Raw genomic sequence first — 72,089 nt, 5'->3', positions numbered from 1 at the left:
ACGCCTCTTTGGACATATAGCCAAGGTTTGGATAGTAGCTTGTGAGACAGTCTATCCTGTTGTGGTTGCTCAGTTATTAGACCTCTTTAGCCATTTTGATGTGTTTGACAATCCACCATCGTAGCAGCATGCTACATCCTTGAAAGTATCGGAAACCATTTCGACACTTGTCCAATGCCCGGGAAATGTCTGCCAAAATTATGGGCGCCAAATCAAAGTACCTCGTCTTTTGGTCCCGAGTTATACCGTGGAAAATGGCATAGGCCAAGTAGATCACTTGCGTATCTATGGCCATCTAATACTCTTGCGGAAACACAATAATGCCTAGTAGAGCTATGGTGAATGCCAAGGGCCTAGCCGCTTCCCACACTTCTTTACTCTTGCATTGTCTCTGGTACAGAGTATACCCTGTGGTGTCCCCGAATCTTCGGTATAAATCCCTAAAAGTCACTGTAGGTCCTTGCGCCCAGGGCGCCTCAGTTAATGCAAGGAACCTCATGATTTGGCCGATCGTGGGCCTTTGCTGAAATAAGAAGTGGTGGTCTGGTTTGTGTCGCCTCCTTAGACAAGTTCCATTGGTGTCTATGGCGTCTCTAATCACCTCTAACGTTGTGGCCATCTCAATTTCACCGAAGCGGAATAACATTTCCTTACCATCCCAATGTCCGGCCAACACCTCTATTAGTTCTGGACGGCCTTTTATTGTCATGATAGTCGGTAAATGACCCAAGGTTCAGCTAATTGTCTTTTTATGAGCATCTGCTAACCATGCCCACCAAACCCTTAACAGATCTGCAGCCTCAACAATTATGTCAAAACAGATGCGTCCTTTCATTCACAAAATAAAATACAGTTAGGATTCCCTCACCCCCACAGGGTCAATGGTTCGTCATATAGGCACTAAGCATGCTTCCACATAGCACATAAATGAGATGCGGTGCTCTTCGGGTCATAGACCATCCGGACACAGGGTAGTCTTCCTTAATGAGCTTTAGGTAGGTCTGAGATACCCAAAGCTCGTCTAGGTCTAAATTCCCTAGTTCAACGGGGATTTGGCTTAGCTCTATCCTAGTTTTGCTAGAGTGGGTTGATACAAAAGATCGGGAACCTGAGCGGACAACTGGGGCTGAACCGTTAGGGCTGTTGGATGACCATGAACGAACCTCGACTCATAACGGTTCCAAAAGAAGTATTTTAGTTTTTTAGTGAAGGTACGACCGCGTGCTCCGCGAAGTCTCCTTTGGAACAAAGTGTAAAATAAATACAAGGAGTGGCGGAGTTATGATATGCATGCAATGACAGTTGATATTAGCGGAAAAATAAACACATAAACAGTTAAGGCAAATATACCCACATTATATTGGAACCCTTATGGTTAGAATCTTTAAGTCCTCAGCAGAATCTTTCGGACTTTGTTTTAAAAGAGTCACCACCTAATTTTTAGGAAATTAGGAAAACTGGTTTTGAAGGGTTTATTCATTCGCCGTGAAAAATCCTTCTTAATCCAAAGTTCTAGGTAAGGGTTCTGGTGATCTCCTAGGGAATGTGTTAGGCACCCTAGTATTAAGGATCCGTACTATACGGTTGACCTTCGAATTCCAATGTGTGGGTATTTGCATGAACTTTTTATTTAGTGTTAATTCTCGCAAAAATCTGTCTTTTATTATTTGCATATCAAGTTCTCGCCTTTTTGAAAAATTTTGAGTGTAGTTCCCTTATATATGGCTAATTTTAGGTTGCATCTATCATGCATAAAAGATATGTTTCCTCTTAAATAAGAGTATAAATGATCTTTTGCAAAGAGGAAAAATGTTTTGTGATGAAGTATATATACTTTATTAGTTCATGCTTCACTCCACACTTGATTCAAGTTAAACGTATACATACGCTAAGAACCCCTTACCTATTACTTCTATTAATGGATGTTTTAGTATAAAAGAAACTATTTTGATTTGGCATTGGGCCGCAAACAAGTTGAATTTATGGAGGACGGCAACCAACTATATATTTTTTATTTGAAGAGTTTTAAAACCTTATGAGTTTATCCCTATTTTCTTTTTAAAAGGGGAAAGGATGGTAATTTTTTGGTGAAAGTGTTAATGGACCTGGCCCCAAATTTATCTCTGTTGGTCTTACAAACGAGGCCCAAAACCAAACTTTTGAAATTTAAATCTGGTCTCGTAGCAATTTGGTGGGCCGTGGCACGAAACTCAATTTTTTCTTCGTTTAGAATTTATCAAAATCATGCCAGTTTTAAAAGCAAGACATAATATACATTTTTTTATTTGATTTTGAGTTTACCATGATACCCAAAAAACCTTTTATTATTATTCTCCACAAATTGGTTTTATTATGAAAGTTGTGTCCCTTGAAATGTGAAATGAAGACTTTGACAAATCATTTAGGTGCTAACATTTACTCGAGTTTCTAAATCCAATTTGTTTCTTTGTAGGAAAACATCTATTTTGCTTTATTTTAGAAATTCTCTTTGAAAGTGAGAAAAATAAAGCGGGTTTTGAAAATTCGCAAAAGGGGCCTAAAGTCCAACTAAACGGCTTAAGTACCATTTGCCTAAAGCGTCTAGTTCCAACCATTTGGTTTCCAATAATGTTGTGAGTTTTTACAAATACAAATACGAAGACAAACACATCATATAACAGGAATAAGACAAAACTTGGGGTGTACTAAGCCCCTTAAACATTTTCACCCATGGTTAGGATTTCATGGACATATATTAGCTTCCCTTTTTCTGGTACTTGGCAGAATTTTGAAAAAATTGTCCTATTGGGCCTTAGGCCCAATAAGGAGGTTATATACCCGACGCAAGTGTCCAAGCGAAGAGTAAGAGGGGTAGGGGGGAGAGAGAAAAGAAAAGGAAATCAGTTAGATTGAATCCTATGGAAATTCACATAATATACATGGAAGATATACGCATACGATAATAACATTGAGATAGACGTAGCCAAGCTACCCTAGAACGATAATTTTTCCATAATGCATTAGCGATGTGTGGGCTGAGTATGTTGGAGTGGTATTAGGGTGGTTTCCACCCTCCTTATTCCCAGTATCGCACAAGATCCAAAGGGTTTCATTGAACCCCAGGCATGGCAGGCACTGGGGGAAGGTTTGGCCAACCCCAAGTGGTCCTCAACCTTACCACAATCAAGCACAAGTGCATAGCTAGGATCCAATATCACTGAATAGCTTTGGCTTTTACCCCAAGGTGGAGTACATATATAACTCTCTTAAGAAATAAGACACTACTTCATTCCTACATTCATCGCTATCCTTTAATCATCAAGAAAAACAGGAGCAGGTTCATCATGCATTGTATTTAGGCTAGGAATGATTCATGCCAAGTAAACTTATCAGCTCCCATATATATAAAATGTACAACCATAGAAAATAGCAATATGAAGTTCAATTACAAAATGGACATATATAATTAACCAAACAGACCCTAGTAAGTAAAGAAATGCATCCCAAGTCACAGTTTACAAAGGTCAAGTATAGACTGAGCAGGCAGGTACCATCATAGAGAGAGGCTAATCTTTAATTCAAACTTAAAATACAAGAACCATGGCAGATAGGTAGGTGAAGTCCAGGCCCCAGTTGGATCAAACAAGAGGAGGGGACCAAGCAAGAATGTGCAGGCTACACTTATAATACAAAAGGGATGTGCCTAAAATCATTTGTCTCTTTGGGTGATGTTCCTTTCAAAACTGTATAATCTTCAACAATCTCAACAACTCTATTTCAGTTTCAGTCCCTTGATTATTCAAGTTTCCTATTTCTTTTTAAAGTCCTTCCCTTGGTATTCAATGAGATCATTGCAACAGATGCTCTTAGGTTCATTAGTAAGCTTTCACTAAGCCATCTATCAATGCATGTCTGATTTTAGACAAGTCTTTTTGGGTCCTAGCAACAAGATCCATATGATTTTGAAAGATTTATGCAGTCAGCAAACACCACCATGGGCTTATAAAATTGCCATGATGCCTTTTATACAGAGGGCAAGAGGGGTTATTCCAACAGTGCCATGATCACCCCCTTTTTAGATCCCCTCTCAAGGCACCTTTTGAAAAAGGGCTCTTCCAAGCCATGTGGTTTTTTAGCTTATACTCAATCGTTTCTAATCACAAAGATCAGTTGCTACCACGGATTTATTTACAAAACAAATGTCTTAACTAATTCAAATGCATAGACCTATGAATGGACAGGATCATTTAGGCCAGGATTAGGATTATTTTAACCACTAGAAGCCAACAAAATCCATATAGAATCATAACATGAGTTAAGGTGCCATCAGCAAGTTCATTAGATCATTTCATAAAATTAACTTAGATCAACCTAGGAATCCAACAGATTATGTCATATTACAAACTTCACTTGGCCAAATAATAGAAAATGAGCATGAGGCAGTCAAGAAGACAAGGATAACTAGACCAGCTAGGCATAGTATTAGAGGTCCAGCCCAAACACAGATTATTCAAATAATGGACAGTAGGCCAATTTCCGTCTTTTGTCTTAAGCTAGTTACATTTCAACAGAACTCATGTGAGGAATCTCATGACTAAACAACACGGGCTAGACTGGCAGTTTGATCTTAGGTATGGTATGGTTACTTTCTTTTTGAAACATTCAAAAACTTCAAAATAGAACACAAAAGGGGATTCAAACAAGAAAACTGCCAAATAGGCATGAACCAACTCTCATTTTAATAAAAGTACTTTACTACCTAAACAAGACCAAACCTTTAAGTTTTTGTCACAACAAGATTCACAGGAAAGGAAAAAGAAGAGGAAAGAGGAAAGATAGACATCAACTGGCAAATGAAACAAGTCCCTAAGTTGTCATGTAGGTGCAAAGAGACAATATGGCATCTTCATAAACAATTCACATGACAAGAATTTTGGATTTTTCTATTCCAATTTTGAAAGAAGTAATTACTTAGCAAAAGATTGACTCAAATCCCCTACTCCTCTAGTCTCTAGAAAGAGTTCTTCTCATGAATATGCATAAGGTGTAAGGTAGTTCAGGCAGTTTCACCCTCGCCCCTTTCCTAGTCAAATTCTGATAGACTGCATTAGTAGAGTAATGTCATTTTAACAACTAATAATCCATCATTAGCCTGACTTATTTTCTCTCTAACAGTCTTATTTCAATACCTTCCTAGGCTCATTCTCATTATGGTTCCATCCATGATTTGCCTATTCAAGCCTCTAACTTAATAATGATTAGTCATTAAGGCTAAGTCCACTGAGTACCTCTTAACTCTGAACGTACATTGTCAACAAACAGCTGGTTATTTTCATTAGTCAGGTTTAATCAAGAGGTCATAGCCAAGTAAAACTCCAAGAATATTAATCTCCCAACAACGAAATCATATCTTAGGCTGTTAATCTTGTTTTAGTTTAACTTATTTTTAGAAGTGAAAAAATAAGCCAGCCAGATTCTCAGAAAGAGCAGGATGATTCCTTATTTAGTGAAACATTGAATTCTTAATTTGCCTGTGTCTCTAGTCCTTTTCATCATATTTACCAAAGTCAAAAACATTTACTGCACACTTATAAAGTTTAACAAGCTAATAGAGAAACTGAACAAATCACATAAAGGGTCAAACTTAAAGCATTGGTATAGCAATGTAGCATCAACCATAGAACACATGATACATTTGCACACACACTCTTTAGGCACTGTTATAAAATGATTCTCACTTAAGCATGGTAAGATAGGACTATGGTAGTCTTACTTTAAAAGGAGAATATCACAAATCAACTAATGGCAGTCTCAGATATGTACGGTAAAGCAAGTCAAGGAGTCTTCAAATAGAACCAGAGATACTTAAGTCATGAATTCCTTTTTTGATAATGGGTATTATCATGCCATGATACAAACACTACACTATTAATCCCACAAATGTGTCGTAATGGTTTTCTAGTCCCAAGCAATGTCTATTGAATAGTCATGCAAACCAACTAGTACCCTAAATAGCCTTATAACAATCTAGGTGTTTCCTAATTAAACGAGACCCTCTTGTTTCAATAAACACATATTGATAGTATATTGAGATCCTTATCAAAATTCAAGACCACACAAGCCATTTTGGATTCTAAACAACCTTAAATACCTTTGCCAAGTTGCAGTACTGATTTAAGGCATCCCCTCTTAAACCAAATAATCATATACCAGATTAAATATATAAACATAGCACCATGTTTTTGTAAGGAATTTACTCTAGAGCTTACTAAACAATGCCTAAATCAACAATCATGCTATAAAAGTCATCAACTAAGGACATCCTCATAATACAAATTATCTACTGATTTAACTACTAACTTATAAAATGACAAAGAATATAAAAGGACTACAAAAGTCATCAACCAAGGACATTCTAACAATACAAATTAACTACTGACTTAACTACTAATTCAAAAAACGACAAAGAATGTAAAAGGGAGCAGGGTATTACCTTTTTCCTGTGCAGCCCTTGTCAAGAATGGATTCACAAGCCTTTTGTGCTTCCAACTAAAACTCAACCATAACAAAAGAGAGAAAGTAAATAAATTTTTGACTAAGAGACTCAAACCAGACCAAGAGGCCTTCGTTTAAGTCTAAAAATTATACTTTGCTTATATTTGAAGTGTTTAACTTAAAATTCTAGCTTTCTTTGATTTTTTCTATTCTGAAAAACCTCTGCTTTGTTTGAAGGTTGGGGTTCTATTTATAGAACCCCCAAGGATGTGAAAACCTTGTAAAAAATTGATGTGAGATGAACTAGTTCTTGTTCAAATCACGTTAGCAAACGAAAATCTACGGTGGAAATTGACAGATTCAAGAATGCATGGCCAGATCTGAGTATTGCTCTACTCGATCTGGCCCGCTTGTACTCAACCAATAAGAATCGAACAAAATACAACAATATAATAGCGAAAAATAAAGAACAAGTGCAGAAATCGTGTAATAAATTAAAAAACTAAAAGGAAAGTAAAAGATGAAAGAGACCTATACCGTGTTTGGTAACGATTTTGAGTGAGAAATCGTTGAATCATTAATGCTTATCACGCAAGAGAGAGAAGGCACGAAGCCTGGCGGCGCTAGGGTTTGGGTATGGGGAAAAGGGAAGGGAAGGGAGAGAAGATAAGGGGTCGATTGGTCGTGGAAATACGACGAGTTAAGGGGTTTTTCCCCTTATCATCCATGGCTAGGGCCGGGTCAGCCCCATTGATCTTGGACTTAGTCCAATTGAAAAATTGAAAAGAAAATGGCCCTTTTTCTTGTGTATACACCAAGTGTATGCACATATATCTCATACATATGTGTGTATACTTGGTGTATATGCTAGGTATATCTAATTATTAATTAATTATAATTAAAGATGATTAAAACCATGGAAGAAAAAAAGTTGCCGCATATTTTGCAATAATAAGGAAAAGACATAAATAAATTCAAAGATCGGTTTAATTAGTTGATGGGCCTGAAACATTAATAAATTGGCCCAATGTATTTATTTTAATTATGACTTTTTAATATAATTTTGAATATATTATTTTAAATCAAATTCAACAGGATATTTTTAAAAAAATATATATATAAGCTAATTCTTTTAAATGAAATAATAATTAAACTAATTGTGACCCGGGAAAAATCAAGAAAGAAAAAGGAAAGTATATATAATAAGGGACTCAGTTTTTTTTTCTTGCAATAATTAAATTAATTATCTAGCTTAATCAAATTATTAAAGGGCGATTATACTTATTTTTTATATAAGAAAAAAGGAGTAGTAAAATAAAAAGTAAATAATCAATTACCTAAACTATTTAAATTATCAAATTTTAGAGTTGGAAAATAAAAGGAAAATTTCAAGGAAAATGGTTTTAAATAATTCAACCAAATATCTTGAAAAATCATTTATCATTCTCTAAACAAAACATGATGCACATAAAATCTTTTACTGATTTAAAAAGAAGAAATATTGATCTGGGCATTTTTCGTAAAAATAATTTAAGGCTATTAGAGATATTCAGCTTATTTACTCATTTCCTAGGGACCCCGCGTGGTTAAAATGACTTACGGGAGGTTAAAAATTAGGTGTCAACAAATGGTATATAATCAAGTCCTTAGTTGTGCACTTGCAATCAAATAGGGATGTATATGTATATGTATGTGTATATATGTATGGTTATGTTAGGATTATGTCCATCAAACATAGATCCAAAATGGGGGATGTATATGTATACGTATATATGTATGTATAATTCTGATAGTACTAGATCCACCAAACCTATACTAATTCAATTTCTTTTCTCTTTCCCTCCTACTGCACGGCCACTTGGGCAAGAGTCCAACCAGCCAAGGAATATTTTTTTCAAAACTATTAAGTTCAAGAAAGAGAAGATAATATTATTGAAGGCCCAGCCATGGGTGAGAATGGCACGAAGGCCCAATCATGGGTAAAAATGGATTTTAAAAGGGGTTTGATACACCCCCTAACTTATCTCCTTTTCCCCTTTAAATTCAGCGTACAAGTTTCCCCTTTTTGGTTGAAGTGTTGTATTTGTATAAACTCACATTATTATTGGAATCCATTACATTTTGAATTAGGCATCTTAGGTGAACGGTGCATATGCCGTTTAGTTAGATCTTAGGCCCCAAAGCAATTTTTAAAACCCGGATTAGTGTAAACATTTTCAAAAAAGAATAAAAATGGCTAGTGTAGTAAGGGAAATAAAGGGATCAGTCCCATCTTTACAAGACATAATGCGTTGCTATCATCTTTTCATCAAATCAGACTTTATCTTTGCAAAACTAAGAAAAACACTTTTTTCAGTCATAAGTTTCAGTTTTCAAAAGTCCTATTTTTACTCCAGGAGAAAAATGGGTTTTCAAAACTGTGTGTAAATAAGATGCTTTACAAAAAATGATCGTCCTTTTAAACTAAAAATCAGACAAAAATAGTTTTAGACATATATATATATATATATATATATATATATATATATATATATATATATATATATATATATATATATATATATATGTAATCCACTTGTATTGAAATATACACCTTATTTTTCTGGAAATAACTAAGGCAAATCATATAGTTTTAAGGGTTAAGCCCCAACCCAAAAAGGTCATTGTTTAGGCCTCACTTAACCAATTTTTTCGGAAAAAATAAAGAAAAATATGTCTTGTGTTTAGCCCAGGAACTGATGAAAAAATAAGAGATTTTGAGCCAAAGCTGAGCAAACCTTAATCAATTTGTTTTAAGAAAAAAGAGGGTGTAATTTGGGCCTAAGCCCATGACAAATGTTGTTCTTATATTATATAAGCAAATTGGGTTTAAGACAAAATTCCAGGATCAAAAATAATAAATTGTGATTACATAGACCAATTCTTGCAAGCCTATGTAAACTATCTTCTTTTAAAATGAGTAAAGTCCTAAATGAAGGTGTACTAAAAAACTTACTAAACGGACAAACCCGGATCATGTATGAGTCTAAGCATGAACAAGTTCATTTATCCCAAACTTTTAAAAGACTTTTTGCCTTTACAAAAAGTAACACTATCCTGATATATGAAAGGAACTAATTGTATCTGAATATTATAAATCCGAACCTAAATAACATATATGTAAAGGGAGTTTATTTAATTCTTTCAAAACATGGTATGCAAAAAATGACAGACTTTTTCGGGAAATAAACACCAAATAAACAGTTCATGCAAATACTCACACATTTAAATTCGAAGGTCAACCGCATAGTATGGATCCTTAATACTAGGGTGCCTTCCTAGGGGATCACCAGAACCCTTACCTAGAACTTCGGATTAAGAAGGATTTTTCACGGTGTATGAATAAACCCTTCAAAACTAGTCTTCCTAATTTCCTAAAAATTAGGTGGCGACTCTTTTAAAACAAAGTCCGAAAGAGCACCAACAATTTTGAAGTAGCTTTTTCCGAGTGCTAACCCCGCCCTCAAAAATGCGAACTGTTACAAATGGTGACTCCGCTGGGGACTTAATGGTTCTAATCATAAGGATGGGTATAGTTGCTTCAACTGTTTATGTGTTTACTTTTCCCGCAATTATCAGCTGTTATTGCATGCATAACATAACTCCGCCACTCCTTGCATTTGATTTACACTTTGCTCCAAAGGCGACTTCGCGGAGCACACGGTCGTACCTTCACTATAAAACCACTTTTGTAAAAAACCCACTCTAGTAAAACTAGGATAGAGCTAAGCCAAATCCTTACCGAACTAGAGCATTCATACGTAGACAAGCTTTGGGTATCTTAGACCTACCTATAGCTCATTAAGAGAGAGCACCTTGTGTTCGGACGGTCTATGACCTGAGAAGCACCGCATCTCATTTCTGTGCTATGTGGAAGCATGTTTAGTGCCTATGTGATGAACCACTAACCCTATGGGGATGGGGGAATCCTAACTCTATTTTGTTTTGTAGATGGAAGGCCGCATCTGTTTTGACATAGTTGTCGAGGCTCTAGATTTATTGAGAGTTTGGTGGGCGTGGTTAAGTGACACTCATCAAAAGGCAATTAGCTACACTCTAGGTCACCTACTAGCTATCATGACAATGAAGGGTCGCCCAGAACTGATAGAGGTGTTAACCTGACATTGGGACATTAAGGAAATGTTGTTTTTCTTTGGTGAAGTTAGAGGAGATTTGGGATGCCATAGACAGCAATGGAACCTATCTAAGAAGACGGCACAAACCAGATCACCACCTGTTATTTCCACAGAGTCCCACAGTCAACTAAATTATGAAGTTTCCTGCACTGACTGAGGCACCCTGGGTGCGAGGACCCCAGGTAGCCTTTAGAGATCTATATCGAAGATTCAGAGATGGCACCGGGTATACTCTTTATCAGAGGCAGTTCAAGAGTAGAGAAGAGTGGGAAACTATTAGACGCTTGGCGTTCATCATAGCCTTGTTAGGTGTTATGGTGTTTCCATAGGACGAATCATTGGCCATGGACACCCGAGTGATCTACCTTGCCCACGCTATCTTCTATGGTATAACCAAGGATCAAGAAATGAGGTATTTTGACCTGGGACCCATTATCCTGGCAGACATTTTTCGGGCTCTAGACAAATGCCGAAATCACTTCAGATACTTCCAAAGATGTAGCATGTTGCTACAATGGTAGATTATCGAACACATCAATATGGATAAGGAAGTTTAGTATCTGAGCAATCACAACAGGATAGACCGTATGGAAAATTATTGCCCGAACCTTAGCTACATGTCCAAAGGGGCTTGGGCTAGCTTCTTTGAGGAATTGACTGAAGATAGGATCCAATGGATGTTCCCTGACTTCATATCATAAATTGTGGTGGTTCGGGGCAAGAATTGTCCTTTTGTTCCATTAGCAGGGGTTCGAAGAATCCGCCCTTATTATCCATTTCGGGTTTTAAGGCAGTTTGGTAGAAGTCAAGTGATACATCAGGTAGGAAATCCTAAGCAGTTCGTTATTGAGCACACAGAGCAGAAGATTACGTCGTGGTGATCCTCAGAGAATGGAATAGTCGCGTAAGTTAGGGTCCAGATACTTTAGCTCCAGATAGGTTCGAAGCAGGATGTGACCCGAAGTATCATGAATGGCTACGGGGGCACTTGGCCCATAATTCCATCCCAAGGCCCGTACCTCCTCACGATACACAAGAAGAGGAGCGTCTGTAGGAATGTATGGAAAGCATGGATGAGCACTTAGCCAGGATTTTAGAAGAAACAGATCTGGTGATAATTAGGATGGAGAAGTATCAAGCACGACTTCGGATTCAGACCACCCTTCGAAGGGTGAAGAGGGCCAAGACAAACTAGGCCTCGACATCAGCCGCTGGAGGAGAACCCTGCTGAGATGTTGAGGGACAAGGTGCTACAGATGGAGAAGCACCTCCAAGAAATAGGGAGGAAAATTGAGGAAGTGGATAGATTGCTAGAGATGGTTGGAAACCCGCCAGAGGGCATACCCTAAGAACAATACTATAGGAACCTCCCAGAAGGAGTGAGGGACTTGGTACTAAATTATATACCTTCATAGAGAAGGCCTATGATGCCTAGAGAGGGGACTCCAGGAGGAGTTAACAAAAGCCAAAGAGCCAGATTAGACCATTGGGTAACAGAGTCATACCCACAAGAGGAATCGGAGCCATTACGGGAAGCCTTCGAACCCGTCGAGGAAGGGTAACCAGAAGAAGAGGAAGAGCCTCAGGATATGGAGGAGGAGGAATTGGAGCCTATTGATATAGAGGCTGGGGCAAAGGAAGAACCATTCGAGATGTTTCCTAAATTTGCAGAGGAGGAGAACGACGCCAACGAGGAATCTGACAACTTACCCAACTGATGAGGGATCTGACTTCTACCGGCGTTATGCCAAAGTGAACCTCATAGGGCAAACAAAAGGGTTCCGGGCTTAGCGGGCCCACCTCGGGTCAAGTCGAGGTGGCGGACATGATTTACGGACATTTGAGGTCTATAGAATCATACATAAGGGTTTCGAAGCGATCCGACTATGTTTGCACAAGTTTCGAACGTTTGGTTACTTTCTAGCCAAAATAGGGCCCTTAGGCTTCAATTGAATTGAATGAATAGTAGCCATTTTTTTATTCGAATTTCGAGGAGCAGAATTGCTCCCGGGGTTCCGATATCGACCTAGCATACTAAGGCATGCCAAAGGAAGAAGTGGGGAGCCTTACATACCTTTCTTACTTCGTACGCTCGATCAAACTCGATTCCCGTTTCGTCCAAAATCTGCAATTGGTCATTGTTACCAATTAGAATCTTCAAGACTTAAGAATGCACTTAACTTCATTTTGTCTACCGAAATTTCGGCAGCACCTCCCTTATAAATATAGCACCCCCGAGAATCATCTCGGCTCAAATAGTAGCAACAACAACCAAACCAACAACATTAATCCACCACGAGAATCGCATACTAACACGAATAGACATCTTTGTATCTAAGCGACGACTTGCGACTAACTTCACATTTTCAACTTAACATAGATGTTTTCATACTCATTTATTCATCAACGACATTCCAACATCATTTAGAGGCATTACACATGGTTTTTCATATTATTCGCAAAATATACAAACTTTCCACCGGTACCATAATTCAACTAAAACTTCCATTCTACGACGAACATATTCATAACATATTATTGTCGTCCAACTTCATCAACGACAATCATAGCTAGCACCTAAGTGATTCATTCTCATGTTTACATCACACTATGTTAGAATACAAGCCTACCCAAAACGCATATATGTAATTCTAATGCCAAACTTGAAGCGTCAAGTCTCAATTTACATTGTAACGATCGCGACGACGCGACTAACATGTTAAACAAATTAAATTCAACATATTCCCTCCTACCATATACCACACGGCCATAAGTCAAATTACAATCCTATCAAACTTTCATCCATGTTTCACTTCCAATACAAATTCCACAATAACCACAACTATAATACAACACAAAATTCAACATAATCACACCTATACCACAACATAGGCACACGGCCACATATATGCATACACATTCATCATACAAACTTCCATATTCTTATGAATTCTATCCATTTCTATACACTACAACACAAACAAACCTTTATAACATAATAATATGGAATGAATTCTTACCTTTTCTCTTCAACTTCTTCACTCAAATATGTTGTCCCATTGAAGAAACTAGTGCCCTTTCTTCCCAAATAATTGCATCATGTTATAGAGGGCCCTTAATATGGTAGGAATACCACAAGAAAAATATTTTTAGAACAAGATTTCCCATGGCTATTTTTCCATAGCCATGGCCGAAAGCTCCCTTTCTCTTGCCCTTCATCTTTTGTTTTGTCCTCTCTTTGTTGTTTCTTGAAAATTCTAATGGATAGTGATCCTTATATAATATGAATACTTGATTAGTGACCACATGGAAATCACATGACCATTTTATGGGTTTGGTCCATGCTTTGGCCGGCCACCCCATTTCTTTTGGGCCTAATTTTGCTCTTTTATTTTGAGCCCAATTAATGATAATTCTCGTTTTGTAATTCCCGAAACTAATTTTCAAAATTCCAATTTTTGCCCTTGGCCTTCCTCCGTGTTTCCACACCAATATTTTTCATGAACAACACACACATATGTGAATTCAAATCGACATATGGCCTTATTCCTTGCAAATCAAAATCATTCGAATTTTTCCGAACATGCGAAAGTACGGGATATAACATCGATGATAGGATAATTGGGATTTGTAGAGGCCACATACCCTACTAGTCCATACCCCTATTATCCCTGGAGAAGGAGTCACTGCTAGTACTCAGATCTGGCAGTATGATTTCACGATCTTCGAGGAATTGTACGCCCGCATATTCTCAACTCTAGCTAGTCTAAAGAAGATTAGATCTGTGGAACTTGCCCACGAGTCCACGTCATTAGGGCCCAATAGGAACAAGTTTTGCCTATATCATACGGGAGCTATGGGGCACGACATAGAAGAATGCCACGCATTAAAGCTTGAGTTTGAGCACAAGATCAGTACTAAAGAAATCTTGGTCAACTTACCACCACAATACTGGGATGGAAGGAAAATGAGAGAGTGAGTTTGTAAGGACAACAACTCACAGAACTATATTTTTGGGTAGATATTAGGTGTCCCCATTTTTGCACATAAAAAGTTGCCCGCTCCTTTATAAATATTGTAAGGAACCGTACCGACCTGACGTACCTATGGAGGGATACACAGGAAGCACCGCTTGAAACATCTTGTACCTTAAACTAAGCTATGTTCATTATTTGGAACTTAGAAAATCAGTTAGGAAATGTTGGAATTAAATTCATCTCAGTTCAGCAAAGTTCCATTTTTACAACCAGATATATAAACGTATATTATTATACAGCTCGTACTTCCAGTCCGTATTTATTAGGTGGAAAAATCCTAGTTTCTGCCAAGTTTTAGGAATGCTTCTATACGGACCGTATAATGTTATACAGACCATATTTTCAGTTGGTGAAACTCATTTGGGAAGTCCCAGTTCTGGAATTTCAATCATTATTAAATACAGTCAGTTTATAAGGACCGTATAATGCCCCGACTCAGTTAAGTATAAATACCCCAGTTAAGCCTTTTTATTCTATTATTCATACTCCTAAGCCCTAGGTATGATTGCAAAAGAGGCCACTTCCCAAATTCAAGACTTTCATCTCAACAAAGCCAGCCAAACAAGGCCCTTGTCTCATTAAGGGCATTTATGTAATAATGTAGTTTTCTTCTTTATTGGCTTAGTATAAATAGTAGCTCAAACATTTCATTTAGGAGCTTTTGATGACTTGATGAATATTTTACGTGTTTTAGGGTTATCTCTAGAGAGATAAACTTGTGAGAGGCATTGGAATAAGCTCTTGCTGATTCTTGTTATTGAGAGGATTGGTTGCTTTGGAATTCAATTCCCTTAAGGTCATCCTAAGAGGTTAGTTGCTTATTTGATTCAATTTAGAGGTCTTATCTAATCCAGAGTTTTGGTTGCCAAATTGGGTCTTCTTTTGTGTCAATCTATCTATCTTTTTGTTTCCTTGTTATTTTATTTCTTCCGCGTATCCGTTCTTGTTTCGCTAATTGAAGAATGTCAAACTATGAGCACAAAAAGGGTTAAGCTACTAAATGCCTACATGATCTTGAAGAACGAATTCATTGAGTTAGAGGATAGACAAATAAAAGTTGAACATGAGATCAACACACTAAAAGAATAGGTCAGTCAACATGATACCTTTGTCACGTCTCTTAGGACAGAAATCTAGAAGCTAAACGAGATAACATTAGGAAAATCTGTGATAAGCGAGAGGCAACTGGAGGTGGAACCTGAGTACAGAAGGATGAAAATTGAGGTGTATTCTGAGAGAAAAAATCCAAAAAATTGTTCCTTGACCTAGAAAGAATGAGAAACGATCGAGAAAGAGTCACCCACTACACACAATCATCACAGATGCTCTCAAATGTTATGAGTCAAAAACATAATGTAACCACTGGTCTAAGGTACAACAAGGAACAGGCAAGAAGGGAATCTACTGCAGGGGAATTATCCACACTCTGTCGTAAAATTGAACACTCTATAAGCAAGTGCCTAGTGAGCATAAGACATACAGAGAGAAAACTGGAGGCATCTCACAAAAGAGCCAAAATGGGGAACTCAAATAGAGCAAGGATAGAAAATAGGTTCCCATATGTGGCTGCAGTATAGACATTGAGGAATAGGACTCTTCCTGACAGCCCAACTAGAGGACATGAGACTACCAAAAGAAATATCAGATCTCTTAAACAAATATAATAAGAAACGACAACTAGTTTCCCTACATGGCTTCTCATAGGAGAATAAGAGAAATGACGCACCCTCTCAGCCAAAATAAATAGCTCACATCAAGATATAGGAATACTAAGCTTCTTAAGACGGACAAAAAGAGATGTGTTTTATCCTACCGAAAATACGATTGGGGTGAGGCCTGTTGATAGAAGGATGATATCTGCAAAACTGACTGAACCAGGTTAAAGGAACGAGTCTTTTAGTGAGACTCCAGTACAGATTTAGAAAATATTAAAGAAGTCTTCAACAGGAGTAGGAAACAGATTCACTTGGGCTATGCCTGAATGGACAAAGAAAGACTTGATTCACCATTTTGTACAAGGAAAAAGACCCAAGCTAGAATGGGTTCCTAAAACTAATCTCTGATTACCTTTAGGAAGCAAGCACAAACATCACTAACTCAAAGCTTGCTCGAGATACAGAGACGATTCACATAAAAACTCCTTTCACTTGCAGCATTTTGAAAAAAGGGGGGGGGGGAGGGGGAGGGGGGAGGGATTACAAATTAAGCAGATAACAGAAAGTAATCAGACATACTAACACTCAGATAGGGGGAATCTACAGGAATCATACAGAGGAATGGGTTCATCCGCACTTCTGTCAACCTGGTGATAAGCATACTGATAGGAGAAAAATAAGGCTCGGTAACTATGGGACATAAAGCTCAAGGAATGGCCTCATGAGCATTGAAGACCAATTCAAATTGAAAGCTCTGAGTATAAAGTTGGCTTATTGGTCAAGACATGAAGTTGGAGGTATTCACAAACAGGTCTCACAATGGGAAGAAAAGATCTAAACACTGGAAGAGCAAGACCTTGATCACAACTCAGAAGCTGGTAGAGTAGAAGTGAACAAGGCTCATGTAGAATACACAAAATGGATGGGCTTACAATACTCTATTCTCAGGCAAAACGCTCATACTCAATGGTTCCAAGAGGGAGATATAATACAAAGTATTTCCATTGTATGCTTAGAGACAGAAGAAACAAGCTTCAGATTAAGAGAATGAAAAATCACAAAGGAAAATTGATACAAAAAGAGGATAACATTGCCAAAGTAGCTGTCAAACACTTCCAATCCATTTTCAACCTCGATGATCCTATCTTTAATCAAAATATTTTAGATTGTATTCCTAAGTTGATTACTGATCAAGATAACTAAAACTTAACCATGCTGCCCTTTGATGTGCCGTGAAGTTATGGCACATTTGATTCTTTTTAACTCTAAGTTTTACTTGTTTTCAAGCGAGTTTTTGTCAATTTGATGTGTTTTGGGTATGTTGTAGGTATTTAGAAGTGGAATTGCAAAAATAGTTGAAAACAAGGAATTTTGAAGACAATGCACTGCTATGCACTTGTACGGTCCGTCAAGCATGTCATCGAATTGCATTGAATGCAAGTTCAGAGACTGTACAAAATTGATGCTAAAAGACGGGAAGGCTGACGGACCGTCAACATGATCAACGGTCCGTCGATGTACATTGATAGTTGAAGTTCTGCAGCTTGATTTGTGTCATCAAATCGTCAAAGTGCACCATCGATATTCGATGATACCATCAACGTGCAATGACGGTCTGTACAGTTGCAAGCTGACCTGGGATAGGACTAGTTTATTAATTCCGATTTTGACTTGTATAAATACCTGATTAGGTTTTATTTCTCAGACATCTTGAGTTTAAGACTTGTATTGAGTACTTTTGAGTTCTTAGTACTTTTTAAGGGTTTCAAAACTCTTCTACTTTTGTTTATCTTCAATTCTCTTTGTAAGTTCAAACAACAATTACAATTACAATGTGTTGCGTTTTTATCAATTCTATGAGTAGCTAAATTCCCTACTAAGATTGTGGACCCAAGGATGGGTGTTTTGCACATGGGTTTCTAGTTGTGATATATGCATAATGGATTGTTAGGGTTTGTTAGTTCTTCATTATTCGTTGATTAGTTTATGGTTGCAAACATTAGCTTACGCCATAAATCTTGATTTATTTGGGAAAATAATTAGGGTTTGGTAGGAACTAATAACAATAACTTAGGGCTTTAAACCTTGTTTAATAAATTCACTTAGGAATAAAAGAAATTTACTTGGCATATTTAATCGTTCTTCATATAAACTCTTTTATATTTGGAAAAATCATAAAGGGATATTGTTCTTAACTATTGGGAAATATCAGGAACTCCATAAGAGATTAAGTGCACTCATACAACAATCCATTAGAAGTATATAATATTAGAACCCTAAGAATTGCATTCATCTAGCGGGGACACAACCTTGGTTTCTTTTACCATACATTACAATCCAAAAAAATTAGTTAGCAATTAGTCATAAACAACCAACTTCCTACAGAATCATCGGAGTAAGACATTAGACCTAAATTAAGCATTCTACGATTTAGGTTACCTTTTCACACCATATTCCCTGTGGGATTCGACCCCAACCTTATTGGGTTACTATATTTGACATCGTCCGCTTTACGCTAATAAAAGGTGTAATTTGAGCGAATCACCCTTACAGGAGGAAATTAAAGAGGCAGTCTTCAGTCTCAGTGCAGATAGGAAAACCGGACCAGGTGGTTTTAATGGAACTTTTTTCAAAGCTGCTGGGAAATTATTAGGCAAGACATTACTGAGTTTGTTATAGATATCTTTCAAGGAAAAAACACTGGCAAAGTTTTTTCCCCATACATGTTTAGCTTTAATTCCCAAAACTAGTACTCCTGACTATTTTGGTCAGTTTAGACTAATCAGCTTATCTAACTTTTGCAATAAGATTATCTCTAAAATTTTGGCAAGACGATTAAACCGCTTATTGCCTAATTTAATCTCTGATAAATCAATCTGGTTTTGTTAAAAATAGTGATAAGTCCATTTGTGTTTTGATGATTGTCAAACTATTTCAGAAATAGATAGAGACCTGGTCTATAACCTGCTCTCTGTGCACCTTGCACCGTCAGTAGAGAACAGCTATAAAGCCACGCCACTTGCTGCACACAAGTACAGTTGTTAGTTGGCCAATACTTTAGGTCAAAGTAAATGAGTGGTCTCTATCCATCTCACATGCTCCCACTATATATACAACATGATGGCAAAATATTGGGCAGACTTGAAAAACCTAATCCACATTGTGCAGAATCTACCGAAACAAGCTTCTCAAGTGCTCTTAAGAACAAAGTCATCTACAAGCCGAAGAACCTGATCCTGACACAAGATATTGTCTATGTTCTTTAGGTTGTTGTGAGTCTTTTTCTACTTGTGCTTAAACTATAAACCTACTCTTCCCAAAAAGAAAGTTGTTTTTAGGTGTTCTAAATTCTCAAGGTTGCTTCCACAAGCTCTTAAGGGGTACACTAGGCTAGAGTTAGCTTAGTTGTATTAGTGTGTGGCTAAAGTTAGTCATAGTAAAATCTCAAAGGGTACCTTTGAGTTGTAAACTAGGCTAGAGTGGGTCTAGGTGTATTAATTTCCTTGTATAGAGTTAGTCAAGTGGAGGTATTTGCAATCGGTATATTACAAAGGTTAAGGGACTACAGGAGTTAGTTCCTAGGTTGCTACGATTGTAAGGACTGAGGGATTATGAGAGTTAGTTCCTAGCTTACAATAGGTTGTAATCTGAAGTTGCTCATGTAGTGGAGTTGAAATCCTACTAGGGTAGGTCGTGATTTTTAATCCCTTAAGAAAGGAGTTTTCCATGATAAAAGCAATGCCTTCTTTACTTACTGCATTGCATCAGGGAATCGGTACTCAACCAGGTCCCTCATCTATTGTTTGGTGGACGCACAACCTCTAATAGTTGGTATTAGAGCAGGTGCTTTCTAAAAGTTTAACACCTAGAAAGAATATGTAAAATGGTAGCCCCACCAAATATGGAAGAAGGACAGTCTTTCACCAGGCGACCTAGATTTAACGGAAAATACTATGGGTGGTGGAAGACTAGAATGCACGAATTCATCATGGCTGAAGACTCAGAGCTGTGGGATATCATCTGTGATGGCCCCTATATTCCAGTACACATAAGTGAAGATGGTGTAAAAACCACTGCCAAAACAAGGAAAGAATACAATGATGCTGACAGAAAGGCAGTGGAGAAAAATTATAAATCCAAGAAAATCCTTGTGTGTGGAATAGGATCCGATGAATATAATCGAGTCTTAGCATGTTCAACTGCTAAAGAAATCTGGGAAGCTCTCCAAACTGCTCATGAAGGAACAACGCAGGTGAAAACTCCAAAATTGACATGCTCACCATAGAGTATGAAATTTGTAAAATGAAGGAGAATGAATCTGTTCATGATATGCACACCAGATTCACCTCTATTATTTATGAGCTTCATTCTCTATAAGAGGACATCACAACTACTAAACTAGTAAGGAAGTTGCTTGGTGTTTTTCCAGATTCTTGGAACAGTAAGGTAAATGCTATTTCTAAAGCCCAAGACCTCACCAAGCTGACCGCCGATGAACTCATTGGAAACCTTTAAACCTATGAGATGAAATGACCTTGAAGAAGGATGAGAAGAATGAAGTAAAAAGAGAAAAGAGTTATGCTCTCAAAGCTGCTTGAGAAGACTCAAGCAATGAGGAATCTAAGCTAGCATATCTCACACGAAGATTTATTAAACTGATCCGAATAAGTGGTGGAATTTCGAAGGCAAGAAGCTCCAGTAGAAACTCCAAAGCAAATGACTATCTCTGCCATAGGTGTGGTAGACCTGGTCACTTCGCCAAAGGCTGTTCTCTGAATAAACCGGATAGTTATGACAGAACAGCAAGAAGAAACCAGCTTTCTGACAAAAGGTTCAGAAGAAAAGAAGTTGTTGATGAAATAATAAAGCAAGCTCTTGCCGCATCAAAGGACTCCTCCAGTGAGTCTGCAGATGATGATGACAGATGGGATACATCCATGGTGTTCATTAAAGATGAACCCTCCAAGTATGAGTCTATCTTTGCACTCATGTCAAAGTCAAATTCAGACGATAGTGACGAGAGTGATGAAGTGGAATACGTAAAGTTCTTGGAGGTAAAGAAAACCTAAAACCGTAGTCTCTAAATAAACTCATGTTACTGTCAGGTGTATTAATTGATGCCTACCATACCCTGATTGCTGGATGCACTAACTCTGAAAATTAGTAATTCCGAACTTGAAAGAGACAATAGGTTGGTGTCGATTAGAGAGATGAGAAAGCAGGTTGATGAGACCAATCAGCTGAATATTTTCCTGGAAAGTTAAATGAAAGGGGATACAGGAGCGTCTCTTAAAGGGAAGGGTGAAGCCAGTAAAATTTACTTGGAACTTGAAGATCAGATCAAAAAGGCAAACTAAGTCTCACTACTGAAGTCAAGAGAAGTAAGCAATTAAAGGAAGACTTGAATAGAATTAAGTTTAATCTTGACCCGACCCGAATTTGACCCCTATATAAAGGGTAAAAACCTCTTTTTTTCACTAGATTTGCCCAGAAAATTCTAGAAAATTTGAAGAGGGAGTGAGGAAATCAAAAAGTAAGCAATTTTCAAGTGGCGGAGTATTAATCGAAGCTCGGATAAACGCATAAATGTGATTCTAGTATGGTTTTGCGGTGGATTCAAGGTGGATATTAAAGATATCCTTGTTTTAACAAAGATAACGTATGAATCTCTCCTTATTAATATTGTTTTTGGTTTATTTACGAAGATAGAGTGATGAAATGGTTGTATAATAAAGTTGTTGGTTGAGAAATTAGACAAACATCGCGTGGATTATTTTGGTGTTGATGATGATGTTGTTGATGTTGGTGCTGTTGTAGTTGTTGTTTTATTGGTATTGTGATTTCGGGCTAGGCATATAAACAGGGGAGGTGCTGCCCGAATTTCGGCAGATTATAAATGGATTTATTTGAAGGACTAAGACAAGCGTATAAAGGTGAGTCTAACAATAGTATAAATTTTCTTGAATATAGATTTACGAGCCTGGGAGGACAAACGTTGAGTAGTTAAAGTTAAGGCGACCAAAAAGGTATGTTAAGGCTCGTCCTTTTTCTTTCAAAGGCATGATTCCTATGATTATAATTCTATAAATATTTTCATAGCCTCCTTGTTTTCAAGGTTAGAAGATTACGATTCAAAGGCATAATTCCTTTCCTAATAATTCATAAATGTTTTCCAAAATGTTCGTATTTTCCAAACTAGAGATTTATGACTCCGTACGCTCTTATGATAACAACGATGAACACGTTTTCGCAATGATAATGATGATGTCAAAGATGAGAATATTTCTCTATGATGGTTGTGACGATGATGATGATCCTCTTCTAGAAACTCCGACGCTATGATTTGAGGGCATATGAGATTATTGAGTCATTCCATGAATCACTAGATCTTACTTATTGTTGATGGTCTCACCTCATGTTATTCGTTCCTTCAAGGTGAGACATAGCGAAGATAATGATTCTATTTCCAATGTTATCTAAGTTCATGATTCTCAAGATTCCCGTGACATCGTCGATTTCATCTTACGATGGTTAATCCTTCAGGAATGACATGATGATAATGGTAAAGCCAATGATGATGTTGATTTCATGTATGTATTTGTTTATATGTGTGTATGTATGTATGCATTGCATCCCACTGATCAGCTGGGGATAATATCGAGCCTATATGGCCGAATAAGATAATATCGAGCCTACATGACCAAGTAAAATAACATCGAGTCCCGAAAGGGCCGAGTAAGATGACACCGAGCCTATATGGTCGGGTAAGATAATACCATGCAAGACGCTATGTGTATATATATGTATTACCGCGCCTTAACGGTCGAACGAGATATTATATATAGATATATATGGAAAAGTCTTTTTTTAGAAGCTAAGCACGCACGACATTCGCCTTAAAAGGGCATTCAGAGGCACAGGTTGATTTCTTTTATATTACTTTATCTTCATACGTTCACTATATTATTTTCCATGTTCGGTATCGCTTACTATGTTACTATTCATGCCTTACATACTCAGTATACTGTTCATATTGACGTCCCTTCTTGTGGACACTGCGTCATGCCCGCAACTGTAGATAGACGAGACGAGGATCTTTCATCGTAGGCTGCCTTCAGGTACTGGTCTCGAGTGGTGGCTCCACTTCTTCCTGGAGCATTTTCGAGTCTGAGTCTATATATATATATATATATATATATATATGAATTGTGTTAAGGGTACGTCGGGGGCCCTGTCCCGACTTGTATACCTCAGTCAGGTTGATAGAGGCTTTGCAGACAGTTCATGTGTACAGCTTAGTCATAGTGTGACAGTAGTAATGTCGGCATCATGGGACCATTGTACATTTACTTATGCATGATATTATGTTCATATTTTGCCTCTTGATCTTATTGTTGCCATTCGAGACATAGAGGATGTGAGTTATAAGTTGGTTCGCTCGGTTTCCGCAAGGTACCGGGTGCCAATCACGCCTTACCTAGGGTGGGGTGTGACAGGATTATTTACATCATCTAAGGGACTAAAATAGGGAGATCCTTTCTCACCCTCTTTATTTATTCTAGCTGCTAAAGCTTTAACTAGATCTTTTATCAAACAACTGCTCAATGAGAACTATACACCTTTTTGAATGTCAGGAAAAGGGCCTCTAATTAACAATTTGGCTTATTTAGATGATATAGTTATATTAAGTGGTGGGAAAACCAGATCCATTAAATTGGTAATGAAGCAAATTAAGAATATGAACAAAGCTCGGGTCAAAAGATGAATAAGGAAAAGAGCTTATTCCTAACAACCCCAAAAACCTCAGTAACTAGGATCAACAGGATGAGAAATAGTACAGGGTTCATGGATAAAGATTTCCCTTTTGCTTATCTAGGGGACCCTGTCTATGTTAGTAGGAACGAAATTGAGTACTTTGACACCATGGTAAGCAAGGTCATCAACATATTAAGTGGTTGGAAAGGAACAATGTTATCATATGGGGAGAAGATAATGCTCATCAAACATGTATTGCAAGCTCTCCCAAATTATACTCTTACATCTCTTACACCTCCAAAGGCCATTTACCAGATACTGAAAAAACACTTTCCTAATTTATTTTGGGGAACATACTAAAGGCAGAAGAATTACCATTGGAGTTCTTGGAAGAATTTGTGCTATCGAGAAGCAGAAGGCGGCATTGGCATGAGGAGTTTGGAAGATAAAAGCAAGGTTCTAGCTACTAAAAGATGGTAGAGATTTAGGGCAGTCCCTTCTCTTGGGACAAACTTTCTGAACAACAAATATTGCATTAGGGCTCATTTCACCACTAAGCAGTGGGGATCAAGAAACTCTCACCTTTGGAAAATGATGACTCAAGTCAGAAGTAATGCTGAAGAGCAAGTGATTTGGCAGATCGACTCAAGATCATGTAGTTTCTAGTGGGATAATTGGACTGGCAAAGGTCCATGATAAGTTATGCTAGTCTGAATTTTAATGATTCAACAAACTAATTCGAGGAACCAGATATGTTTTTAGAGATATCGAGTTCTAGGTGGCCCAAGTAAACTCTACAGCTATAAAGCTGCTGACACTGTACCGACTGGCAGCAGTGCAGCAGCAGTACAACCGCAGTAATGAAATGTCACTTTCACAAACTAATTCAAGGATCCAGATACATCTTTAGAGGGACCAGATAGGATCAGTTCTTCTAGCCGTTGCTTGGTCAACTCTACAGCTACAAAACAACTGACACTGTACCGACTGGACAGTGCAGCAGTACAGCTGCAGTTGCTAGTGGCCAACGCAATGTCCCTTTAATCTCAGCATATGATCCTCCTATATAAACAACATTATATAAGTGAAAACCTACCACTTTGCAAATAAAAAAATCTCATATATCTCAAAGTGCAAGCGGCTACCTCTCAAGGTGCTCTTAAGAACAAAGTTGCAACAAACCGAAAGACCAGTTCCTAATCACTGATGATATTTTGAGTCCTTAGGCTTGTTGAGTCTTTTTATTTTCTTTTTATTTTGTATTCCTACGGCTTTCAAGAAGTGTAATAGTAGGACAGATCTTCAACCTTTTGTGGTTTTCACTTGGCTAGAGTTAGTCAAGGTGTGTTATTTCCAGTAGAGTCATTGTAAAGGTCTTACAATAGAGTTATTGTAAGGGGGAGGGATTAAGAGTTTAATTCCTAGTTTGCAAAAGGTTGTAATCTGAAGTTGCTCGTTTATAATGAAGTTAAGCATGTCCTACTTCAGTGGGTCACAGTTTTTAATCCCTTGAGCAAGGAGTTTTTCACGTAAATATCTTGTGTTATTTACTTTTTGTCTTACATAAGGGAACATATAGAGGACCTGGTTCTCTATACTATTTTGGTGGACTCGTATATTCTATCAATTTGCATCAGAGTATGTTCTTTCTAAAAGGTTAACACCTAGAAAGGATCTTTCTCATGGCTGCTCCACCAAACCTAGAGGAAGGACAGTTTAGTACAATACCACCAAGATTAAATGGAAAGTATTATGGGCGGTGGAAGACAAGGATGCATGACTAGATAATGGCAGAGGATTCTGAGTTGTGGGACATCATCTGTGATGGTCCGCATGTCCCTATGAAGACTGATGAGGCTGGTGTTGCAAAATCCCCAAAAACAAGGAAGGAATATAATGATACTGACAGAAAGGCTGTTAAAAAGAACTGCAAAGCCAAGAAAATCCTTGTTTGTGTTATTAGACCGGATGAGTACAATCATATCTCATCTTTTGAAACTGCAAAGGAAATCTGGTAAGCTATTCAAACTACCCATGAGAAAACAAGTCAGGTAAAGCAGTCCAAAATAGACATGTTTACCACAGAGTATGAACCTTTTAAGATGAAGGATGGTGAGTCCATTTAGGACATGTATACCAGGTTCACCTCCATAATCAATAAACTTCATTCTCTTGGTGAAATCATTGCAACAAACAAACTGGTTCAAAAATTACTCAGTGTACTGCTAGTTCTTGGGAAAGCAACATTAATGCTATCACAAAATCCAAGGACTTGCAAAAACTAACCATTGATGAGCTCATTGGAAATCTCAAAACTTATGAGTTGAAAAGACAACAAGTTCTAGAAAGAAGGAAGCTAAAAAGAGAGAACAACATAGTCCTCCAGGCTGCTGCTAAAAGTGACCAGTGATGATGAGTCATACATGGCTTACCTCACTCGAAGATTTCAAAAGATGATTCGAAAATTGGTGGGTTCTCGAACAAATGAAGCTCTAGTAAGAATCCCAAAGGAAATGACTGATGTCACAAATGTGGAAAACCTGGATATTTCATCAGAGAATGTCCTCTTCAAAAGCAGGACTATTACAAGAACAATTAGGAAAAAACAACGAAGAGGAACCAGGTTCCGAATAAAAATTTCAAAAGAAGAGATGCAGCTGACAGCTTGGTAAAGCAAGCTCTGGCTGCCTGGGGAGACACCTCCTGTGAATCTGAAGATGAAGATATAAAGGAGATGCATCTATGATGGTTGTCGATGATGAACCAGAAGTATATAAGTCAATCTTTGCACTCATGGCTAAATCTAACGCTGATGACAACAATGAACAAGATGATGTAAATCTTCTTGGTGTTCAGAAAAACTTGAAAAATTACTCTCAGAAAAATTTGATATCACTAGCAAAGTTGTTAATTGATGCATATCATTCTAATCGAAGAATTTGGTGAAATAGAACAAAAAAGAGATGACATGATAGACACAATCGTAAATTTGAAGGAACAATTTGATGAAGTGTCTAGAGGAAACTCCATGTTAAAAAGTCAAATTAAAAATGGATGAATACACCTTCTAGAGGAAAGAAAGAAGCTAGTAGGATTCAGCTTGGGCTTGAAAGTGAACTTAACAAAACCGAGATGAATCTTACTGCTGAGCTTGAAAGGGACAAACAGCTTCAAGAAGACTTAAAGAGGGTGAAGAATGACCTTGATAAGTCACTCCGCTGGACGTGGTCCTCAGATGTGATTACCTCTATGTACAAGAGTAACACAGGCGGTAGGCAAGGTATTGGATTTTAAAGGGCCAAATCTCCCTATAATCCACACAGTAGGTATGTTACTACTTTTGAAAATTGGTTATGCACTCACTGTGGTCAAATAGGACATTTTAAAAATGCATGCAAAGCCAAGCTTCAGGCTCTTTAGAAAAATAAGAACTTCATTGAGAAGAAATCTAGAACAGAGGGACTGTCAAAGAAACAATGATTTACCTACATGGATTAAAAGAAGTCTGATTCATCTTTTTTATCTTTTAAAGGAACCCTAGCTGGTTTGGGTTCCTAAATCTAATCAATGACTTAGTTTGCAGGCTAGAGTGAGAGAAAGCAACCCAAAATGATACATGGATAGTGACTGCTCAAAACATATGACTGGAGAAATGAAGAATTTTCTCTCACTCAAGGCCTTTCAAGGAGGGAATGTATCTCTTGGAATAGCAAGAAAGGCTACAGTTTTGGCATTGACACAATTTGCAAGACACTCTCCCAGGCGATTGAAAATTTGTATTGTGTGAATGGTTTGAAGTACATCTTGCTAAGTGTCTCTCAAATTCGAAATAAAGAAAATGAAAAAAAAAAATCTTATCCTGTTCCTGCACTGTCACCACAATCAAATATTGGGAACTGGTCCTGATAGCAAGAAGATACAAGAAATCTATGTGGCAGACTCTGATTCATTGAATGGTAGTGATCTGAACTATGGAAAACTCTGATTCATTGAATGGTAGTGATCTGAACTATGGCACAAACAGATAGGACATGCAAGTTTCTCACGGCTGAACAAGCCGATTGCGAAGGGCATGGTGTTGACACATAATTTTGACTCTCATTATTTATTTTAATTACCTAGAGTCCTTGGATATCAAATGGAGTGAAATATGTATTTTTAATATGACAAAATGATTTTTACTAAATTGTTTCGATTATATTTTGCCATTTCATTCGGCAAAATAGCTTCAATAATATTATAAATCATTTAGAAAATAATTTACATATTTTTATAATCAAACTAAAGCATTTCCCAAATGTCATCTGGAAATATTTCAAAACAATCATTTAATTATTTGATAAAATTATTGAAAGATTAATTAGCAAGAATTTACTCTGTTTAATTCAAGAAATCTGATTAATTAAATAAGTTAGTCATTTTACTTCTCAAAATCTTAATTCTGCATAATCAATTTGCATTTGTGTAATTTTTAGATTTAATAATGATTAATTGAGTACTTAATTGTGGTTATATTCATAAATTGCTTACTATGTGAATAATTGCGGCCACAATTGAAATAATCAATTATTGGTGAATTTTGGCCTTAATTGAAATAGCCAACTTCATGGCTTAAGTCAATTGAGGTCATTATTGCAAAATTAGTCTTTAATTGTTTGACCTAATCAATTGTGGCCATATTTGGAAATAGCCAATTTCATGGTTTAAGTTCAAATAAGGTCATAATTGCAAATTTGAGCTTAGTGCATAAATAGCTGTGTCTTTGGTTTGGCTAATTGGTTGATTGTGTTAAAGTCATAATTAAGGAGTTTAAATTTATTAGCTTCCATTAATTATGGCCATTTATTAAGCCTTTCCTATATATATACACACACATATACATAGTTATACATGTGTATACATGTATATCATGTATATACAAAGTGTATATATAAATCAACCCCCCTCCCCTTTCTTTAAAGGCAAACTTACAGGAATGACTACCTTATTATAGGTTCTTACCATTAGTAACTACCATTTTATTTATTACATTTCGTAGCTACCTTTTTAGTTAATTACCATATGTATTGCGTGTATTTACGGTATAGTAAATAGACTCAGAAGCTGTAACCAGTAAAACAGATCCCTTAGAAATAGGCATTTAATTTGGTCTTAAATGGGAAAATATATTTCATAATAATATCTTTCATAATCTGCTCCACAAAATTAGCTTCCATTTCCATATTCTTCACGATTCTCCTTCTCTCCACCCATCTTTTTCAAATGCAACGTAAAATTCAAAAATTCAAACCAATCAACTGCAGAGCAAAAACAGCAAAACAGCAAAATACGATCATTCTAATGGTAATTCGAAAGTACCTTTTTTTTTTTAATAAAAACACTGAAAATGTATTTCAGATTGGCATTGGTTTTTGTAGTTTTTTTACTTCTTATTTGTCAAACCTTGCTAAGTTCCTTCGTCTTTGAATTCCTCTTCAGTGACGAGCTTCAAATAAATGTGTTATATGTTCGGCAAAAAACTGAATGTAGTATCTTTGTGTTGTATGTTTGTTGGGTATTTGACCAGTGATGAAGTGTGTGTTGAAAACATATACATTCTGTTTTCGTATTTATGTAGTTTGTTTCAATTTGTGAATACAGAAATCTTGGTGTTTTTGCTGTGTTGTTGTTTTCCCATCCCAAATACATTAATAAATACGATGTCTTATTTGTCAAATACATTAATAAATACGATGTCTTATGTATCTGAGATAGTGTTTTGTATGTATTTTTGTATTTGATACAGTGTGTTGTATATCTCTTATGTTTGTCACGAGTGTTAATGTATTTGGAATACTTTATAGAATGGATTGCTGTATATATAATTCTGTAGGTTATATGTATTTGGTAGACTGTTTCTTGTGTTCATTATGATATGAACTGGTGTATTCGAAACTATGTGCGTATTTGATAAACACAGTTTCTGCTTCAAATATGTTTGAGATGTGTATATATGGCTGTGTGTATTTATGTATCTGAGATAGTGTTTTCATAAGCTAACTCAGATACATAAATGTTAATGTATTTGAAAATCTGTATGTAGTAGGTTTGTGTATTTAATTTTGTATATTATTTTATAATGCATTTCAGGATGTAATCAATCTCAACTAATTCATTCATTTTGAGTACAAGAATGTCCACTATATCGTCGTTGATAAGACACTCAGGTAATTGGAACAATGAAAACTGCTATGTAAATTTCAAAATCGATGCAGTGGCGTTTAAAGAATATTCGACATATATAGATTTATTACAAGCAGTTGCAATTCAGCTGGATATAGACATGCAACTGAAAAACATATACATCAAATATATAGTTGAAGGTAACGATACGCCAATGGAAATACATAATGATATGAGTGTTAGGGTGTATGTGGAATTGAAGAAAGAGAACAAACAGTTAGCGATGTATCCTTTGTGCATAACTACAACTGATAAAAGTGTTGATACTTGTGTATCTGGTGAAAGTTGTATTGAAGGAGGATTTTTGCAAATTGGTTACATAAAACAAACAAATGCTATGGAAACAGTAGTGAGTGGAGACTTAGCTTCTTCAAGTTGTGGCAATGCCGTTGTTGTGTTCGAAAACGACACAAATCTGGTTATATCAGATAAGAACCAAAAAGAGGTTGTTGTTGATCAAGTTTACAAGGACAAAGATACACTGAAGGCTGTTATGGCGAATTATGCAATTTCCAACAGGTTCAATTTTCGTGCCGAGAGGTCAAATGCGATAAGGTGTGTTTAATTGTTCTGAACTATTATATTTTAAATTTAATGTAGTTATCTGATATATTGTCAACTAATGTATTTGTTTTCATGTTTGTATTTGAAGCTATACACTAGTATGTGTGTCTGAAGAGTGTGATTGGAAATTTAGGGCATCGAGCGTTGGTAAATCAGAAATGTTCAGGGTTAGGGAGTTTCGTGACAAGCATACATGTCCGCTAAAAGATAAGGTGTATTCACAATGCCATGCGACAAGTTGGTTTATAGGTGGAATTGTAAAACCAAAAGTAGCCAACCATAAGAGGAAATACACACCTAATGATATAGCGGAGGATGTAAGAAATGATCTTGGAATGGATGTGTCCTATATGGTCTCTTGGCGGGCTAAGGAAAAAGCAATGAAGGATTTAATGGGTGAACCATCGGATTCTTACAAAAAATTACCTGGGTACCTATACATCTTGGATAAAACGTATCCAGGTTCACATATAAGAATGCGAAAATCCGACAAAAACGAGTTTCTGTATCTGTTTATAGCATTGTATGCATTCATCAAAGGGTTTGATTGTTGTAGGCCAATTGTTGTAGTTGACGGGAGCCACCTCAAAACAGCATACAACGGAACGTTTGTTTCAGCAAGCACGTTAGACGGTGCAGGTAAGTCAAATACACGGTTCAGCTTGATTATACTAAAGAATGAATATGTAGAACTGATTTTTTTTTAATTGTTGCGGTATGTGCAGGTAATATACTTCCTTTAGCATATGGTGTAATAGATTCAGAAAATGACAGGTGTTGGACGTGGTTCTTTGAGCGATTCAGGGAATCTTATAGTGTGAGAGAGAACATGTGTATTGTTTCCGATAGGCATGAAAGCATAAACAAAGCTGTTTCTAGAATCTATCCGAATGTGCCGCATTATGCATACATATGGCATCTTTGGGGTAACGTATGTAAGAAGTATAAGAAGAGCCATGGTGTGTTGAGTCCCGTGTTTTATGCAATGGCAAAAGCGTACACGCAGGAAGATTTTGATGAGCTTATGGGCAAAGTTGAGAAGGCAGATTTTCGGGTGGCAGAGTATTTGGAATTGGCTGGAAGAGAGAAGTGGGCTAGAGTGTATGCAACTGCTAACCGAGGGTGGACAATGACTTCAAACATAGCAGAGTGTATTAATCGTCACCTTGTAGCAGCAAGAGAGCTTCCTATATTTGATTTTCTAGAAGAAGTGAGGAAGATGTTTGGAAGATGGAATTATAATAACCGGAAAAATGGTACATACACGTTCACAACACTCGGTAAAACGTTTCAGGAGATGTTGTCAATAAATGAGTATCTATGTTTACGTATGACTGTATGTTTCTTTTCAAATTGCTTAAGTATGTTCGATTGAGATTCATTTATGTTCGTTGTATTTGATATAGTTATCATATGGAATCTGTGAGATCTATGTGAAAATGATAACATGTATTTATTAGTTGAATAAGTATTTTGATTCTATTACATTACTGTATTTGTTGTATTTAATTGGTGTATGTGACTAGATTGATCAAATACAATTAGTCAGCTATGAATAATAATTAGCAATATGTTTATGACTATAATGGTTTAATCTTTGCAATCATGAACTTATGTGTATTTGAATTTACATGAAGTATGTTTTTGTTGATTTTGACTGATCTGTTGTAGGCCGAACCATCAACCGAATACTTGTACACGGTATATGATGCAGGAAGGCGTTTCATCGTTAACTTGGACAACAAAACGTGCAGTTGTCGGATGTTTCAAATAGACGAAATTCCATGCCCACATGCATGGGCTGTCATTAAGAAGAAAAATCTAATGGCTGATGATTACTGTTCCGAAATGTTCAAACCGCACACCGTGGTGAAGACGTATGATGTCGCCGTGGATCCTCTCCCTGACGAGCGGGAATGGAAGATTCCAACATACATATCAGAGGATGTTGTTTTGCCACCAAGATACAAGAGACCTCCTGGTAGGCCGAAGAAAAAGCGTGATAAGCCGTTATTTGAATTGCTTCTTGGAAAAAAGAGACATGCTTGCAGTACTTGTGGACAGACTGGACACAATAGACGATCTTGTAGTAATGCTCCTAGAAGAAAATAATTATTTTTTTGTTTGTAGAAGTTTAGATTTGTTAGACTAAATACACTGTTGGTTTGCATTTGTTTTTTGAATGAAAAATGAAATCTGTTTCACGTACTACTTGTGTGATATCTTCATTTAGAATTGTATTGAATAGTTATCTTTAAATTCATTCACAAATGAATATAAAAGGCAGCATCAGTTCTTTTAAAAAAAATAGTTACTGTATTTTAATATGTAATAATGGTGCCAAAATACATCAAATATATATAATGTAGAAAGTGTATCTGACTCTGCCATCTTAATAAGTTGCAGATGTATTTGAAATATGTTGATGTTTATGGGTTGGGCGAATTCAAATACATATAGCAAGATATACACATTCATATAAATTGAACTAACAAAATCACACAATGGTCACTGTATATTAGAATGTAGGCAGATTTACACATTCATCCAAAAAATGGTCACCGTATATTTAGTATTATTGATTCCAACATACATCAAATACATGTAATTTAAACAGTGTATCTGAAAAAACTTGCAGATGTATTTGAAATATGTTAATGTTTATGGGTTTGGCGTTTTCAAATACATATAACACCCTTGTTTCAATATCTAAATACGCGTACGTATTTATAGTGTACCTCACTTAGTCGCTTCTGAGATATAGCTAGATATACACATCCATCTATATTCCCAAAATAAAATCACACAACTTTGATAAATTAGAGTAAGCTTAAATGTTCCAGTTAAAACTTAAGTATAATGATAAGATAGTCTTAAACTAACTAAAGCTAAAATATTTGCTATCAAAATAGCCATAGTCTGAAATTACAATTAAATATTCCTACATCAATCCTAAGTAATATCAATTCTGACAGCTTTGCCATAATCCACTGCTGGCCTAACTTGTTTTGGTGGCGCCTCATGTCGCTCATAGCATGTTCATCAATCTTCCGTGCAGCATAGTCCCAAAGGAGTGCGCCATACCTAGTGCGGATCATTGTTGCATCGATTTGTGCTGCGATACCTTCACCAGTGCTTAGATATTCAGCGAACGCTGCTACGTATGCACCACAATCCCTGGTAAGGTATAAAAGATGTAGAATTATTAGAATGAACCCCATATATGAAAAATTGCAATACATTAAAATATACGTACATGCTGTTAGTGTCTTGCTGCGGCAGATTTTTTACATACTCCACTTGAAGGTTCTCATTCTGTGTCATGTCCGTATTAGCTGGATGATTCTGCCAATTTATGCCAGTTTTTTTAGTGTAGAATCCACTTATGTGTAGATAATGTGGCAGGAGGGCAACAAGCTTTTGTACTTCCTTTCTAACAACGGCATTGTGGCCTGCGCTGCCTCGGTATGAGTTGTACACATAAAGTCGCATGTCGTACCGAAAAAGAAACATTAAAAACTGTGTGTATTTGAAAAAAAAAAAGGCAACCAGATACATGGATTTTAAATTCAAAAAATATCAATAAAATTGAATCAAATACACTGGATAGTTTTACAGATACATAAAATACACTCTGAATGCCAACAATGATTATCCGAAAAGAGTATACATATATATATGACTCATTAAAACTCAGTCGAAACTGAAAATACTTAACTAATAAAAGATATATACATAAAATACCTGTCATTGAATGAGAGTACGACCAAAATCCAATGATTATCCTCTTTAATGTTGACAGGTATAAAAATATTGTCAACTGAATGCCAAGGGATATTTGCATGCAATTTGTAGCCTTTAACATATTGACATATATCGTCTTCTTTGTTGGCTACATTGGGTCCAGTTTCCGGGTTGTTGTATGCAAGATATGTTTGATCAACCTTTCGCATGAAGAGACAGTCAACTGTTGTGTATTTGAAATTGCTCCTTCTGTCATACTTTCCTTTCTTTCGCAAGTAGTAGAAAATCACGTCAATGTGCTGAAAATCGAAACACATAAACATTAAAAACATCAAAAACATAAATCTTAAAACAATGGAATCTTGTATTTTATGTATCTATATCTTTATTGAACCTCATCATTCCACAGCTGGCCACTCATTGATAACTGGTAGAACCAGTTTTTGTTCTCTACTACTGTGATGCCAAAATTATAAGTATAATCTGCATCATTCTCCAAAGCTGCCATCTTCTTTCTGTAACGGTCTTCATTGTTCTTTCTACGAAAGAATTATGCAAAATACATACAGTTAGTTGATATGAAAATAAATGACTGATATTTATATTAAACACTAAATGTATCTACAAAATTTACATGAAGAACATACTTATTTTCATGCCGGATAAGCAGTCCCTTGCGAATCCACTCCAAGTATTTATCAAAAAGCTCTGTGTCGATTGGGCCAGTGATAGGATCTTCCGCGAATTGATGCTTCTTCTTAAAAATGCGGATAGTGATGTGTTTTGAACCAGCTGTAAATATTCAAAATACATATGATCAATATAAAAAATGCTTTGCAATACAAAAAATTAAATGTATTAATGCTTTTTTATATATACTTTCCTGAAGCAGACTCATAATTCTCCATGAAAGGGGAAACTTGGTATTTACTAGGACGTCTGTTCCGGGCTACTGATGGATGCAAAACCATTCTTCTTTCGGGGGTTTGGCTTGGAAACAGCTCGTCAGGCAAAAGAAACTGAGATAAGGGAATCACATTCTCACTAACTTTGGGCGGCGTCTCGAAAATATGACGATCTTCTTGCAATACAGCACTCTTGTCATGAGTGGGACCCGAAGACCAGCCTGTGCGAGAAATATCAGCTAGGACCTCTGCTATGTCAGCAGAGTTTGCTGATACGACTGGCGATTTGACAGATACGGTGTCGTAGGGAAACTCAACTATGTATTCCTATTCAAGAAATAGAAATACATTAAGTACACAATATATATTGTGAAGGAATAGGAAACAGTCAGATGTATTTGATCTATTCCTACCGTCGATTCTTTTTGTTCTCCAGAATTATCACCACCTTCCAGAAGTTCTTCAGTAGATGCCTTTAATGTTTCCCCACTTTCGTTGCGGTGATCCATTCCAATATCAGGCACTTCAAACTGTTGCAAGCCAACTCCCTTTGAAAAAAAATAGCGAAATTAAATAAACTGGATAGTTTACAGATACACTGGATAGTTTACAGATACATCAAATACATTCAGATAGAGAACAAAGTATTTTGATGAAAAACAAATACATTCAGAACAACCACCAAAAACATTTTTTTTTAAAAAAAAATTATGTCAATCAGAAAATACAAGTACAGTTTCAATACATCGAATTCACCAAAAAATTATCTCTGTTGACGCTGCATGACCCGTATCGGTTTGCATTTGTACTCCAGCTTCCCGTTGAATGTACTCGTCGGCTGGCTGAACCGGGGCCGCACTGTCAGCACCCTATAAAAACATTTTTATTGCTAACTTTTATTTATCCATTGTATTTCAAAATATCAAATAATTGTATATGTATGGATCTTTAATACCTTTTCTGTAGTTTGATTCACTTTCATATATTCAAAAACCTTGCTAAAGTTTTCGTTGATGGCTTTGTGAAGATCCTTGAATTCGGCGAAAACCTAAAATTTCAAACAATATAAACATAAAACTGCATACCTTAATAAAAAGTTGTATAATACAAACAAACAAAAAATATGATAAAGAAGAAATAATAAGTCTTACTTTATACTTAAACTCATTGAGTTCCTCCCTCAGACCAGAGATATCCTCGGACTTGCTGGTGGATGGGACGTCAACAGGAACAGCAGTCGGGGGGTTGGGTATTGGAGCTGGTTCCTTTTCCACTGCTGAAGCATGCCCAGTTGATGCCAACCCATGACGTCTGGTGAATCTTCCACCACCCGGATGACTACCAACACGTGTATTTGGAGATGCGGTCTTCTTCAATGGCGATGGTACCATTGGCATCTGTCTAGGCTTTTTGTGAGGTGGAGATTGTGATACACCTTTATTTTGAGGCTGCTTGGTTGTAGAAGCATGTGGTGGTGTCGAACTAAAATCATCATAGTCATCCGCCACCTGTTGTTGACCTGTCGATGCAGAATTACCGGAGAGATATGGACGCAATCCAAGTTCCTCAATCTCACTGATGGTCGGCACAATATTCGTATAAGTAAGACGGTCCTGCAAAAATAACGTACTTAAATAAGTCAGATACAAAAACACTAAATATTTCAAGGTTTTTTTCATGTATTTGAACTTATGTTTATTTTAATATACATAGGTTGAAAATACATAATTATGTTCAGATACATGTGGTTATACATTTGTAAATGACTAGTAATCTGATTGACATAGGTTCAGATACATGTATCTGATTGACACATGTTCAGATACATGTGGATATACACTTATTTTCATGCATATTGAGTCTATGAATAATTTCATATACATAGGTTCAAATACATAATTTCATATACATAGTTCAAATACATAATTATGCTCCAGATACATGTGGATATACATTTGAAAAAAAAATTACAATCTGATTGACAGTTCAGTGTTTTTTTATCAAAAATAGATATTTATGATTCAAATACATGTTGAAAAGTATGTTGTCTTAATTTGAACATCCATGTAATTTTGCATTAAAAATAAGGAGTGCAAATTACCTCTGACTCGTCTTCTTCATTGAACATTCTAGTCATGAGATCTTTAAAATGTGGAGTCCCGTCTATAGTTTTCCAGTTGAACATTCTAGGAATACGATCTCCATTTTTTACTGCCAAATTTGGGGAAACGTTGGAGCAGCACTCGTATAGCCATGCTTGCATAGCAAACAGAAAACCACGAAGGCAATAATACTGTTTTGTCTTATCCATTTTATGGTGAATACTTCTGACCAAATCATCAAACGCTTCCTTTCCCCATGTATAGTCTACGTACCGCCCACTCTCTACCAAGTCAAAATGGAGCCTTGGAATCACTACATTGTTTTTCTCACCGGATAGGATGTATGTATGGATAAAATACAGTAATGCAATCTTTACAGCATCTCCGTCTGCATCATCATCAACGCCCCAATTCTGATCCTTAAAGCATTCAAGCAATTCAGTCTTTTTCACACTTTTGTCGGAACCCCCAAAATATGTATCCAACAGTCTGTTTTTCTTAGAGTTAACGACAATTTCTTCCCCGAAACACTTCAACCCAGTGATTAATGCAAAATCGAAAAGCTGGAACGTCAATTCGAAACCATTAACATCAATAACAAAGGCAGTAGGGGTACTTTTTTTCAGCTCTCTAACCATAAAACACCTGAACATCTGTGGTTGAACTTCACAATGCTGCATGTCGAGGTATTTCCCAAATATTGTCTCGGAAAAGAGTTCAAACTGTCTATCCGTAAGCTTGTCCTTCAATTCTTTTTTAACTTTAGGGTTCATGTAAGAAGCATATCGTATTGCATGACTGGGCGGATATTGTACAAAGAATTTAACATCCTGTATAAATACAAGTAGTTAACTAAAAAGAAGACACAACAAATATATGTATACGAATATCATAAGAAACCGATGAAGAAATTTTTGAGGTTCTCATAAAACTGATCAATTTTACACAGTAAAATTGCTTAAGTATGTGGTTCTCAATTCATCAATTTTTCAAATAAATACATCACATACATTGAAAATGGTTCCAGGTTCTTCAATTTTCCAAAATCAAATACATGATTCTCAATTCACCAACCTTTTCAAATACTCAGCAAATTTCCAAATATGGGATTCCAGTTCATCAATTTTCCAATTTTCCAAATACGTTAATAAGATACACAGAACAAAAATGATTCTCAGTTCATCAATTTTCCAAATACATAACATACATTCAAGAAAAATACGATTCTCAGTTCATAAATTTTCCAAATACTCAGCAAATTTCCAAATATGTGATTCCCAGCTCATCAATTTTCCAATTTTCCAAATACATAACATAAGATACACAGAACAAAATATGATTCTCAGTTCAACAATTTTGCAAATACATAACATATATTCAAAAAATTCGAAAAAAAACACTCTTCATCAATACATAACATATGTCAAATACATTCGTCAATACATAACGTACATCATTACATAACATACATCAATACATAACATACATAAAAAAAAATTGGAAAGTTCAAAAATACCTGCTTCATCGCTGGGTCAAACTCTTCCTCTTCTCCTACTTCATGTTGTACGACTTTTTTCCTCTTCATCTCTTTTCCGGTATCTATTTTCTTTGTTGATTTTGTGACTACCGGTTTTTTATGCCTTTGCATGTGGGAAGGATCATGCTTATTTTTTGTCCTTCTTTCAGCACTGATTCTCTCAGCCGAACCTGCAACAACATCATGTTGTTGTTGAGAAATCCCCAAATCAAAAGAAGGATAACCAAAATTTTGAAGAGTAGAAGGTATACCTCGAGTAACCATGTTTGATTTTGTTCCGTCTACCATTAATGTATAAGCATTTAACTTCCAAATTGCTTTAAACCCTAGCAATTTAATACTTCAATTGACTTGAATTTGGTGGAAAGAAAAAGACTAAAATATGAAAATACACTATCAGAGCAAGAAAAAAATCTAAAGAAATATACATTCCCCAAAAATCACGGAAGAATCTTTTGCTAATGTTGATCGTGAAAGAGGTAATGGAGAAAAAAACGGTGAAAATTAATGGAGAATGAGAGAGAAATCAAGTTGAATAATGATGTATCCGTTAGACTTGGGATATGGGAATATGGTAGCGTCTAATACGGTCAGTTACCAGTGTATTTAACTGTGTATATTTACCAATAACTGTAATTTAACTGATGTAGTTATAGATGATAAATAAAAAAAAAATTAGTTACTAAATATAAATAAATAAAATGGTAGTTATTATCATTAAATATGTCTTATAAGAAGCTATAACCAGTAAAAATTCCTTCTTTAAACTCAGCTAAGCCCGATCCATTAAAGACCAGACCCAGCCCACTTTGTCTCTAAAGGGGAAACCCACCCCCCCCCCCCCTCCCCCGCCCATTTCCCTTTTCACTTTTCATTTGCTACCAAATGAACCCTTGAAGTGTTCCTCTTTTCAGAGGAGAGAAACCCTAGCCCCTGCGGGCAACCCTTAGCTTTCCTCTCAACATCATCGCCATTTTTGGCAAAGTCACAGGTGTACCATGCTTTCTCGAGGTCTGGTATGGCCTAATGGAGAAATGCTTCTGCCCTTTTTCACCAAACTCCACCCCAAACAAGGTATAACTCGTCTTTTTTCTTGCTTTCTAGATGAATTAACTGTCAATGGGACTGAGAAACCTTAATTGCTTTTGTTGTATGAGAATTTGAATACTCGTCTCCCATTGGTTCATGAGGAACCGAAAAGATTGATCGATTTTCAGTCAAATCTGACCCTTTATTGTTGTTGTTTGAATCCTGACCTTTGATTATTCATGGAAGGGCTTAATCCCAAAAAAATTATGGAAAGTCCCACATCGGCTAAACTAGGGTTTGATTCCAAATTGGGGTTCTATATAAAGAACCCCCAATTCACATTTAACGTATACCGGACAAGCTTGAAAACTTATTCTGAGCTTAAAATTTCGATTAAACTAGGGTTAGCATTCTATTGCTTGAAACCTTGACCAAATCGAAATAGTAGTCAAAAAATTTAACTTTTCTTTGTTGAGTTTGTGGTTGAGTATTGGGGGTTGAGGAAGCAAGGAACTTCCAAGTTCAATATCGACAGTTGGTTGCGCTCACAAAAGGTAATTTCTTTTCCTTTTAGCTATCTTTAGGTATTTTTTATTTGCTCACTGCTTATATGTGCCAAATTGCTAGTTAGTCATGTTTGTTGCTATTCCTGCTTAGTTATGTTTATTAGTTACTAGTTTAGGCATATTTGTGTATGTTTAATTCCTATTTAACCATGTTTATGTGTATTAGCTTCTTGTTTTATTTTCTGATCTAGTTTTGATTTGCTGTTTAGTTGGTAGTTTAGTCTTTATCATGTTAGACTAGCCTTGTCATGGTATTAGTTCAGTCTTAAGCCATGTTTAGATACTATTTTTCTTAAGCTTAGTTTATGCTCTTAATATGCTTGTGTAGTCTAGTTACATGTTTGTGTTTGACAAATTAATACATCAATTGGCCGGTATGTTCATATAGACATAATTAATTGGATTAAGGTCAGTTAAATGGACTGTAGTTGTCTGTGACTAGTATAAGTCCTGTTTTTATTGATTGATTAGCTAATTTGATGTGATACAATATGATTAAAGGGAAGTCCTTGTCTCGTTTGAGATTAGACTTAAGTTTTGTTAGTTGATAGATGAGTATAGTATGTCAAGCTTGTTGTTAGATTTATGTAGAGTTGATTAGTTATATTTGGTTGCCTGTTATTGTGTGATTAACACACTATCAGCTTACTGCCTATATGAGACAATGTATGAGCATGTTTTAACTCTCTTAAGCCTGCATATACACATGTATGGATAAAAAAATGATATTTAAGTACTCTAGGCCTAGTGTAATGTCCTGTTAAGTTCATCTCATGTGTTTATTGGACAAATGATGGTTAAATGGTCACATGCTGGTCTGGTTAGAGTGGGTCTAAGCTTGAACTTTGGAAATATTGATGTGAGAACTTAGTCTATGTGTCAAACTGTGCAGAATATGCTGTGATAAGTCAATCCTCTATGTTGAATGTGATATAGATCTTTAAACTTGCTAAATACTTCTATTGGCTGAAAGGAAACTCATATTCATCATCACTGCACTTGTTGGTCTTCTGAATTCTGTATATTATGCATGTCATATCTACTACATCTTCTTCTTTCTTATTTTGAAATCAGTCTTTGTACCCTTTAAACAAAGCTTTAAAACATCAAGTAGAACAAGGCACATCTTTCTCTGAATTTAACTGTTGATTCCTGTTTAAGTATACAAGGGATATACCTGGATATACCAGATATATACAGTTTCTGTATACCTTTGGTATATAGGAACTTGTATATTTAGTATCAATAGGGTATATCACCTGCTTTATAATTGTATCTGATTTGGGGTTGGTCCTTATTTGTTTATTCTTCCTGTTTAGGCCTGCCTTCTATATTATGACTAGTTTTTGGTTGGGCTATGTTTGCTTGTTGTTTTCTCTGTTGCAATTGATCTTATTTGTTTTATGATCCTTTTCCTTATGCTTATGATTTGGGTTGAATACCTCTTTGCGTGTGATCACTGCCTTAATATGCGTACTATTTTTTTCTGCGTGTTTGTTTAAATAATTTGTATATGTGTAGAATTAGTTTATGTTAAGAAAGTAGTTAAGGCCTAGAGACTTTCTAACCTCAAATTTCCTTTTCCCCGGGCCTAGGCCTGAAAATACCTCGGGCCACTGGGGCCAAGATTTCCTTTTGAAACCTATTGGGCCTGAGGCCCAACCCTTCTTCTTGATCGAGTCCGTCGGAAACGAAGCAGTATTGAAGGCCCAACCATGGGTGAAAATGACAACTGGTGGGCTTAGGTAGGCCCACCAGCCTAACCCTTCCTCTTTTATTTCAGATATATGTTCGTATTATTTGTATGAATATGTAAATATTGAAACCCTTGTGAACGGTAGAACATAGGAAATGCATAGTTTTCTAGGAAGTCGCCTCAAATGATTATCCAACTCACTTAATCCTTAACATAAGCATGAAATCGGTAAGTATGATCTTGTTGCAAGTCTTTTCAAGTATAAAGCTGATTTGATAATGTGGATAAGTTTAAATGGATTTTGAGGATGGAATTAAGTCTTAATTTTAGGCCTTGTGCCCCTTTGAGAAATCTGGACATCTCTTGTAACATGGACTGTTTTTGTGTAAACTTAAGATAAAATCAGATTTCTTCAGAATTTTCAAATGGGCTTTTCTTACAAAACTGAATTGGACTTTAATTCTGTTCAAAGACTTGGGAGTTTTTCATATTGTTGGGCCTAAAACCCAAAACTTAAGGCTAAAGAACGAGGGAAATAGACTTGGACCAACATTGAGAATAAGATTGCTTTGGGAAGTAGAATATAGTCGATCATGAGCTTCAATGGACTAAAAATTAAAAAATTAAAAAAAAAAAAAAAAACTCTTTTCCATGCCTATATAATTATACTCCACTTATTTTTTTCTATATATAAGTAATAAAAACTTATAAGAACTACACGCATCTCATTAGGATCAAAATAGTAGCGATTCTATTCGGGAAAAATTCCGAGTGTGTCTTGGTCCGGAAATGAAGTGAGTTGAATCTTTATAAGCATTTTAAACCAAAAACCCCTTTTCCAAGGACATTTTGCTCAAAAAATAGGAATTAATGATGAGCATGACACTTTTTGCAAGAAAGGAACATTTTAAAGTAAATAATTATAATAATCATACGTTGAAGCTCGCAGATCAACCGTATTCTATGGATCCTTAATACTAAGGTGTTTAAAACCTTCCTTATGAGATCATCAGAACACTTACCTCAAACTCTCGTTTAAAAGGTTTTTTCTCTTGTTTTGATACTCTTTTTACTCCGTTTTCCTAATTTTCATTATAAAATTAGGTGGCGACTCTAAAAATACGAAATCATATTAGAGCACCAACAATCTCTTAGTAGCTTTTATGCACCGCATAAAAGTGAATCGTAACAGATGACGACTCTACTAGGGATTTTCTAGGTTCTTATCATAAGGGTTTCAATATAATGTGATTTAATTGTGAATATTTTCTTATTTGTTAACTTTCCTGTGTAATATAAATTGTCATGCATTAGTATCATAAATTCCGCCACTCCTAGCAAAAAGTACGGTTTCAAAAGGAGACATGCGGGCTCGCAGTCTTCCCTTCACTAAAAAACTCGAAACACCCCTTCTTTGGAACACGTTGAAAGTGGAGTTTGTGTGCGGTCACCCAACAGCCGACAACGGTTCACCCCACGTAGTCCGATCGGGTCCAAGATCACTTCAAAAAACCCACTCTTGCATATGCCTAGGGTAGAGCTAAGCCAAATTCAAAGATGAACTAGAAGGGTTTGGATATTTGAGACGTATCTAAATCAGTTAAGAAGACCACCTCATGTCAAATACGGTCTATGACCCGAAAGACACCGCATCTCATTTATGTGCTAAATGGAAATATTTCATGTGCCTATGTGCGAAACCATTGCCATTTGGGGGGGGGGGGGGGGGGGGGGGGGTTGGGGACATTAACCTTGCTTTTGTTATTTGTAGATACCGATCGATTTACAGTTTGACATGATCATTGAGGTACCCGACTTGTTGAATATATGGTGGGGTAGAATGAACAAGGATGAAAGAAAGAAAATCACCTACCACTTAGGAAACCTACCCTCTATCATGACGATAAAGGGTTGTAGGGAGCTAATTGAGGTGATTACCGGGTTTTGGGAACGAGATAGGATAGTTTTCCGATTTGGGGATGATGTGGAGATGGCCCCGACTTTAGAGAAGTGTGCGGACTTGCTTGAAAACAAGGACGAAACTCCACGACCACGATATAATCCCAGAAAAGCCCACTCACAACCAAATATTGAAAATGTTATCCTTATCCCATGCCAATTGGACATTCGATCCAACCATACTCTTTAGAGAGTTGTACAAAAGATTCGGTAAACCCAAGTGGATTTGTGGAAGACCCAGCCTAATTCAAAACCTATGCCGAGTGGGAAGCCACCTGACCCTTAGCCTTTGCCATTTACTTTTTGGGACTCATGGTGTTCCCCAAAGATGGCACCTTTGGCATAGAAACACGAGTCATCTCAGTCACGCATGCTACCTTTCATGGCATAACCCGAAATGACGAAACCAAATACTTTGACTTGGCCCCCATCATCCTTGTCGATATGTACCGAGCTCTGAGCCTGTATAGAAACCACTTTAGGTACTTTCACTTCTACAATGGTGGATCTTTAAACACATGAACAAAGTCGAGGGTACCCAGCATTTGAGTAGGCCGGCATAAAAGGATGACCTTCATACCCTTTGCCCCAACTTCAGGAATCAGACCAAACAATGTTGGGCTTTTATCTTTTCTTGGCTTAGAGAGGATAACGTACAGTGGTTGTTCAATGACTTCATAACTGACACCGTTGTAGTTAAGGAGAGAAAATGCCTGTTCTTACCACTTATAGGAATTCGAGGGATTCACCCTTATGCACCTTCTAGGGTCTTGAGGCAATTTGGTAGGACCCAAGTCATACCCCAAGTTAGAAATATAGGGGAGTTTATTATTGACTATGAAAGTGACAAGATTCAGCGAGCCGGGGATTGTGTTCGAGAATGGAACGGTCGCATATCTTGGGGTCCAGACACTTTAGCTCCAAATAGGTTTCATCCGGGTTGTGAAGAAGAGCATAGAGACTGGTTGAGGGCTGACTTGCAATGTACTATTGCTCCTAAGCCCATCCTCTACAATTGTGTGCAACACAAGGCCTCCAAAGCTGAGATTAGAGCCCGTTTGATCGAAAGAAGGGCCGATGACAGGGATGCTAAGTACTTGGAAAAGATAGAGCATGATCAAGCTACCATAGAAAGCTTGAACCATGAGTTGGAGGTCACCCGTGACTATTTGATAGAGCTTGGCGATCGGATGAAGAAGACTTTGGATGACATTGCAGTGATGAGCTTCACAGAGAAAGGGTTTCTGATGGATGCCGTGTTGACATCGACTCACCTCCACATCCAGACGGCCCTTCAAAAGGCCAAGAGGGCGAGGATCGATAGAGCTTCATCATCAACTACTGGAGGACACGTTTGCTGATATATTTTTCTGTCTTTATTTATCTTTTGTACCCCTTCGGGGAAGAATATTATTAATGAAATTTATGATTATGGGGGCAATGGTTTGGTACAAATGGAACATTTATGTTTCAAATGATTAGAAAACCTTAGGAGTATATTTATGCTTATTGATATATTGCTATGTGCTTTTGTGTTTCATAAGTTTCATTTGAATGACTGATTGATCTCATGTACCGATCACCATCCCAAAGCAAAACAAAGAAAACACCCAAAATAACTTAGAAGACCGATTGATTCAACTAACCCTATTCACTTTTCCCAAAAGTTGCCATGAACACCCAGAGCATACTGCTATCAAAAGGGAAAACGAAGGATCGCTTCGCAAGAAGATTCAAGATTTGGAAAGAAAAATTCGAGCGATCAAAGCCAAAATCAAAGAGGCCGACGAGTTAATGGATTCGGCAGAAAGCCCGCCTAAAGAGCCCACTGGATCGGGGCATCATCAAGAGGATCCCTTGTATGAAACCAGAGGAATATCCCACGGGTACTCACCGCTGTTCGACGGGCAGGAAGCCGAAGACTACAAAGTAGAATCTGACCCGCTAGAGCCCACTTGGCCATCTAAAGAGGCCACATTTGTTGTCTCCACAAACCGAAGGGAAGACCCCGAAGTACAAATAGAGTTTTTCCGCCTGGCGTCGCCATCTTGGTGGGCAATCGCACTCAAGGCCGTTGCTTGCCTTTACCGCGTCTCACCGAAACATGTGTGATGCGAGGAAATCTTTGAGAAACTTAAGAGTGTGGGGGGGGGGGGGGGGGGGGGGACTTGCACTGGATATGAGAGGTTGCCACCCTACGCTCCAATTTACACGCACAAGAGATGCCCATTCCATAAAGAGCAACCAGGCCACACTGCTGATGAATGTCTGGCCTTCAGGAAAAGAATCATAAGATTGATCGATGACAAGACAATCCACAATCTGTGGGGACCCCAGTCATTGTTGGTCCACGATACCGTCTCCCCAAATGAAGGGATCACTTTGGACACCCATATTTGGCGTTACGACTTCACCATTTTTAAGGACTCATACGCGAGCATCTTTAAGAAATTGGCAAGCACAGGGAAGATCCAGCCAATTAGGGCTGCTTGGAAGACCTCGTTCGTAGGAACGAGTCACAAGAGGATTTTTCTCTTCCACTATGGATCCCCGGGGCATGACATTGAAAAAGTGCGAGGCTTTCAATTTTAAGCTAGAGCATTTGGTCCATACGGGAGGGATTTGGGTAGTGATCCCGCCATAATATTAAGAAGTAGGGCCTTTGGACAGAAAACATGGTGGAAAGGAAAAACACCTGTTCCGATCTCAAGGAGAGGTCACTTTTAGGTAGATTTAGGGGATACCATTTTGTGTTTTGAAAGATCCCCCCCCCCCCCCCCCTATTTCTATGTAAAGGAAACTACGTCCGACCTGATATCCTAAGGAGGGATACGTAGGAATCCCTTATCGGGCCTGGTATGGGAAGGTTTTGGGTAAGTTTAAAATAGGAGTGTCATTATTTATGTAACTTGAACTACGAGAGGGCCTGATTTCTTGCGAAAGGTTACGTAGGCAGTCAACGTAAGACTCGGTCCCTTTATTATATAAATATATACCCCCCATTACCTAAACCAAGACCCACATGACTCAAAAAGAGCCAAAGACACCCGAAACCCCGGTACAAGGGATCAATCAAGCTTTCGAATAAAACATATGATTTTTATATGCTACGTGCTTTACATTCCGACTCTATGTGATATTTTCCTTATTTATTGTCGCCTAACGTACTAACATCATTTGCTTTTGAGTTATTCTTTTCTTATACAAAGAGCAAGTTGATCCGTGTTCATACTGGCATACTTCACAATATCTAAAGCTGCAATAGCATCCATGTCCCAACAAGACCGAGGAAAAGCAAAAATGACTAGTACTACGGAAGATGAATAAAATCGGACTGAACTAGCCATTAGGGAGTCACTAACACCGGAATTACAAGAATCCTCGCCTTCTGAGGATGTTATTAAGATACTGTTTGAGAAAGTTGCTAACCTCCAAGAAAAGGTCGCAAGAGCGGAAACAGCCAATGCTGCCAAAGAGGTGCCCACTGAGGCAAGGAGGTCTCCACCGCCTTTTCCATCCTAAGCTCACCACTACCCGATCACTTGCCCACCTACCCTAATGGAACGACAATGCCATTTACCCCAAACCCAACTGTTGCTGATCACATTGGTACCTCATACCACATCCTACTAACCTCGAACGTTGTCCGAATTCCCGAAACCACTCATTCAGTTCGCTTCTACACAACACTGCAAGGCCACCTGCCCTAGCTCCACTGCACGCCCAAGCATCATTTCCTTACCAACCGTAAAAGCCACCTATGTACCTAAAAATCACCCTGCCTACCCAATAGTCTCTTTCCACATACCCATCACCCCAAACACCTTCTCACCGGATCACCAAGAAATTGATCACTATGAAGAGATGGACAAGGCGTGGAAAGTCAAGCAGGATCGGCGGGATAAGGAATTGCAGTGTAAAATGGCCGAAATGTTGGAACAATCCACATGAGCTACCTGTAAAGCCACAGGTTTGAGCTATGATGATATGTGCATGCATCTGGGCTTAGACTTGCCCAAAGGCTTCAAAGTTTAAAATGTTCAACGGAACGGGCAACCCCATGGCCTATCTTCGAGCTTACTGTGACCAATTGGGCGGTGTTCGAGATAATCAAGCATTTATTATGAGGCTATTCAACCGAAGTTTGACTGGAGAAACCTCCGAGTGGTTTATAGCACAAGACATACGCCGATGGATTACGTGGGAGGATATGGCTGAAGCCTTCATGGAGAGGTTTCATTTCAATGTAAAAACAGTACCAGACCGGTATTACTTGGAAACAGTAAAACAAAAGTCCACCAAGAACTACCGCGAATATGTGAGTAGGTGGAGAGCTGAAGCCGCTCGAGTGCAATCGCCAATGAGCGAGGAAGAATTAGTCTCAGTATTTATCCATTCTCAAGAAATGGATTTTTATGATCGAATGCTTCCAATGGGTGAAGACCATTCTCTGAACTCGTAAAAATGGGGGAAGCCATAGAAGATGGTTTAAAGTCAGGAAGGATCATGAGTGTAGCCGGCAAGGCTACCGGATCAAGCTCAACAGGGTTTGTTAGAAAGAAGAAAGAGGATGTGGCTAATGTTTCCCATACTCCTAGCACGAGACCCAAAAGAAAGGAGGAATTCCAACCTCCGATGGAAATATACTCATCACCACCCCTAAATACCTACTTACCCACTCCATACAACCTGGTGCCCGTTTATTACGCGCAACCTACTTTCCAATCACCAGCACCTAACTACCAAGATCCACAAAATACCTTTCAATCACCACCACCAAATTACCAAGCTCCACAACCAAATTACCAAACTCCCGCACCTGCTTATAGGCCTCTACAAAATAACCCTCTAACAAATTACCAAAACCAACCACCACCAAATGCCTATAATGTGCAATGTCAGAACTTCAAAAACAAGCCTGCCCGTATATTTACCCCATTAATTGAGACCCGAACTGAGCTATTCAAAAGATTGAGCACCGTAGGAATGATCCAAACACTTCCCCCGAAGGTTGTCGATCCCAGGAACCGATTTTATCGGGCAGACCAAACGTATGCTTACCATTCTAACGGAGTCGGGCACAGTAATGAGGATTGTATCAATCTAAAGTACAAGATACAAGATATGATCGAGAAGAAGGAGTTGCCCAAAGAAGGCACGAATCACAACAAAGCACTACATATCACTGTTATGTGCCAAAATAAAGTGGTGACCCGAGTTCTGGTTGACAACGGGGTTTGTCTCAACATTTGCCCTGAATCCACGCTTACCCAACTGGGTTATGACCTCAGGAAGGTCTGCCAAAGTCTTACCAACATATGAGCATTCGACGGAGCTCAGTGTGACGCCACCAGATAAGTTGACCTCCGCATTCAAATAGGGCCAGCAAAATTCGTCACTGAATTACAGGTCATGAAAATACCTGTAAATTACAATTTATTACTAGGAAGGCCATGGATCCACATGGCAGGAGACATGCCATCTTCACTTCATCAGTCTTTAAAATTTGTGTGGGATGGTCATGAGGTTGTGATTCACGGAGAAGGTAGCATTCACAACTACCCAAACAACTCAGCGCCTATCATCGAAGCGGTGCCAAACGGAATAGACTTCCACGCAATGGAACTAGTAGGGGCTGCCCACAAGATGGACTCCACAGAAGCACCTATGCCATCAGTCTATAGAATGATTGCCTCAACCATCCTTCAGAACGGGTTTGAACCCGGGTGAGGCTTGGGAAGGGATCTACATGGCATCACAAAGCCAATTCCCATTCCCCAAAATAATTTCCACTTTGGGTTAGGGTATGTACCAACTGATGACGAGGTCTCAACAGTCGCTGAAAAGGAGAAAGGCACTGCGAAGCTCCGCAAGCCTATCCCAGACTTCTACCAGTCATTCCCAAACAAAATGCCTATGCCAGATGATGGAAATGTAGAAGAAGGGATAGGGATGCCATTCCGAGAAGAAGATTGCCCGGTGATAATAGAAGAGTGTGCAGAAGCGCCCACCATCCAAGATGCTGATCCGGGCGAGCAACTGTCCAACTAGAGCACTGTCTAACTGGAGCACTGTTTTAGAGAGGCTAATAGAGTAGCAAACTATTTAGCCAAGACTGTAGCAAGAAGCCAGAATGAAGCCTTATATGACTCATATCAACAACTTTCTATAGGAGCTAGAGGTCCATTCGAACTGGACAAGAGCCAAATGCCTTCAATAAGGATCAAATATGACAGAGACAAATTTTTTTGTAAGCTAATTTGTATAGGAGTCATACTTTTGCAAGGGTTGTTTAAGCTAAGTGTTTATCTTCACTTCCCTGTTGATAGGATATATGTGTTATCCTCTAGTGTTGTATTTAGGGGTTTAAGGCCAAGTCCACCTCTTGGACCCGTTGTTTCTGGTATATAACACCCCAGACAATCTGGGTTTTTTTTTTTAAAAGGCTTTCCATTGGAAATTAGTAAGATGATAAATCTTTTATCGTTATCATTTTGCTACTTCTAAATATGTGTTATTTAATACTGTTGTATACATTAGTTAGAAGAAAAGAAAAGAGAGAATAAAAGGTTCATTTGAAAACCAAGAATACGAGGCCTATAAAGGCCCGTGTACCTGCGCAAATATTTTATTACCATTTAACATCGTTATTTTTATATTCTCAGCCCATCAGTCCTGATTATTTAATATCAATTTCGAATCTTTTGCCTTATTTTGCAGCAGCCATATATGAATGCAAGGCAGTCCGATTAAACAAGAAAAACAGGAACACGTGTATTAGTTCAATTAAAATGAAAGGAGTTAAGTGTTTGGGTGTTGTGTTATTCCCAGTTTAAGGAGGATTAGTTGTAGATAACTTTCGGATGACTTGATGGTGTAAAATTTGTTTACTTTGATGGTATATGTTACTTGAACTCTAATAAAGAGATTACACTCCGCCATTATAATCGGGTCATTTTTTACGTATTGTAGTAGATAATATATCTTATTTTTAAGATTGTAATCTCATACTTTAAGGAGGCTTACTTGTACATATCTTTTGAATAAGTAAATTTTGTATACATTAACGTTGTATATTACTTAAACTCCAAATAAAAAAAATTATTAATATATAGCATTAGTATAAATAATTTTTATACTCACGTAAACCTGCAAAGGCAACCATGTTTGAAAGCAATCAGATTTTGGAACAACTTTAATCATTATAATTAGGAAAGTCTACACTGAATCTGAATTAGTGAGTTTTCTTCTTTAAATAAGTCGAATTTATAGCAGCCGCAATTGACAGTCTTCTGATACGGTCATGCTCCATTGTTTACTAGGAACTCCACCAGCATGGACGAAAATTGAATTAATTAATAGTTGGATCCCCAATAATTAGTTGATTAAAATAAAAATGCTTACCTAATTTTCCTTCTTTAGATCAGTTGAATCATTTCACATGGGAATAAGCAAAAGTTGCTGAACAATGCATCAGTCCTGTTTGTCTAAATAAATCCAATGTCGTGCCAAAACAAAAGCCTATAAATGCAAAGCGTATCAACTTAAACTAATAACCCTCTTTTTGCCTTCTAATAAAATGCAGTTCTTCAATTTCTTTTCCCTGTTCCTTTTTGTTTCTTTCCTGTTTTTATTAATGACATACTGGAAGAATTCCAATAGCCAAACCAAAAGATTGCCTCGAGGTCCATGGAAATTACCTTTTCTTGGAAGCATGCTTCATATGATAGGTGGACTTCCTCATCATGTCCTTAGAGATTTAGCCAAAATGGTCCAATTATGCACCTTCAATTAGGTGAAGTTTCTGCAATTGTGGTTACTTCTCCTGAGATGGCGAAGGAAATACTAAAAACTCATGAACTCGCTTTTGCATCTAGGCCTAAACTTTTGGCCCTCGAGATTGTCTTGTTATAATAGGTCCGACATTGCATTTTCCCCCTATGGTGATTACTGGAGACAAATGCGTAAAATTTATGTCATGAAAGTGCTAAGTGCCAAGAATGTACGGTCATTCAGTTGGATTGGGCGCGATGAAGCTCCTCGCCTTATTGATTTTTTCCGGTCATCTTCTGGTGAGCCAGTTAATGCAACAAAAAGAATTTTCCTATTCACTAGCTCCATGATATGTAGATCAACATTTGGAAAAGTATTTAAGGAGCAAGACAAATTTCTACATTTGATTAAAAAAAAAAGTGATAGGTTTAACAAGAGGGTTTGATGTGGCTGACATATTCCCTTCCCTTAAGCTTCTCCATGTGCTAAGTGGCATAAAGGGTAAACTTATGCATGCCTACCATAAGGTAGATGAAATTGTTGAAAATGTTATAAATGAGCACAAGAAAAATCTTGCAATTGGTAAGACTAATGGTGAATTAAGAGGTGAAGATATAATTGATGTTCTACTAAGACTTATGAAAGAGGGAGGCCTTCAATTTCCAATCACCAACGACAACATAAAATTTATTATTTTTGTAAGTATTTGATGAGTTATGACATTTCATAGTTTTGACGATTTGACAAACATGCCAAGGACCAGGTCCTTGATGAGGTCCTCTGAACACTGTACATTACATGACAGTTGTAAAGTTGTGTGCACTGTTCCGTCAGGCAGTACCACAGCAGCATAGTTGTATGCATGCTAAAAGCAAAAGACCAGTGTAACGTCTCTATTGCGGTCACATGCATCTCACATGATCCTCACATGCTCTCATTTGAGTTCCTATTTAATCAACATGTTGGCATTGTTTAACCTATCACTTGAAAATCTAAAAATCCAGATCTATACAAGTGCAGCCGCCATAGTTCTCTTGGTGCCTTCAAGAACAAAGCTAAGACAAGTTTAAGGATCAGATCCCAACAATTGAAGATGTTATGAGTCCTAGACTTGTCTAGACTTTGTCTTTATGATCTCTACATTGTAAACCTACACTTCGTCAAGAAGGGTTTTGTAGGTGTTTTGGTTTTTATCAAGCTTTTGGTGTAAACACTTGGCTAGAGTTAGTCATAGTGTATTTGAGGTTCAGCTAGAGTTAGTTGAATCGGTTTGGTGTTGACTAGAGTTTGTCAAGAGTGTGCTTGTAATAGAGTTATTGTAAGAGGAGGGATTAGTGGACTAATTCCTACGTTGCAAAAGCTTATAATCTGAAATATTGATCAGTTTAGTGAAGTTGGAAATCCTATAGGGGTAGGTCGTGGTTTTTAATCCCTTGGGCAAGGAGCTTTTCATGTAAATATCTTGCCTTATTTACTTTTTGTCTTATATGTGAAACCAGTTCAGGGACCAGGTCCCTTAGACTATTTTGGTGGATTCATAGGTTCTATCAATTGGTATCAGAGCAGGTTCTTCTAAAAGGGTAACACCTAGAAATGATCTCTCGTTCTGTCTGATCTACCAAGTCTTGAGAAAGGAGAATATATCAATTGGCCACCAAGATTCAATGGACAACATTATGGATGGTGGAAGGCAAGAATGCAGGATTTCATCATGGGACAAACTCAGAGTTGTAGAACATCATCTGTGATGGTTCTTATTCTCCTATGGATAATTGTGTGACCAGTGTTCCAACAGATCCAAAGATAAAGGACGAACAAAATAATGTTGACAGGGAGGTTGTTCAGAAGGATATCTAAGCCAAAAACATACTTATTAGTAGTCTGGGATCAAGCATATTCATGAATGTGAAAGAAACATATTCATGTTTTATGCCATATTAATCCCATTTCCATGTATGTTCCATGTTACGTCCTTTCGTTTGATGTACGCATGCCATGTTTATTTTCTAAGACGAAGTGTCCCCTATGATTCGCATGAAATGATTCCTTGTTCTCAATCCTTTATGATCCGCTCATGATAATAAGCAAGATATGCCAAGGTATTCCTATCTATGTTTCAGAGCAAACAAGAGTTCCTTTCCTGTACCCTATGGTGCTTATCTCCTGAGTATTCTAGTCAGATTCGATGTATTCATGTCATACCTATGCTAGAGCTTTATGAATACCTATGTTAGAATCATATTCTTGTTATATGACTCAATTTTGTCGCATTCACACCTAGTTGCGCTTACATTCAAAGCCTAAGTCATACTCCTATCTCATATTACCGTGGTGACATACGAACGTCTATGATCAAGTCTGTAAGTGTCTAAATCCTATTTGCGCTTAGTAGTCAACCCTCATGCTGTGACAATCATGTTTTTGACATTCAGATCCCATGTTATGATATCCATGTTTACACGTATTCGTATCTCATGAAAGTTTAGCACTCATGTATTCATGTCAGCCAGTCTTCATGTATTTATGACCCACATCATGTGCCTCACGCCCAGGTAATCATGTCATGTTTGTGGCTATTTCCAGTACTCATGTCATTCGTGCCTACGGATTCTCTTCCAAACCCCATGTATGGTAATTATGTAATCATTAAGCCAATATCCGTGTGTTCAGGCTAGCTCAGTATTCATGTTAGCCATATTCAAGATTCAGTAATCACGTTATGTCACCTCATATGTATTAAGATACCCTGTGAGTTGCGTGTTGGTACTTTAGTTAGCTGGCAGGCGTTTGAGAAATGTCGTGAGGGTCTGAATTATAAAGGAACTCTTACCATAATTTTTGTAGATTCCATAGTTAGTAGCGATTCTTAATCACTAGTCATAAATCGAGGACAAATGTTTTATGATTCTCATTCATGTAGGTACTACTCAGTTTCATGTTCCCTTGTATATGTTTCTAAGTAATCACATATTCAGTTCTCATGATCCATGACCATGTTCCCACGTAACCATGTCAAGCTCTTATGTTTTATATCATGTTTCTTTGACGTTCATTTATGCAAGCTATGTCCAGTCCCAATCTTAACCACAACCCATCATTCGAGGACGAATGATCCCAAGGGGGAGATATTGTAACACCTCGTAAATCCGTACTAAACCATATTCATGACTCAGGAGGTTAGAAACCCAAGAAGGAGAGTGTTGGAATCAAAAATATGTTTCAGTTCAGAAAACTCGGCGTTACACTTCAAGGGACGGATCGTAACGTGTGTTGCCTGTCGTTCATACCGTAACGGGTAAGGCTTTGAAAAATCACCATCTCGTAACTTGGACCAAATGACGGTTCATCGTTATAGACCGTAACACGAGATATGGAGTATGTCATGTTCGTAACACAACCTCAAACTTAGACCCTCTCTGGAATTTTGACACGCGTTACGGTCCAGTATAAACGACCGTAACAGTACTTTGACTGCGACAATTAAAAGACGGGAATTCAATTTTTATTTCATAAGTCTTCATTCCTCTCAAGCCCTAACACGAAAGTTCCTCCTCTCAACTTCTCCAAGCATCAAGGTAAGCTCCTTAAGACCATCCTAAGTGAATTCCATAATTACCGATGAATTCTAAGTAGGAATTTCATGTTCTTAACATAGGATTTTCAAGAAAACCCACCTAAAAGAATCCAACACCAAGGATTAGAATTCTTTTTCCAAGTTGAGATTTTAATTTTAATTTTGGAGCATTACCAAGTATTTAAGTTTTCTATCTACGTATGGGAACATCATTGTTCTCCCCACGCATCTTCTTCCATAAAGTATGAAGCTTTACGAAAACTAGTGTTTTTAACCATGTTCATGATAACCCTAGGTCCACGCCCCATGTTATATTATGTATTAAATTGTTATAAATTCTTCATTGTGTTCTTGATACATCATTGTGATTATTGAGAATCTGTCTGTAATCAATGAAAACCCATACGTTACATTCCATGGGTTCTTACATGCAAGTTTATGAACTATTATGATATTTTCAAGAAAAGATATATAAGTTCATGCAATAATAATACCAATGATATCCATGTACATGCAAGTTATGATTTCATGATATTCCATGGGCAGCAAGTGCCACTTATTTTCCATGTTCATGTTTTTTGGAGTTGCATTAATTACCGAGAAGGCTACAAGCAGCCTGAAACTACGTAGCCATCGTAGGATGAGGATCGCTCCACCCATGCTTAGGACGATCTCTCATAATGACTGGATCCTTTCTTAATATTATTAAATCTCATGTCCCTGGCAAGGTATGAGTGTTATGCTGGTAGGACGTAAGTACCAGAGCATGTTGTCGGTTATATTTACTGCTCTCCCTACTCACGATACTTTACACATGTTATATATGTATATGTACATATGTTCATGATCATGTTTCAGTTCAGTCTCTATTATGTTATTTCCATGTCCATGTTATTTCGTTCAGTTGCTTTACATACCAGCACATTCAAAGTGTTGACGTCCCCTTTTAGTGCCCGGGGGTCTGCATTTCTCGATGTAGGTACAGATTTACAAGACGACGCATCTACTTAGTAGGACTCTACACGTATCAGCTTATTGGTGAGCCCCTATCTCATTCGGGGTTTTAGTCATTTATCTTTATTTTATTAGTTATGCATTTAAAGTTATGCTGGAGGGCCTTGTCCCAGCGAGTACGTTTTCTAGTCAAGACTCATGATTAGAGGTTTCATAGACTAGTCAATCGGTTATGCCAGATACTCAGAGTCGTGTATCCATCTTTGGCTCAATTTCTGATTTTTCTGCATTCATGATTTAAACAAGTATTTCATTAAATTATTATGACATCTCATGTTTTATAAAAGCTCATCACATTTCATGTTATATTCCGCTCATGTTATGCCTCATGGTGATTCAGCAAGCCATGTGATTCGCTTGGTCAAATGCAGTAAGGCACCGAGTGCCGTGTTTCGTCCAGGCCATATTTCGGGGCATCACAGGTAACATGAAGAGATTATATACTCTTTGTGTGAGCAAAATGTGTGAGCAAAATTGACAAGACACTCTTCCACAAATTTGAATATGTGTACCAAGTTGAAGGTTTAAACTACAAGTGTGCTAAGTGATATCAGCTGCGGGGAGTTCAATGTGACAAACCTTATGGGTAATTGACTTCTCTCAGTGATGTGAATGAAAATGTTACAGGTGCTTGAAGCAATGTCACTAGAACTGAGATATGCAAATCTCCCTCTGATGAATCAACTTATGATAAAGGCCCCGGTCCTTATGAAACCAATAGCAAATGACAACAAATTGTGTACTGAAGATAAGAAGAGTCTAACCTGTTCTTCTGCTCGTAAGAACACCCCACATTGTGTTTGGGAAAAGAAAGACAGGACTCCTGAAGATATGGTCAGGTTAATGTTGATGAAGAGTGTTATTTCCAGTATGCTATGAGTTAAGTGGGTGCTTGATCTGGACCCTACTTTAGAAGAATCTCTATGAGCTGCTTAACGGAAAAAAAGCCCAAACTTAGTTGACTAAAGAGATTTAGGCGCAAATGCTTCAGTCTCAATGATTGTGAGAAGGACTCCAAAAGGACTCAACACTGAAAGTATGAAGAATTCCTCATTGGATTTTCTTCTCATAACACATTTTTCTACAAAGAAAATCAAATCACAAAAGCAGAGGGACACAGAGTGTAAATCTGAAATGATAACTAAAGTTGAGGCTAGCAAACCAAGAATGGTGATCAAGGCTCGTAAAGGTTCATGATGGATCACATGTGGAGATACACAGTATCTCAAATGCTGAAATTCAAGTATCCAACTAAAAGCTCAAAGATCTCATCTTCTTGATGCTGAAATCACTCCTCTAGACTCTGGGATCCAAACCAGGTCTAAGGAAGAGCTTCATCTATTTAAGAAGTACAAAGTGTAGAACTTAGTCCTTAAGTACCGAGACAACTGTGGTTAGGACTAAGTTGGTGTTTTGCAATAAGCATTGATGACTTGAAAAACACCACAAGGGACAAAGAAGGACTTGTGACTCAAAGAGGCAAACCAGAAGAGGAAAGTGAATATAATGATTGTTTTTTTGTGCCGGTGGAATGGTAAGAAGAAATCAGGGTATAAATTGCCTCTGTATCCCATATGAAATCAAATGGTTCCAGATAGATGTTAAAGTGCTTCTCTCAAATGCATACTTGAAGAGTGAGGGTTGTATCAAAGCAACCTTGTAGCTGTTAAAGGTCTCGAGGCTCCTGAGTTATCACTCTAGCTTGATAAGGAGGAAAGAGAGTGTGCCAAACTCATGCACAGTAATTCTAAAGTAAGAATAGCAATTAAGGAAAATTTCTCTTTGGGATTGCAAATAGCTGCCATCAAAAGACACCTTGATCAGTCAACTGAAGTGTATCAAGAAATTTCTCAAAGGTTCAGGATAGAGGATGTTGAGACCACCGAAGTGTCAAGTGGATCGCTGTTGCGCATAATTGCTAGAAAACACAACTTTGTGTTAAGTGCTGGGTCATATGCTAAATTTTAACCAAGTTCAAAAGAGTCTCCTTTGAAGATTGCTAAGAGGGTACAGAAGTACCATAAGAGGTGGAAGGACCTGGTCTTTACTCTCCCTCTAGAGATAACATTAGCTTGGTTAGATATGCTGAAGATATTTGAACAGGATTCTTAGTGGATATGAAGAGTATTTGTGGAATGGTACATTCTGAGGGATTATTTGAAGAAAGTTTCATTTTACATGAAGGCCTGCAAGATATACCAGTTTGCACGCATCCTCATCATGGCATTAAGAAGGAAGCATCTTGAGAGAAATCAGTTGGAGTTGGGTTTGTTCAAAATCATCCAATGGCTCCTTAATGACTGGCTATGTTAAGAGAAAAGGTACAGTGCGTGAAGTGTTTTTTGGAGATATCTAACTCACTCTTATACCGTTACACGTATGTCACGACCCGACTAGGGGGCCGCGACGAGCACCCGGTGCTAGCCCATCCGGGCGCCCTCTTAACCATTACTCATGCTTACAATTAGGCGAGCCACATCATTAGACATACATTTCCTTTCACTCATCAGACTAGTCCCGTTGGACGACACTACCATTATATCATAACTGACATTTATGCCACATCAATGTACATGGGCCAACGCGGCCGACAAAATGATATACAAAACATAGGCCGACAAGGCCAGACATATCTAAACATATACACGTGACTACGAGCCTCTAAGAAGAGTATAACATATCACATGAGCGGGACAGGACCCCGCTATGCCCATAATTATATACACAAAAGAATAAGTACCCAAAAGCTACGGCTCCGAATGAAATGGAGCTCTGCTATGCAATCTCTGAATAAGCAGCTATGGATCAAGTCTGTCTCCTTGTGCACCTGCGGGCATGACGCAGCGTCCACAAACAAAAGGACGTCAGTACGAAGAATGTACTGAGTATGTAAAGCATGATCAACATCGATATATAAGCATAATGAACAACATATGAAATAGTCTAGGAGGGGAGAAAATAATATCCTCACCATTGCACTTACTTGCATTTCATAGGAAATATCCATTTATCATACGTACTCGTATACTTACATCATCATCCGTAGTCCATAATATTACTCGTACCATACTTGTGCTCGTATTCATATACATAGTCTTATCACATTCATATTCATATTATATGCATAGTCATTTCGTGTATATATGTGTATATATATATATATATAGCATTTACATATCATACCCGACCCCTCAGGTTCGGTGTTTCATACATACTTGGCCAACCAAGGCTCAAGGTTAATCATACCTGGCCCTACCAAGGCTTCAGGGTTATCCATACCATCTGCAGAGGTGTACACGCGTTTCGTAATCGTATACATACTTTATACATATTCATATACATATATCCTACCCGGCGTTATAAGCTCGGGGCATCATTATAGCCCTTCATAGGCACATATAAGTATAATAGCCCGTAGGCACCTTTAAAATCATTATCATTATTATCATCGTCATCACTATCATCATCATTATCGCTACATCTATATCTTAGGCTTACTCGTCATATGAGGAGCGTAGTACAATCATAGTACATGCTAAGGATCGTAAGCTTATGAGCTCGGAATGTCAATCATTTGAATACAACATACTCATATTGAGGAATTAGGAATTTGGCTAAGAACCATGCCTTATGAAAGAAGGGTTAGCCTTACATACCTCTTCGTCGGACTATTTTACACTTGCACGTTCCCTTCCAATGCTAGCATCTATACCTTCATTAATATCATAACAATGACCATTAGTCATTCACATCATCCGCATTATCTAGATTCCTAAATTCGCCTCTAATTTACCCACATTCATGGTTATAACACCCAACTTCGTCCATTCGTCTAAAGTGTCTAGTTCATGATCTTAGTACCATTATAATACATTCATATCAAAACACAACCACATTCGTGATTCAATTCAAACTATTCCCCAAAATGTCATTATTCATCATTCATGACTTACTTGACCATATTTTCTACAATCCATGTATTTCAACTCTTCAATACCTTAAACATTGTGTAAAAATCATGAATCTTACCTTAGAAGTTGTAGGAACAAGCCTTGGTTGATAATACTCCACTTTGAGCAAAACCCTAGTTTTTCTTCATTTGGATTTCTTGACTTGGATGATCTTTGATGATGTTCTTACTCTTGATTCACCTTGTTTTATGTTATTGATCCTCAAATATCCTTGAAAACTTGTATAGTAAATGTAGAGAGAGGTTTTAGAGAGAAGTGGTGTAATGTTGAAATGAAATAAAACAAGTGCTGGTCCTCTTATTTAATGACTTGGAAAATCTGCGCTGAGGTGAACAGTGGTCGTCCACCATGGTTTATGGCCCGTATTGCAGTTTACGGACCGTCCCTCGCGATCGTCTTTAACCATTTCCAGAACCAGAAACTTTGGCTGCTTGCATGGTGATTTACGACCATGGTTTACGGGTCGTAAATCACTTAACGGTCCGTCCTCCTGGTCGTATTCTACCATTTCTCAACTGGGCAGAAAGTTGAAACCTTGCATGGAAATTTACAACTGCCAGTTTACGGACCGTATACCAATTTACGGTCCGTATTTTGCACTTTACGACCACTGGGCAGATTTCAAATCTGCAACTTTTCGTATCTCTTAGACTTCTCATTTTAATCGTCCACATCTATTTGCATGCATTACTAGTTCATTTACATGCGCTCCAACGGGAAATTTTCCGATGTGTAACAAGGTATGCTCACATGGCAATCTCAGGACAACATAAATATTGGAGACATTGCACTCTTCAGGGTTTTTGCATAAGCTTTTATCAAAAGTGTCAAGGGACTAGGTCCCTCTGACTCGGGCTAGTAGTTTTTTCAAGCATTTATATACTTTTTAATTTTTCCTAAGTGCCATGTCATAATTAGTTCCCGCTTCTTTAAAAATGAGCCCAATCGTTTCACCTCCTCCGATCCGACCCATTCTCAAATAACTGTTTTCTCTCTCAACCAATCAGAACTTGTTCCTTCTCCATATATAAACCAAAATTCCCTCTTTCCTCTCTCACTTTACTCACTTTTCGATCAAAACCCTTTTCATTCTTGTTCAATCTCCTCTCTTTAGCATAAAATCAACCATGTCTAACCTAAATATTCATCTCCCACTGCCACTAAAGCCAACCTTACACCCTCTCCTACCATGCCATCTACTTCATTAGACTAAACGCCACCCCATCACCTCCAATATCTCAAAACTCCACTGACCAAAACCCTACCTCTTTCTCACCAAAAATATTTATTCCTGGTCCCTCTATAACTAATAAGAGCCCTACACATGGGAAAATTGTCTGCTCTTTTGTAACCCCAAACCCTTCAGAAAAACTCGATTCCTAAGGGAGTTTGACAACCTCCAAATACCTTGACCACACTGAGGAAATCGTTGATAATTTCGACGAAATGGAGGCAACGAGCAAAGGTGTGATTGAAGATGGTCCAGTAGTGGTAGAGGACATGCTAAAAAATAAAGCAAGAGTTTCAGAAGAACCAACACTGAACTCCGATAACCCGAATCCTCTGGATAGTGAAATAAGTATAGGAGAAACTTTAAATATTGATTCTGTAGTTACTGAGTGTGAGGAAAGGGAGAGTGAACCTTTAAACAAAAAATATGTAAAGAAATAATCAAAGGTTGAACCTAAAACATCTGCATGTGGGGAGGGATAGAGTAGTCCTGTAATTGCTGAAATTTTGGCTGAAAACAGAGATAAACTAGGAAAAGATGTTGAAAATATGGGGGTTAGTGATGACATTGGACAAGAATTGTTGATTGAGAGTGAAAATGTGAGAGGTTTGGATAATGTTGGTGAAAAACTTGATGACGTTGTATGAAAGGCTATGAGTGATATTGCTGAAAGAGAGACTGAGAAGGAGAATGTAGAGACTCAGGGGGAACAGGGGAGTCTCAGTGAAACGAAGGCTACGAATGAGGGACCTGGTCCCGAAGGAGAATGTTTGGATGTTGTACCCTTATCCATTTTTGTTGTTCCATGGGAAGGATCCTCAGAAAGGGAACCTGGTTTCTCAAAACCATCTGAGAAGGGAAACACAACCAAGATGAAACATGTTGCTAAGAAGAAAACCTCTTCACAACAAAGTAAGAACCACCCACTGACAGACCCAGAACCCGAGCATAACTTAACTCTACTCTTCAGTCAAGTAAAGGGAAGAGTACAAGAAAGAAGAGAAAATTGGTAAAAAAAGACTACTGAATTAAGACGATTAAGAGATGAGGAAGAAGTGGTGACTGTGCCTGAGTCACAAGAGCAAGAAGAAGAAGAGCAGGCTCCATTGGAAAGGAAAAACTCTAAAAGATAAGGAAAATCTGTAGTTGAAAAGGAGAAAACTACAATGAGTGAGGTAGAGATTGAGAAAGATGCTACTAAAGAGAACAAGAGGAAGAAAACTTCTAAGTCCCCAAAGAAAAGGAAAAACAATGAAACTGAAGAAGCAGGTTTATCCAAAAGGAGAAAGGTGAATGAAACCAAGGGACCTGGTTCTTCGAAACAAAGAAAACTGAGGAAGGAGGAAGAAAAGTTAAGACAGGAAAATCTGAAAGGATAAAAGGTGCTTCTTGGCAGGGTGTTTGATCCTGAAATGGTTGGGCACCAAGGATTAGACGAGTTGTTGGAGATTCTGAGAGCTAAACAATAGGACCATTTACTTGAAGGTCATGCGTTGGACTAAGAGAAGGAGGTAGCTGAATTCTTTATGAATTTGCAATACATGGCTGACCATACCTTGGTATGTAAGATTGGAAAGGTTGATTTTCCTATGGATGAAACTCAGTTGGGAGAGATTCTGAATGACCCAACTGAGGGAGTCAAAAAGCTTAGAAAAGACAAAGACATCAAGGCATCTGATGATTTCAAAAGCCTCATAGTTAGGATAGGAAAGCAGGTGACCACTGCTACACTCTACAAGAAGCAAATGAAACCTCAATATCAGCTTCGTTTTTAGCTTGTCAATAAAGTGGTGTTGCCCAGGACTGAGAAGAGGCGCATTGCCTCTAAGAAAGACCTGTTCCTAATGCAGATACTGGATGAAGATCGTGGACACAAGAGATGGTAGGCATGGTCTCCCCTATGGTTTCTTCTTGATAAAGGTGTTTGAGGCACTTCAAGGTTGTCACTGGCAAAGTCACCAAAGGGAGAAAGAAACAGATGTTTTCCTTGGACACACTAGAGGAGTGTGATTTTATGAAAAATAAAGGGGGTGATGGATTTACTTCAACCATTTCTAGTCTCACTGAGGTGAATGAGAAGACCTTGGCTGAGGTGGAGAGGCTGCAGGTTGAAAATACCTTGTTGAAAGCAGAAAATGCTAAGCTGAAGGTAGAGGGACCTGGTCCTAGTCGGGTGGAAGTAGCAGAGGTTGCTGAGCTGAGAGAAGACAATGCCAAGCTGAAGAAAAAAGTTAAAGAACTTCAGGAGGACCTCTTGGATACCCACAAAGCTGCAGATGCCAGGCAGGACATGATGTTCAAAGCTCTCAACCCCACCAAACCTGCAAACCCATGACTCAATCCATTTAGTTCACCATCTTATTTAAACTTTATCCTTGTTTTTCCAAATACTTCTTTTGGTCTGAATGATGACATTGGAACTATGACAACTTTATTTTGTATGTTTGTGGTAATAATTGACTGCTAAGTTCTTCTTTTTAACAATTAGTTCAAATGGCACTCTCTCTGTTTTGTGCATATGCTTATCCTTTGTATTATTTTGGTTTCTTTTGTTAGTGCTCATTCTGAGTTTGTCCAAGTGGCCTGAGTTAATATCTTTGAACTTCTTTAGGCTTGTACTAAACTTATGACTCTTTTTTATAATGCCAAAAGGGGGAAGCTTTGATGTTTGATTCCTACGTTTGATGCTCAATATGATTAACTAAATGACTACCTACTTGTTCCAACAAAAGGCTTGTTAGTTAATCATATATATGCATAGTGGCACAGTGGATGTGAATGATGTGGATGCAAATGAAAGTGAAACGTCTATAATGCTGCGATCACATCCACTAAGGGAACCTGGTCCCAAATGAGATTGATATGGTTCATGATGCTGAGGGCCACATTTTCAGGGTGAAGTAAGTCCCAAATGAAGTTGATATAGTTGGCTGAATGTTGCATAGCTATTTTGGTTACATAACAGGTGAAAATGTCAACATGAAGTTGAGGGTCCAATCTACAGGAGGAACCTGGTCCCACAGGTACAAATGAAAAATTGCATACTCTTATCCTGCTGGAGTTTACTATGAATAGGAAACCTAGTCTCAGGGGGAACATCAATTACAAGTTTGTCATCATCAAAAAGGGGGAAATTGATGAGTTATGACATTTCATAGTTTTGATGATTTGACAAACATGCCAAGAGCCAAGTCTTTGATCAGGTCCTCTGAACACTGTACATTACATGATAGTTGTAAAGCTTTGTGCACTGTTCCATCAGGCAGTATCACAGCAGCATAGTTGTATGCATGCTAAAAGCAAAAGACCAATGTACCGTCTCTATTGAGGTCACATGCATCTCACATGCTCTCATTTGAGTTCCTATTCAAACAACATGTTTGCATTGTTTAACCTATCACTTGAAAACCTAAAAATCCAGATCTATACAAGTGCAGCCGCCATAGTTCTCTTGGTGGCTTCAAGAAAAAAGCTAAGACAAGTTCAAGGATCAGATCCCAACAATGGAAGATGTTATGAGTCCTAGAGTTGTCTAGTCTTTGTCTTTATGATCTCTACATTGTAAACCTATACTTCGTCAAGAAGGATTTTGTAGGTGTTTTTGTTTTTATCAAGCTTTTGGTGTAAACACTTGGCTAGAGTTAGTCATAGTGTAGTTTAGGTTTAGCTAGAGTTAGTTGAATCAGTTTGGTGTTGACTAGAGTTAGTCAGGAGTGTGCTTGCATTAGAGTTATTGTAAGAGGAGGGATTAATGGTCCAATTCCAAGGTCGCAAAAGCTTGTAATCTGAAATATTACTCAGTTTAGTGAAGTTGGAAATCCTACTGGGGTAGGTCGTGATTTTTAATCACTTGAGTAAGGAGTTTTCCACGTAAATATCTTACCTTATTTACTTTCTATCTTATCGGTGAAACCAGTTCTAGGACCAGGTCCCTTAGACTGTTTTGGTGGATTCATAGGTTCTATCAGTATTCACTCAGTTCCAATTTATATGCCAATATCTTCCTTTTCGTCCATCCTAAAAAAGAATGATACATTTCTATATTTACTGACAATTTACCTTTAAATTTCTCATTTTACCTTTGACTTATTTTGGATCACAAATTTAGATCTTACATTATATAACTTTTTTGGTATTGGGAGATTTGATTTAGTTAGTTATCAAATAGAAATGTCTACCATGCTTTCGGAAGGAAATTAATACTCTGTATAGCATATTTGAAAAGTTCAAAACAAAAATTTTCGTCAACCACACCACAATATTGCATTTTTTTATATGGAAATAATAGCTAATATCAAGGTTAAAAGACAAATAATTAGGGTCTTGACAATTCAAAAGTTCCTTTCAGTGTAAACCAAAGAGTAACACAAGTCATGTATGAAAATGCTTTTAAAATTTTCGAGTCGATGTTAGTCAAAAAGTTTGTTCAAGACAGAATTATACAACATAACTTAATTTTGTAACTCCTCACAAATGTAGGACATGTTTTCTGCGGGAACCGAAACTTCCTCATCAACATTAGTTTGGGCCATGGTGGAACTGATGAGGAATCCAAGTGTATTTGCCAAAGCTCAAGCGGAGGTAAGAGAAACCTTCAAAAGTAGCGAAACTTTTGATGAAAATGATGTTGAGAGTTTCAAGTACCTACAATTAGTCGTCAAAGAAACTTTGATTTTAAATTTTGGAATGCAATGAGGTGGTGAGACACAGGAGACTTATGTTCCCGTTGGGGCGGCTTTTGGGTGAAGCCTCTAAAGCCTAGGCTCACTACAAGAAAGTGTATATACGACGACATTTTATAAATGTCGTATTAAGCTGATTAGATGTCGCAAATTCATTTACCGATATTTAATTTGTATTTGGATCAAATGTCGTAAATTTTAGTGTTGGGAATTTTTCGACATTTAACTAAATGTCAGAAAATTTACGACATTTATTTTGTGACATTTAGGGAAATGTCGGTAAGAAATTTTCGACATTTATTTTCTGATATTTTGGTAAATGTCGGAAAGAATTTACAACTTTTATTTTGTGACATTTAGGCAAATGTTATTTTGTGACATTTAGGCAAATGTCAGTAAGAAATTTACAACATTTTTGGTAAATGTCGGAAAGAATTTACGACATTTATTTTGCGACATATAGGTAAATGTCAATAAGAAATTTTATGACATTTATTTTCCGGCATTTACCTAAATGTCGGAAAGAATTTATGACATTTATTTTGTGACGTTTAGGCAAATGTCAGTATGAAATTTACGACATTTATTTTTGACATTTAGGTAAATGTCGATAAAATTTACTACATTTATTTTTGACATTTTAGTAAATGTCGGTAAGAAATTTACGACATTTATGAAACGCCGCTTAAAATTACTGACATTTAGATTAATGTTGTTAAAAATGTCTGACATTTACTTGTTGCATTCATAAAATGTCACATTAAATTTCAAACATTTTTATTAATGTCAAAAAATAAAAATGTCAAATGTCGTAAAAATTTATCTATATAATTTTTATTATGACACAAATACTTATATACAATTTGTACATTCTATAAATGTCAACCTCTTGTAACAAACATGAAATATATGTAAAGCAAATGAATTTTGATATTATAACGAAAGAACAAAGTAGCAATATAATAAATGTTCTGTAAAAATTAAATGATAAGAAATCAAATGATATGTTCTATTTCAAGTAAAGCTAAAATCTTACTAAATACTATAATTTCAACATGAAACCAGCTTAACTCCCAATTCGAATTAAGTTCCTTAATTTCTCGAATAAAATCTGCAACAAAGATTGATGAAATAATCAATCCACAAGTCGAGCATTTCGTTGCTAGTAATTGACCTCAATTCCTTCCAAAATTCTACACAAGAAATTCACATAAGAAAAAGAACTTTAACAATATAATAAAGAGAATTGTTTCCTCCTTAACTAGAACTAATTAGGATATCAAATATAACAAATTGGGTTTCTCTGAAGACAAGGGGAAAAAGGTATCTTGTAATTTTTCAAACTTACTCACTTCTTTTTATTTGTACCAACTGCACTAGTTCCAATCTTCTTGATCCACACCTAAGAAGAAATATTAAATTGGTTACTTTAATAGTTTACGAAATTCAAAAAAATATCACAATCTTTTAATAGCGTAAGTTTTATCAAGCCATAATTATTTATAAAGAAAAATAATTGTGAGATACATACGAATTATAACTACATAAAAGAACATACAGTTCAAGAACAAGAAATTAATACTTTCTGTTGAAATGACATTTTGATCATTGATTGAAAAAACTCTTTAAACAAAGTTGTCGATGAGAGAAGTAAAAAAAAAATACAAGAACGTAGCTATTTTATGCATCTCACGAGACAAAAAGAAACTTTGTTTAAATAATTAGGGGAAAAGCAAGCAACAACAAAAAAAAAAAAAAAAAAGGATACAAAATTTACCTTATCTTCTTGTGAACAAAAGTTGAAACTAGGGTTTGAGATGGGGAAGATGACGGCTCCTTTTTTTGTTTTCTTTTTAGTGCTTAGTCTTTGTAGGGTTTTGTCTCTCTAATCTCTTTATTAGGAAAAGGAAGCTGTGATTTAAGGGGGGAAATTAGAGGGAATTCTTTTTGTTTTTGTTTTTTGTGTTGTTAATTACACCTTCTTTTCAAATCTAAGCACAACTTTTATTTTATATATTAATTGCGTAGTCAGAGGGAAACAATTGTGCACGTTTCCCTCCTAGATTCTAATAATCCGAACAATAAAAAAAAAGTTTAGTAGAATTATTCTTAATTACATTGTAATTTGATGTAAATTAATTAAATTTATCCATTTTAGTTTATAACTTGTTAATAGTTGAACATTGTTCAAGGTTAATACTTATTTTAGAGGGGTTCATGGTTCGGTTCGGTCGATTTTTGATTCAAATAAAAAACGAAACCAATTTAGACGGACTTTTAATTATTAAAACAAAACCAAACCAAATATTATTTACATCCATCGGTTTGGTTTGATTTTTTCAATTTTAAGAAATCTAATAGTATTTTTCTCTTTCATTTTTCCCTACCATTTATAAAAGGATTTTTTATTTATTTTTCAACTTATAATCCGTTATTAACCTTTCATTGTGGTGGCTACAAATTTTCATGGATTATGGAGAAAATTTCTTAAGATCTATATATAAGCTTTTATCAAGTGAATAAAGTTTATAAGAAATATAAAAAATATAGGTAGTTGTTTCTTTGAGCAAATGAGTTTGGATTTATGATTTTCTTTTAAAAAATGAGCTTAAGGTGTAAAGTCCATTATGTGTTAGAGATAAAAAAAAATCATGGAAAAGAATACAAAGTATCTAAAATTATTTATAAAAGTTGATATATTGTAATATATATTGTATAAATAAATATATATGTATATATAATTTATCAGTTTGATTCAGTTTTTTCTTCAATTTGTTTTAATAAAATCAAACCAAATTAAATATTATCGGGTTTTAAAAATTTAAATCCAAATCAAACAAAAACCATACAAAAATTGATTTGCTTTGATTTTTGGTTTGGATCGATTTTTAACAGAACCGTGAACACATTTCACTTATTTGATATAAATTATGATATAGATCCACTTCTATATTAGTTATATTAAATTATTAATCCTTAATATAACTAATTATTATTAAATTTTTGTTATATCCCGTGTTTTTGCGCATTTGAAAAATTTGGAATAATCTTGCCTTGTAGGAAATAAGGCTATATTTTTATTTTATTCAACATATGTGTGATATTCATGAAAAATATTGATGCGGAAATACGGAGGAAGGCCAAGGGCAAATTTGAAATTTTGAAAATTAGTTTCGGGAATTACAAATAAAATCCATAAATTATTGGGCTCAAATAATAAAAGAGAATTGAGGCCCAAATTGAGAGGCTTGGCCGGCCATGCTAGCCCAAGCCCATGGAATTTATTTAATTTCCATGTGATTAAATTAGCCTTATCCATTAGAAACTTCAAGACAAATTGAGAAGGGAGAGAACAAGAGAAAGAACACCAACAAAATAAGGGCCATTCGGCCAAGATCCATAAAAATTGTCCTTAAAAATCTTGCTTCAAAAATTGTTTTCTTGTGATATTTTCACTAATTCAAGGGTCCTCTACAACGTGGTGTAGTTATTTCGGAAGATAGACCGCTCGTTCCGTCGAATTAACACTTTGGTCAAGTGAAGAAGTTGAAGAGAAAAGGTAAGAATTAATCCCTTTTAATTATGTAATGAAGGCTTGTTTATGTTGTAGTATGTAGAAATGGGTAGAATTTATAGAAATATGGAAATTTGCAAGGTGGGTGTGCAAGTGTGCATGTGGCCGAAAATGAGGTAATGGAGGGGGGAAATTAAAAATTCTATTTGTTATGTTAATTGTGTTGTAATGGCCTTGTGGAGTAAATGGAAGAATGTTAGCCAAAAATGTGTAAGAAAAGTAGTTGTTAAGTGTTGTAGGAAGATTTGTGGATTTATGGGAAATTTATATAATTATGAAAATGAATTGCTAAGGTGCAAATTATGATTGTTGTTAATGAAATTGGGAGATGAAGATGCGTTACGAATATTTATGTTGAAGATTAGAGGTTTTAGATGAATTATGATTTTGGTGGAAATTTTGGTATATTTTGTAAATATTTTGTATAATGATATGGACTACTTCCGGATTGTGTTGGAATGATTTTGATTAGTAAATGAATATGGAAAATGTTGATATTAGTTGGATAGTGTGAAGTTGGAATAGAAGTGTTACATTATGTAGAGAGGAAGAAAAAAATTATGTTAGAATGCGTTTTGTTGTGATTTTGATGATTGTTGTTATTGATGTGGTTGTTGTTGTTGATATTATGGCCGAGCAAATTCTCGGGGATGTTGAATTTATAGGGGAGATGCTTCCGAAATTTCGGTAGACAAGTATAGATTTAAACTTGAATTCTTAAAAGTTTGAAATTCATCTTTGGTAATTGTGACCAAATGTAGATTTTGGAGCAAACGGGACTTGAGTTTGGGAAACCGTAAGGAGAGCTAAAGGTACGTAAAGCTATCCCTTTCTTTCTTTTGGCATGTCCTAGATATACTAGGTTGAGATTTGAGCCTCGGAGGTTATTCTGCTCATAGAAATTCGAGTCTGAGCTTGGGTACTATTCATTCAATATAATTGAACTATAAACCTTATGTCTTGTTGGAAAACTGTTCAAACATCCATAACTTGTGCAGACGTGATAGAATCGCTTTGAAACCTTCGTGGATGACTCTATAGAGTCCAATGTTTGTAATTTATGTTCGCCACCTCGATTTGACCCAAGGTGGGCCCACTAGTCTCGAGACTTTCTTCGTTTGTCTTACTTGAGCTATTTTTGGTATGATATAAAAAGAGGACTTTTGTCTATGAATTTAAGGCTCCGTTGATTTGCTCCATAAGTTATTTGAAAGCTCCTTAATGTGAATGATACTAAATTTTCAGAAAATGGCTTATAAGGTATTTTTCGAAAGTTTTATAAATTTAAAGGCTCATATCTTTTGTATACTAATTCTGACAGACTCGATACTTCCTTTAAGCTTTCTGATCTCAATATATATATGTATATGTATTTATTAGTCGAGTCTTGGAAGTTAATTGTGTATATGCATATGGTTTCCGCACTACTCTGCTCGTGCCTATTACTATGATATCGTTCGCCGGTTCCCGGGCCGATTTTGTGATCGTGCGTACTATAACATATTCGGCAGTATGATGTGTTACGGTTCCCGAGACCTCGCCATAGGGCCGGGTTCCATTTATGGAGTTATGCTGTGATATGGCTTATGATATGTTTTGATGATATGATATGTTGTGTTCGGGGTGTACGGAGATTTGAAACCTTCTGGAGTATGCTGTGTTGTGGCACCAGCGTCGGAGTGGTGACCACGTTCCTGAGCCTTATGCATGATTTCTGTTTGCATTATGTACATGTGTCTTCAGTACAGATTTTGATATTTTGATCTGGTATTCTCTCTCTGTACCCTTCACTTCAGTTATGGTTTGGATTTCTGTACTTTATGCTTTACATACTCAGTACATCTTTCGTA

The 72,089-nt window shown here is 37.0% G+C and overlaps 2 protein-coding genes and 1 pseudogene across 2 annotated transcripts; 2 read left to right on the top strand and 1 right to left on the bottom strand.

Annotated features, from left to right (window-relative positions):
• Positions 1-27,150: 27,150 nt before the first annotated feature.
• Positions 27,151-32,994, top strand: LOC132628473 (uncharacterized). The gene is made up of 5 exons (XM_060344250.1): positions 27,151-27,376; positions 30,351-30,873; positions 30,971-31,521; positions 31,608-32,218; positions 32,554-32,994. The coding sequence occupies exons 1-5, from the start codon at positions 27,151-27,153 to the stop codon at positions 32,992-32,994; spliced, it is 2,352 nt and encodes a 783-aa protein (XP_060200233.1).
• A 2,501-nt stretch (positions 32,995-35,495) lies between these two features.
• On the bottom strand, positions 35,496-39,158 carry LOC132628472 (uncharacterized). Its single transcript, XM_060344249.1, has 7 exons — positions 39,150-39,158; positions 37,633-38,463; positions 36,683-37,144; positions 36,487-36,579; positions 36,341-36,400; positions 35,945-36,079; positions 35,496-35,858 (listed from the first exon to the last, which is right to left on the bottom strand). The coding sequence occupies exons 1-7, from the start codon at positions 39,156-39,158 to the stop codon at positions 35,496-35,498; spliced, it is 1,953 nt and encodes a 650-aa protein (XP_060200232.1).
• A 12,841-nt stretch (positions 39,159-51,999) lies between these two features.
• LOC132629425 (premnaspirodiene oxygenase-like) lies at positions 52,000-66,755 on the top strand (annotated as a pseudogene).
• The last annotated feature ends 5,334 nt before the right edge of the window (positions 66,756-72,089 follow it).

The sequence above is a fragment of the Lycium barbarum genome, chromosome 2, assembly GCF_019175385.1.
Source record: "Lycium barbarum isolate Lr01 chromosome 2, ASM1917538v2, whole genome shotgun sequence".
Lineage (NCBI taxonomy): Eukaryota > Viridiplantae > Streptophyta > Magnoliopsida > Solanales > Solanaceae > Lycium > Lycium barbarum.
This window is presented reverse-complemented; position numbering and strand designations above follow the sequence as displayed.

Bases quoted from the DNA above. Each gene is read 5' to 3' on its own strand.
- LOC132628473 (XM_060344250.1), top strand. From the start codon at position 27,151: ATGAATACACCTTCTAGAGGAAAGAAAGAAGCTAGTAGGATTCAGCTT. The intron at 30,874-30,970 runs GTGTGTTTAATT...TTGTATTTGAAG, and splicing joins GAGAGGTCAAATGCGATAAG to CTATACACTAGTATGTGTGT. The intron at 32,219-32,553 runs GTATGTTTCTTT...GATCTGTTGTAG, and splicing joins ATCTATGTTTACGTATGACT to GCCGAACCATCAACCGAATA.
- LOC132628472 (XM_060344249.1), bottom strand. The intron at 36,580-36,682 runs GTAAGACTTATT...TTGAAATTTTAG, and splicing joins TCAATGAGTTTAAGTATAAA to GTTTTCGCCGAATTCAAGGA. The intron at 36,401-36,486 runs GTATTAAAGATC...ATGTTTTTATAG, and splicing joins TGAATCAAACTACAGAAAAG to GGTGCTGACAGTGCGGCCCC.